Here is a 56,889-nt window from a genome sequence, read left to right on the forward strand (position 1 = left end):
TCTCCCCAACCGACAACCCCTCCCCCCTAAACACCCTCTCCAACCGACAACCCCTCCCCCCAAACCCCCCTCCCCAACCGACAACCCCTCCCCCCCAAAACCCCCTCCCCAACCGATAACCCCTCCCCCCAAAACCCCCTCCCCAACCGACAACCCCTCCCCCCCAAACCCCCTCCCCAACCGACAACCCCTCCCCCCCAATCACCCCTCCCCAACCGACAACCCCTCCCCCCCAAACCCCCTCCCTAACCGACAACCCCTCGCCCCCCAAACCCCCTCCTCAACCGACAACCCCTCCCCCCAAACCCCCTCCCTAACCGACAACCCCTCCCCCCCCAAACCCCCTCCTCAACCGACAACCCCTCCCCACCAAACCCCCTCCCCAACCGACAACCCCTCCCCCCAAACCCCCTCCCTAACCGACAACCCCTCCCCCCCAAACTCCCTCCCCCAACCGACAACCCCTCCCCCCCAAACCCCCTCCCTAACCGACAACCCCTCCCCCCAAACCCCCTCCCCAACCGACAACCCCTCCCCCCAAACCCCCTCCCCAACCGACAACCCCTCCCCACAAACCCCCTCCCCAACCGACAACCCCTCCCCCCCAAACCCCCTCCCTAACCGACAACCCCTCCCCCCCAAACTCCCTCCCCAACCGACAACCCCTCCCCCTCAAACCCCTCCCCCTCAAACCCCCCTCCCCAACCGACAACCCCTCCCCCCCAAACCCCCCTGCCCAACCGACAACCCCACCCCCCCAAACCCCTCCCCAACCGACAACCCCACCCCCAAACCCCCCTCCTCAACCGACAACCCCTCCCCCCAAAACCCCCTCCCCCAACCGACAACCCCTCCCCACAAACCCCCTCCCCAACCGACAACCCCTCCCCCCCAAACCCCCTCCCTAACCGACAACCCCTCCCCCCCCCAAACCCCCTCCCCAACCGACAACCCCACCCCCAAACCCCCTCCTCAACCGACAACCCCTCCCCACAAACCCCCTCCCCAACCGACAACCCCTCCCCACAAACCCCCTCCCCAACCGACAACCCCTCCCCCCCAAACCCCCTCTCCAACCGACAACCCCTCCCCCCCCAAACCCCTCCCCAACCGACAACCCCACCCCCAAACCCCCTCCCCAACCGACAACCCCACCCCCAAACCCCTCCCCAACCGACAACCCCTCCCCACAAACCCCCTCTCCAACCAACAACCCCTCCCCCCCAAACCCCTCCCCAACCGACAACCCCTCCCCACAAACCCCCTCTCCAACCAACAACCCCTCCCCCCCAAACCCACTCCCCAACCGACAACCCCTCCCCCCCCCAAACCCCCCTCCCCCCAAACCCCTTCCCCCCCAAACCCCTTCCCCCCAAACCCCCTCCCCAACCGACAACACCCTCCCCCCCCAAACACCTGAACTCAGGCCCTGATTTTTGTTTCCGTTTCCCTCTCCAGGCCTCCCGAACACCGTCACCAGTGACCGTAAGTAGGACCTACGCTCTCTGACCTGCGACCTGCTGACCCTGAGCCCATTTCTGTATCTGGAGCGAACCGTCCCCTCGACCCCCCCTCGTGTTTCACTGACCGTGGAACAGGTGTAGGTGTGAACAGGGAGTGAGTGTGGAACAGGTGTAGGTGTGAACAGGGACTGAGTGTGGAACAGGTGTAGGTGTGAACAGGGACTGAGTGTGGAACAGGTGTAGGTGTGAACAGGGAGTGAGTGTGGAACAGGTGTAGGTGTGAACAGGGACTGAGTGTGGAACAGGTGTCGGTCGGAACAGGGACTGAGTGTGGAACAGGTGTCGGTGTGAACAGGGACTGAGTGTGGAACAGGTGTTGGTGTGAACAGGGACTGAGTGTGGAACAGGTTTCGGTGTGAACAGGGACTGAGTGTGGAACAGGTGTAGGTGTGAACAGGGACTGAGTGTGGAACAGGTGCAGGTGTGAACAGGGACTGAGTGCGGAACAGGTGTAGGTGTGAACAGGGAGTGAGTGTGGAACAGGTGTAGGTGTGAACAGGGACTGAGTGTGGAACAGGTGTAGGTGTGAACAGGGACTGAGTGTGGAACAGGTGTAGGTGTGAACAGGGACTGGGTGTGGAACAGGTGTAGGTGTGAACAGGGACTGAGTGTGGAACAGGTGTAGGTGTGAACAGGGACTGAGTGTATTTGTGGAAAGCTGTCTGGTTCCTGATACCGAGATCAATCGGGACCTGTTGTAATCCCGTTCTCCCAGATACAGAAATGGGAACTGGACGAGTGTCTCTCGGCCTCAATCTCTTCTCCTTCGTTTCCCGTATTTTGCATGAACTCGTTCCCGTTTATTTAACCCTTCGCATGCTGTCCATGTCATTCCAAACCATCGGCTGCATTGAGCACCCAAATCAACACCCATACTGACGGGGAGCAGAGTGTCCATAACTCCCCGTACTGACCGGGAGCAGAGTGTCCATAACTCCCCGTACTGACCGGGACAGAGTGTCCATAACTCCCCGTACTGACCGGGAGCAGAGTGTCCATAACTCCCCGTACTGACCGGGAGCAGAGTGTCCATAACTCCCCGTACTGACCGGGAGCAGAGTGTCCATAACTCCCCGTACTGACCGGGACAGAGTGTCCATAACTCCCCGTACTGACCGGGACAGAGTGTCCATAACTCCCCGTACTGACCGGGACAGAGTGTCCGTATCACAGTCCGATACTGGACAGGAACATGTGCGATGCTGGGACTGGGACTGGGACTGGGACACCCTGGGTTTCTATGAAACGTTACACTTTGGACCCAAACCTGCCCCTTTCCTGCCCAGGTACAGCCAGAATCGACATGAAAAAACAGACCATCAAAACCTTCATCACTGGCACAAACTTAACTAAAGATAAACTCGTTCGAATGTCTTCAATGATTATCTATTTTGTCCTTAATGACTGACCGTGATTGTTACTGGATTCAGTCTCGCTGAATAATAACAGGGAGACTCAGTCAGATACTGGATTACACAGTTTGTCTTTCAAACACTCAACCTACTCGAATTACTGAAATCCCATAATAACAGCCTGTCACCGGCCTCCCCCCATTAAATCATCGGCTCCACAGACCAGATTCCAGCTAATTAGCGTTCGCTCGGCTTCGAGCTCCAACTCAGGCAGTGATTCGACCCGGAGAAGCGATTGATTGAACCGACATTGGCTCCCGGTCCAGCAACGCCTCGCAATTAAAATTCTCATCCTCACCTTCAAATCCCTCCCTGGCCTCGCCCCTCCCTACCTCTGTAACCTCCTCCAGCCCCTCGCCCCTCCCTATCTCTGTAACCCCCTCCAGCCCCACACCCCTCCCCATCTCTGTAACCTCCTCCAGCCCCTCGCCCCTCCCTATCTCTGTAACCTCCTCCAGCCCCTCGCCCCTCCCTATCTCTGTAACCCCCTCCAGCCCCTCCCTATCTCTGTAACCTCCTCCAGCCCCACACCCCCCCTATCTCTGTAACCTCCTCCAGCCCCACACCCCCCCCCCCTATCTCTGTAACCTCCTCCAGCCCCTCGCCCCTCCCTATCTCTGTAACCTCCTCCAGCCCTACACCCCTCCCTATCTCTGTAACCCCCTCCAGCCCTACACCCCTCCCTATCTCTGTAACCACCTCCAGCCCCACACCCCTCCCGATCTCTGTAACCTCCTCCAGCCCCTCACACCCCTCCCTATCTCCGTCACCCCCTCCAGCCCCTCACACCCCTCCCTATCTTTGTAACCTCCTCCAGCCCTACAACCCTCCCTAATCTGTAACCCCCTCCAGCCCTACACCCCTCCCTATCTCTGTAACCTCCTCCAGCTCTACAACCCTCCGAGATCTCTGCGCTCCTCCAATTCTGGCCTCTTGTCCATCCCCGATTTCCTTCGCTCCACCATTGGCGGCCGTGCCTTCAGCTGCCGAGGCCCTGAGCTCTGGAATTCCCTCCCTAAATCTCTCCACCTCTCCCCCTCTCTCTCCTCCTTTAAAATGTTCCTTAAAACCCACCTCTTTGATGAAACTTTTGGTCACCTGTCCCAATATCTCCTCATGTGGCTCGGTGTTAAATTCTGTTTGATAATCGCTCCTGTGAAGGGCCTTGGGATGTTTTACTACGTTAAAGGCGCTATAGAAATGCAGGTTGTTGTTATTATCTGTGGGCGAGGGTCAGAAACTGTGACCGTTTGTTCAGATTGAATAAAATCATCAGCAAAAAATATATTTTCAATTGAGCAACTTGACCCTTGCAAGAAGGAGTTTGTTTTTATTGAAGTTTGTGAGACTCAGTTCGGAGACACAGTCAGTCGTGGGGATGGGAGCAGGAAGTTACAAAGGGACATAGACAAACTGAGTGAGTGGGCAAAACTGAGGCAGATGGAGTTCAACGTGGACAAGATATATTGGCCCTGGAGGGGGTTCAGCGCAGATTCACCAGAATGATACCGGGGCTAAAAGGGTTAAATTATGAGGTCAGGTTACATAAACCAGGCCTGTATTCCCTCGAGTTTAGAAGATTGAGGAGTGATCTGATCGAGGTGTTGAAAATGATTAAATGATTTGATAGGGTGGATAGAGAGAAACTATTTCCTCTGGTGGGAGAGTCCAGAACAAGGGGGAATAATCTTAAAATTAGAGCTCGGCCGTTCAGGGGTGATGTCAGGAAACATTTCTTCACACAAAGGGGTGTGGAAATCTGGAACTCTCTCCCCCAAAAGGCTGTGGATGCTGGGGGTCAATTGGAGCTTTCAAGACTGAGATCGATAGATTTTTGTTGGGTGAGGGTATCGAGGGATACGGAGCAAAGGCGGGTAAATGGAGTTGAGGTACAGATCAGCCATCATCTTATATGAACAGCAGAACAGGCTCGAGGGGTTAAAAGGCCTCCTCCTGTCCCGATGTCACAGGCTCGAGGGGCTGAATGGCCTCCTCCTGTTCCTGTGTAACAGGCTCGAAGGGCTGAATGGCCTCCTCCTGTTCCTGTGTAACAGGCTCGAGGGGCTGAATGGCCTCCTGCTGTTCCAATATCCTGTGGATAGTGAGGTTTCACTGCTGACATCATCTTTAAAAAAATCTATCAGCTGAAAAGTTACTTCTGGCAGGAAATCATTACAAACATCTGTCTGACCCCAGCAGATTGAAATCATTACAAACATCTGTCTGACCCCAGCAGATTGAAATCATTACAAACATCTGTCTGACCCCAGCAGATTGAAATCATTACAAACATCTCTCTGACCCCAGCAGATTGAAATCATTGCAAACATCTGTTGAACACAGCAGATTGAAATCATTACAAACATCTCTCTGACCCCAGCAGATTGAAATCATTGCAAACATCTGTTGACCCCAGCAGATTGAAATCATTACAAACATCTGTCTGACCCCAGCAGATTGAAATCATTACAAACATCTGTTGAACACAGCAGATTGAAATCATTACAAACATCTGTCTGACCCCAGCAGATTGAAATCATTGCAACATCTGTCTGACCCCAGCAGATTGAAATCTGTGACGATTTTCAGAAATATTTGTTGGGTTTTGATGGAAGTGTCTGGTTGCTTGTCTCTCGGACCCACTTACTGTTCCGTGCAGTCTCGAGTCGATGTGTTTGTGCGCACAGTACAGATGTTCTGTTCAGACCGCGCGTTGTTCTCCATCTGGGATTAATCTTTGCTGATTTCTCCTGATGCAGCTCATCCAAAGCAAGGTCAGACACGGCCAAGTATCTCATCACTAGAGGTCACTAACACAAAGCAAGGTCAGACACGGCCAATTATCTCATCACTAGAGGTCACTGACACAAAGTAAGGTCAGACACGGCCAAGTATCTCATCACTAGAGGTTACTAACACAAAGCAAGGTCAGACATGGCCAAGTATCTCATCACTGGGGGTCACTAACACAAAGCAAGGTCAGACACGGCCAAGTATCTCATCACTAGAGGTTACTAACACAAAGCAAGGTCAGACATGGCCAAGTATCTCATCACTAGGGGTCACTAACACAAAGCAAGGTCAGACACGGCCAAGTATCTCATCACTAGAGGTCACTAACACAAAGCAAGGTCAGACACGGCCAAGTATCTCATCACTAGAGGTTACTAACACAAAGCAAGGTCAGACACGGCCAAGTATCTCATCACTCGAGGTTACTAACACAAAGCAAGGTCAGACATGGCCAAGTATCTCATCACTGGGGGTCACTAACACAAAGCAAGGTCAGACACGGCCAAGTATCTCATCACTAGAGGTTACTAACACAAAGCAAGGTCAGACATGGCCAAGTATCTCATCACTAGGGGTCACTAACACAAAGCAAAGTCAGACACGGCCAAGTATCTCATCACTGGAGGTGATAGTCAGTGTTGTAATGTAGGAAACGTGGCAGCCAATTTACGTACAGCAAGATCCCACAAACAGCAATGAAATAAATGAGGTTGGTTTAGGCATAAATTTTAGCCAAGGACACCGGAGAGAATTCCCTTCTCTTCAAAATAGTGCCATGGGATCTTTTCCATCTGCCTGAGAGGGCAGACAGGGCCTCGGTTTAACGTCTCATCAGGAAGACGGCACCTCCGACAGTGCAGCACTCCCTCAGTACTGACCCTCCGACAGTGCAGCACTCCCTCAGTACTGACCCTCCGACAGTGCAGCACTCCCTCAGTACTGACCCTCCGACAGTGCAGCACTCCCTCAGTACTGACCCTCCGACAGTGCAGCACTCCCTCAGTACTGACCCTCCGACAGTGCAGCACTCCCTCAGTACTGACCCTCCGACAGTGCAGCACTCCCTCAGTACTGACCCTCCGACAGTGCAGCACTCCCTGAGTACTGACCCTCCGACAGTGCAGCACTCCCTGAGTACTGCTCTGGAGTGTCAGCCTGGATTTTCTGCTCAAGTCTCTGGAGTGGGACTTGAACCCACGTCCTCCTAACTCAGAGGCGAGAGTGTTACCCTCTGAGCCACAGTTGAAAGGCCCCTAACTTGGAAGCCTTGTATAAAACCCACCACAGGACTCTATAAACCCTGGAACGTTCCCATCCATCGCCATCTGCCTGATTCAATGTGACCGTATCGAGCCAGGAGTCTGATGGTCTCCCCTCACTGCTAAAAGTCTCAGTGTCTCCCCTCCCTCCCATTCCAGACATTTCCTCTCCGCCTCTCATTCCTGCAGCATGTGACCCGCTCGCAGTTTGCGTCCCGTCTACGTCCTGTCTCCGTCCCGTCTACACTTTCTGTCTTTTCCTTGCAAGACTGTGAATGTTTCGGCCACTCGAACCGGTGCAGTTACATCGAGCTGCTCACCACCACCATTTGCGTGAGCTGTAAGCACAACACGAGAGGCCGACACTGCCAGTTGTGCCGACTGGGCTATCACCGAAACCCGTCAGCAGAGCTGGACCATCACAACGTTTGCCTCGGTCAGTTCCTGTTACAATCTCCGCTCTCGCCTCCTTCCTTCACCCTTCAGATTTCAGCCCAAAACAAGACAAAGAAACAAAAAGGAACCTTCGATAGGGCTGAGCAAAAGGAATCAGCTCCCCTTTCCCCAGAGATCAGACCCGGTCCGACCTTTCCCCAGAGATCAGACCCGGTCCGACCTTTCCCCGGAGATCAGACCCGGTCCGACCTTTCCCCAGAGATCAGACCCGGTCCGACCTTTCCCCGGAGATCAGACCCGGTCCGACCTTTCCCCAGAGATCAGACCCGGTCCGACCTTTCCCCGGAGATCAGACCCGGTCCGACCTTTCCCCAGAGATCAGACCCGGTCCGACCTTTCCCCAGAGATTAGACCCGGTCCGACCTTTCCCCGGAGATCAGACCCGGTCCGACCTTTCCCCAGAGATCAGACCCGGTCCGACCTTTCCCCAGAGATCAGACCCGGTCCGACCTTTCCCCAGAGATCAGACCCGGTCCGACCTTTCCCCAGAGATCAGACCCGGTCCGACCTTTCCCCAGAGATCAGACCCGGTCCGACCTTTCCCCAGAGATCAGACCCGGTCCGACCTTTCCCCAGAGATCAGACCCGGTCCGACCTTTCCCCAGAGATCAGACCCGGTCCGACCTTTCCCCAGAGATCAGACCCGGTCCGACCTTTCCCCGGGGATCAGACCCGGTCCGACCTTTCCCCGGGGATCAGACCCGGTCCGACCTTTCCCCAGAGATCAGACCCGGTCCGACCTTTCCCTAGCGATGAGGCCTGGCCCTGAGGTAAATTGAAAGCCCTGTGTTGTGACGATATAATCATTGCTTCCCTGTCTCCATTGTTTTTCTGGAATTTGTATGTTGTTTGTACTCTCAGCAAACGAACATCCTTCATCGTAGCAGCATCACTCGCCTCTGCTCAATGTTACCCTCCCCCCATTGTCCAACATCAATGTTCTCTCTCCATTTCCTCATCTCCTTCCCATTCTCCACACATAGAATTACAGAGAATGGACAGCACAGAAACAGGCCATTCGGCCCAACTGGTCTGTGCTGGTGTTTATGCTCCACACGAGCCTCCTCCCTCCCTACTTCATCTCACCCTATCAGCATATCCTTCTATTCCTTTCTCCCTCATGTGTTTATCCAGCTTCCCCTTCAATACATCGACACTATTCGCCTCAACTACTCCATGTGGGAGCGAGTTCCACATTCTCACCACTCTCTGGGTCAAGAAGTTTCTCCTGAATTCCTTATTGGATTTATTAATGACTATCTTATATTTATGGCCCCTAGTTTTGGTATCCCCCACAAGTGGAAACATCTTCTCTCCGTCTATCTTATCAAACCCTTTCATAATTTTGAAGACCTCAATCAGGTCACCCCTCAGTCTTTTTTCTTGAGAAAAGAGCCCCAGCCTGTTCAATCTTTCCTGATATTTATAACCTCTCAGTTCTGGTATCACCCTGATGAATTTTTGCACCCTCTCCAGTGTCTCTCTATCCTTTTTATAATATGGAGACCAGAACTGTGCACAGTTCTCCAAGTGTGGTCTAACCAAGGTTCTGTACAAGTTTAACATAACCTCTCTGATTGTGAATTCTCTCCCTCTAATAATGAACCCCGGAGCTTGGTTTGCTTTTTATGGTCTTGTTAACCTGCGTTAATTCTGTGCAGTCGCCCCAAGGAGTGGAACACGGGCCGTGTCCAATCAGTGTGTGGACGATTGACGCTGTTTGTAAACTGTTGGAGACTTGTTTCCCCCCAGAGTTGGCTCGTCCCCTGTCCTGGGCCCGAGTCATTTGTGTCCCTGAGGTTGTGTGGATGGGTTTTATTGGGAACAGCCATGTGCAGTGTGTGTGTTGTCTTGTTTCTGCAGACTGTCAGTGTCACCCCTATGGCTCACTCCATGATCGCTGTAATGAGACGGGATATTGTGACTGTAAGGAGGGGACAGCAGGGCCCAAGTGTGACAAGTGCCTGCCCGGATATTACTGGCACAGGGGCTGCCGAGGTAAGTAACCGTTCCAGCACCAGACCCTCCCTCACTCCGCCCGGCTCCTGTGTGTCAGGGTCAGCAGTGGATCCGATAGCAGAGATACCAGGGGGGGGAACACAAAGGCGTTTAGACAAGGAGCCCTCCTGGGTTCCCCCATCACCCTGAGAAACAATTAGTGGCACAGCTCCTCGCAAAGGGAGGGACTGGAGTTCAGTGAGGAGCATTTCATAGAATCAGACAGCACACAAGGAGGCCATTCAGCCCATCAAGGCAGTGCTGGCTCTTTGAAAGAGCGATCCTATTAGTCTCACTCCCCCAGCTCTTTCCCCATAGTCCTGCAAATTTTTCCCCTTCAAGTATTTATTCAATTCCCTTTTGAAAGTTATTATTGAATCTGCTTCCAGATCAGAACAACTCACTGTGTAAAAACATTCTCCTCATCTCCCCTCTGGTTATTTTGCCAATTACCTTAAATCTGTGTCCTCTGGTTATTGACCCTCCTGCCAGTGGAAACAGTTTCTCCTTATTTACTCTATTAAAACCCCTCATAATTTTTAACCCCTCCATTAAATCTCCCCTTAACCTTCTCTGTTCTGAGGAGAACAATCCCAGCTTCTCCAGTCTCTCCACATAACTGAAGTCCCTCATCTCTGGTACCATTCTGGTAAATCTCCTCTGCACCCTCTCCAAGGCCTTGACATCCTTCCTAAAGTGCGGTGCCCAGAATTGAACACAATAATTTGACACAGAATTTAACCCTCAGTCTCTCCTTCAGTATTTAATCATCAATTTAGTCCCATTCACCCATCACCCCTGTGCTCGCTGACCTACATTGGCTGCCAGTCCAGCAACGTCTCAATTTTAAGATTCACATCCTCACATTCAAATCCCTCCGTTGCCTCGCCCCTCCCTATCTCTGTAACCTCCTTCAGCCCTTCACCCCTCCGAGATCTCTGCGCTCCCCCAATTCTGGCCTCTTGCACTTCCCCCATTTCCTTCACCCCACCATTGGCGGCCGTGCCTTCAGCTGTCTGGACCCGAAACTCTGGAATTCCCCCCAAACCTCTCCGCCTCTCCCCCTCTCTCTCCTCCTTTAAGACGCTCCTTAAAATCTACCTCTTTGACCAAGCTTTTGGTCTCCTGTCCTAATGTCTCCTTATGTGGTTCAGTGTTAATTTTGGTCTGATTTACGCTCCTGTGAAGCACCTTGGGCCGTTTTACTACGTTAAAGGCGCTATATAAATGCAAGTAGATGTTGGTGTAAAAGTGAAACACTGGGAGCGGCGACAGTTCAAACAATCTCTGAGGTCAGGAGATTTTCAGTGACCTGACGTTTCTTTTCTCTGACCTCTTGCAGCCGGCGTGTGCGATAACTTGCTGACGCGGTGTCAGAACGGAGGAGTGTGCGAGGACAATGGGAGGTGTCGCTGTCCCGCTCCCTACACCGGGCTCCTGTGTGAGAAAGGCCAGTGTGGGAAGGAAGCAGGAGGGTGTGTCTCCCAATCCCCCCGGGACCCCACCTTACACCGGGTGCTGCTGTCACTCACTGCGCTGCTAACCACCGCTAACGGACGCCCGGCGCTCTGACCCACTTCCAGCGCCACGGACGCTCACGGGAAGGTGCAAAGAGCGGAGGAGAATCCAGCGTTTACTGCGTCCCCGTTAAACACGGTCCCCGCCCTCCGGCCCGGGAAAGGCAAACTGTAACCCAGGCCTGAGCCCACCCACCCACCCACCGAGCCCGACTGTATCTCCGAGCCCTGAAGGAATGGGCAGTCAGTGGGGACTGTACTTTCAGACCCCCCGCCGGAGGGAGGGAGGGAGGGAGGGAGGCAGCTGCTAATATTCATTCTCCAATCACCAGCCTGGCCTCGGATGGCCAGCTTTGGGAAAGAAGAAAGAAAGAAAGACTTGCATTTATATAGCGCCTTTCACCACCTCAGGACGTCCCAAAGAGCTTTACAGACAATGAAGTACTTTTGAAGTGTCGTCACTGTTGGAATGTAGGAAACACGGCAGAAAATTTGTGGAGCTCAGAGGAGGCCGTTCCCCGCTCTGGTGCAGCCCTCGCTCGCTCGCCCCTCACTCACTCACTCCCTCCCTTCCTCACTCTCCCTCACACGCTCATTCACTCCTCAATCCCTCCCTCCACTCACTACATTCATTCACTCCATCACTCCACTCATGCTCACTCATCAATCACTTGCCCCTCACTCACTCCCTCCATCCCTCACTCACTCCTCACTCAATCCTCACTCCCAACACTCAGTCACACTCACTCATTCACTCCCTCACTCACTCCTTCCCATTCCCTCCCTCACTCCTTCCATTCCTCATTCCTTCCCTCACTCACTCCACCCTCACTCCCTCCCTTCACTCCACTCCCTCACTCCTTCCCTCCCTCAAACATTCCTTCACTCACTCACTCCTTCACTCACTCCTTCCCTCTCACTCCCTCCCTCACTCACTGCGAGGGATTGCTGTTGGTACATCGTGACCTGAGGAAATCTGTGGGCCGGCTTCGAGCGGCCTACAACCTGGGCTTTAGTGACCATTGTGTGTAATCCTGGAGCGCATCAGAGCGATGGGGGAATAATCCTGAGCAGTGAGTGGAGAGTGTTAGTACGTTTATCGATTCTTTTGTATTAAGATGAAGTTATTTTCTTGCAATCCCACAATGTTCCATGTAGTTTTTGTGTGAATCGCGGTTTGTGTTGATGAATATATCTCTCACTGTGTAATTCCCAGCAACGGGGGGAATGAGACGGTTTTATTTTATTTGTATGATTTTCCTGTGCACAGATTTCTCTGTAACTGCAACGTGCTGACATCAAAGAATCTGAGTTTACAGCTCTGGAAAGTGTCATAAGATCCAGGAAAGGATTTGATGCTTTACTCTCGACAACAATAAAAGCTGCTGCAGAAAGTGTCCTGGTCTCCTGATCTGGGTCCTGACTGTGTGTCTGTGGGGAGGGGGAGGGAGAGGGGGGAGGGGGAAGGGGTTCAGGGGGTTAGGAAGGGGCTGAGGGGGTCAGGAAGGGGGCTCAGGGTGGAGCGGAAGGGCTTGAGAGGAAGGGGTTGAGGGGGAGGGGAAGGGGAAGGGATTGAGGGGGTGATGAAGGGGGTTCGGGGGGAGTGTCCCGGGCCAGTTCCAGTCCTGGGTTCCCCGATTCCAGGAGTCGGTTGAACGGGAGCCATCGACAGCTCGAGCCGCATTGCATTCTGGGAGATTGAGTGACCTGACCCCGTGACCCCGGACAGGCGGTGGAGGGGGGCGAGGAGGGGGAGGGGGAGAGCTGTGTCTGTTTCGGCCAGAGACGGTGGCCAGGGAGGGGGGGAGGGGATGGAATCAGCAGCGAGGGATCGGAGTTTGTGGCGGGGATCGAAGACAATGGCCTAAATTTTCACTCCAAGCCAAGAAGTCAGCGGGGGGAGAATTCCCTGAGTCCGGGTTTCCCGGACGTCCTTCGGATTTTGACGTCAGAACGTCTTTTAGGTTTTTTTTGAGAGTTTTCCACCCGAGAGGCCGTCCGGATTGACAGGCTGGTCTCAGTCGGACGGGAGAAGAGCAAGGAAGATGATGCGAGCAGCGAAATGATGTGAGCAGGTAAATGTTAGACAGGGGGCGGGGTTGGGGGGGGTCACTGGGGGGGTGGGGGGGGGAGGGTTGGCAGTCATCGGGGGGTTCGGAGATCGTGGGTCGGGTTGGAATTCATGGGGGGTAGGAGATCGTGGGGGGCTCGGAAATTGTATGGGGGTCGGAGATTGTATGGGGGTCGGAGATCGTGGTGGGGTCGGAGATCGTGGTGGGGTCGGAGATCGTGGTGGGGTCGGAGATCGTGGTGGGGTCGGAGATTGTATGGGGGTCGGAGATTGTATGGGGGTCGGAGATCGTGGTGGGGTCGGAGATCGTGGTGGGGTCGGAGATCGTGGTGGGGTCGGAGATTGTATGGGGGTCAGAGATTGTATGGGGGTCGGAGATCGTGGTGGGGTCGGAGATCGTGGGGGCGGTCAGAGATCGTGGTGGGGTCGCAGATCGTGGGGGTGTCGGAGATCGTGGGGGTGTCGGAGATTGTAGGGTCAGGTCGAAGATCGTGGGGGGTCGGAGATCGGTGGGGGGCTCGGAGATCGTGGTGGGGTCAGAGATCGTGGGGGGGGTCGGAGATCGTGGGGGGGGGGTCGGAGATTGTGGGGGCAGGTTGGTGATTGTGTGTAGGGCGGGTCAGAGATCGTGGGGGGGGGTCGGAGATAGTGGGGGGGGGTCGGAGATTGTAGGGGCAGGTTGGTGATTGTGTGTAGGGCGGGTCAGAGATTGTGGGGTGGAGGGGTTGCCCCAGGGAAGCTTGTTGGGCCTGGGGGAAGCACTCCTGCTCCTCCGGGCCCACAAGCCCTGCGATAAAGGCACTCACCTGCTGTTTGGGGCCTTCTCACCTCCTCTCACGAGGTGTGAAGGAGAAGGCCCGGGAATCCAGACAAAGCAGCACTCCCTCCGCACTGCCCTGGAGTGGCAGCTTGGATCATGAGCTCAAACTCCCGAGCCACAGCAAGTGGCACAACTCTCTAGTCCCAGAATAGAACATGTTACCAACTGAGCTCTGCACCGGTCAGGCAGCATCTGAGGGGCAACGTTTTGGGTGGGATCCTGAGTCAGTTCTGCTGTTTATTGCCAGCAATTTGTTTTATTCAAAGTACAGATGCCATTTTGTCGAAATGTCTTTAATCTAAAAACGGAGAAACAGTGTACACACACTCACACTAAAGGAATTGACGGTGAAATATTAGTGAGCATTCCTGGTTCCTTTCAGAGACCGAGCAATCAGTTATTGAAGCCCCCCTGCCCATGGTTTAGTGGGTAAAGTGTAACTGGTCTGATGTGTTGACCGTGGGCTCCACATGGTCTCGGTCTCATTAAACTGGGGCAGGAAAAAGAATCAGTCAGGGTTAAATTTATATTTATCAGTGACTTGGATGAAGGAATAGAGAGCCGTGTATCTCAGTTTGCTGACGACACTAAGTTAGGTGACACAGTAAATAGTGTAGATGGGAGCAGAAAGTTGCAAAGGGACATTGGTCGATTCAGTGAGTGGGCAAAACTGGGGCAGATGGAGTTCAATGTGGGGAAATGTGAGGTCATTCACTTTGGACCGAAGAAAGATCGATCAGAGTATTTTCTAAATGGTGACAGGCCGGGACTGTGGAGGAGCCGAGAGATTTAGGGGCCCAAGTACAGAAATCACTAAAAAAATAATTAAAAAGACGAATGGAATGTTGGCCTTTATCTCAGGGGCTGGAATACAAAGGGGAGGAAGTGATGTTCCAGCTGTACAGAGCTCTGGTCAGACCACATCTGGAGACTGGGTTCAGTTCTGGGCACCGCACCTCAGGAAGGATATATTGGCCTTGGAGAGGGTGCAGCACAGATTCACCAGAATGTTCTCATTTGGGCGGGAAAGTGGAGTTGAGGTAAAAGATCAGCCATGATCTGATTGAATGGCGGAGCAGGCTCGAGGGGCCGTATGGCCTACTCCAGCTCCTAGTTCTTATGTTCTTATATCGGGGCTGGAAAGGTTAAATTATGAGGCCAGGCTGCACACACTCGGCTTATATTCCCTGAGTCTCGAAGATTAAGGGGTGATCTAATTGAAGTATTTAAAATGATTAAAGGATTTGATAGGGTAGATAGAGAGAAACTATTTCCTCTGGTGGGGGAGTCCAGAACAAGGGGGAATAATCTTAAAATTAGAGCTCAGTCGTTCAGGGGTGATGTCAGGAAGCGTTTCTTCACACAAAGGGGAGTGGAAATCTGGAACTCTCTCCCCCAAAAAGCTGTTGAGGCTGGGGGTCAATTGAAAATTTCAAAACTGAGATTGATAGATTTTTGTTCGGTAAGGATATTAAGGGTTACGGAACCAAGGCGGGTAGATGGAGTTAAGATACAGATCAGCCATGATCTAATTGAATGGTGGGACAGGCTGGAGGGGCCGAATGGCCTCCTCCTGTTCCTCTGTTCGTATGTCCATAACTGGACACAGTACTCGAGGTTGGTCTGACCAGAACTGGACACAGTACTCAAGTGGGTCTGACCAGAACTGGACACAGTACTCGGGGTGGGTCTGACCAGAACTGGACACAGTGCTCGGGGTGGGTCTGACCAGAACTGGACACAGTGCTCGGGGTGGGTCTGACCAGAACTGGACACAGTGCTCGGGGTGGGTCTGACCAGAACTGGACACAGTGCTTGGGGTGGGTCTGACCAGAACTGGACACAGTGCTCGGGGTGGGTCTGACCAGAGCCCTGTACAGTTTGACCATGACTTCCTCTGACTGTATTCTCCTGATTTGGATTTGTTGTCCAACATTCCTTTGTCTTTGTTGGTTTCCAGCTCTGTGTTGGTCGGACATGTTTCGTGTCGAGTTTACTAAGACTTGTAGCCTCTGCTGCTTTGCTTTTTCTCATCTCTCTTTCCCCACTGATAAACCTTTTAACTTTTTCTGTATATTTCTCCATTCCTCCCAGAGAGCTCCTTCCCTTTCCTCTCTGGGGGATTTGTAAAGGTTATTGTTCCTCTTTATATCAGTTTTAAATCATTTGTTAAACTGTTTAGGGTCTGGTCTGAGCTGATCAGTTTTCGGTTTGTGTTTACTGAGCCCAGCTTGCTGTATTCTGGCTCCGGATTGTAATATTGCAATCTTGTTTTTCTGATTTTGGTTTCTGAGCAGCTATTGCAGGCCTGAAAGGGTTAATCTTCACCCAAAGTGAGTCATGAATCCACTTCCTGCACTGAGTGTTTGTAAGAATTTCACTTCCTGCTCTGGTTCCTCGCTCTCTCTCTCTGTGCTGTGTGAAAACTCTTTCAGGTGCTGCAGGAATGGAGCCTGGAGCTTTAGAGGATGAATTAACCTGTGCTGTGTGTCTCCAGGTGTACCAGGACCCTGTGATATTACCCTGTCTGCACAGTTTCTGTTTGAAATGTATTGAGGGAGTTTGGGCCCAGACAGCAGGCCCAGAAGGGTTTGAGTGTCCTCAGTGTCGCCGGAAATTCAACCCCAGGCCCAGTCTGGAGAGAAACTTCACGCTGTGTAATATCGTGGAGAAATACAATCGCTCACAGCCTCCTGCTGATTCAGGCCGTGTCATGTGTGAGTATTGTGATGGGAATCGAACTCCGGCTGTGAAGACGTGTCTGAAATGTGAAACTTCCTTTTGCTCCCTTCATTTAAAACCACATTTAATGAAAGAGGCCTTGAAAGATCACACCCTAATCGAGCCTACGGCTGATCTTACAGAGAGACAGTGCCTTGACCATAAGAAGGTCTTTGAAAACTACTGTAAAGATGATGCAGAGAGTGTGTGTGTTTCCTGCATAACAGGGAAACATAAATCCCACACACTGCTGAGCCTCGATCAGGCACAAGCTGCAATTAAGGTGAGTGACATAATTTCTGATATTAAATACAGTGAGGGAGAGTTTTCCTGTTGATGACGAACATTAATTAGAACTGATTGCAGACAGTGCTGATTTAGCCCAGAGTTTTCATGCTGCCCTGGGTCTGTGCTAGTGAGTACAGGAACAGGAGAATGGACCAGATGAATGCGTGGCTGCAGGGATGGTGTAGGAGGGAGGGATTTAGATTCCTGGGACAATGGGACCGGTTCTGGGGAAGGTGGGACCTGTACAAGCGGGACGAGTTACACCCGAGCAGGACCGGGACCGATGTCCTTGCGGGGGTGTTTGCTAGTGCTGTTGAGGAAGGTTTAAACTAGAATGGCAGGGGGATGGGAACCTGAGCAGGGAGACAGAGGAGGGGGAAACAAGCATAGAAACAAAAGACAGAAAGGGAAGAAGCAATAGTGGAAGGCAGAGTAAACAAGGGCGAGAAACAAATAGGGCCATAGTGCAAAATAAAACTAAGATGACTAGCAATCTTAAAAAGACAAGTCTAAAGGCATTGTGTCCAAATGCGCGGAGCATTCGCAATAAGTTAGTTGAATTAACAGCGCAGATAAATATTAACGGTTCTGATATAGTTGCGATTACAGAGACATGGCTGCAGGGTGACCAAGGATGGGAACTGAACATCCAGGGGTATTCAATATTTAGGAAGGACAGGCAAAAAGGGAAAGGAGGTTGGGTAGCATTGCTAGTAAAGGAGGAAATCAATGCAATAGTGAGGAAGGATATTGGCTCGGAAAATCACGATGTGGAATCTGTATGGGTGGAGCTAAGAAACACCAAGGGGCAGAAAACGTTGGTGGGGGTTGTCTATAGGCCCCCAAACAATAGTGAAGATGTAGGGGATGGCATTAAACAGGAAGTTAGAGATGCATGCAAGAAGGGTACAACTACAATCATGGGTGACATTAATTTACATATAGATTGGTCAAACCAAATTAGCAATAATACTGTGGGGGAGGAATTCCTGGAGTGTGTACATGATGGTTTTGTAGACCAATACGTTGAGGAACCAACTTGAGAGCAGGCGATCCTAGACTGGGTATTGTGCAATGAGAAAGGATTAATTAACAATCTTGTTGTGCGGGGTCCCTTAGGGAAGAGCGACCATAACATGATAGAATTCCTCATTAAGATGGAGAGTGAAGTAGTTGAATCTGAAACTAGGGTCCTGAATCTAAATAAAGGAAATTACGAAAGTATGAGTTGCGAGTTGGCTATGACAGATTGGGGAACTTTACTAAAAGGGACGACGGTGGATAGACAATGGCGAATATTTAAAGAACATGTGCAGGAATTACAACAATTATTCATTCCTGTCTGGCGCAAAAATAAAACAGGAAAGGTGGCTCAACCGTGGCTTACAAAAGAAATTCGGGATAGTATTAGATCCAAAGAGGAGGCATATAAAATTGCCAGAAAAAGCGGCAAGCCTAAGGATTGGTAACAGTTCAGAATTCAGCAAAGGAGGACAAAGAGATTGATTAAGAGGGGAAAAATAGAGTATGAGAGTAAACTAGCAGGGAACATAAAAACTGACTGTAAAAGCTTCTATAAATATGTCAAGAGAAAAAGATTGGTGAAGACAAATGTAGGTCCCTTACAGTCGGAAATGGGAGAAATTATAATGGGGAACAAAGAAATGGCAGAACAATTAAACATATACTTTGGTTCTGTCTTCACAAAGGAGGACACAAATAACCTCCCAGAAATGTTAGGGAACCAAGGGTCTAGTGAGAGGGAGGAACTGAAAGAAACCAGTATTAGTAAAAAAAATAGTGCTCGGGAAATTAATGGGGCTAAAGGCTGACAAATCCCCAGGGCCTGATAATCTACATCCCAGAGTACTAAAGGAAATGGCCCTGGAAATAGTGGATGCATTGGTGATCATCTTCCAAAATTCTATAGATTCTGGAATAGTTCCTACAGATTGGAAGGTGGCAAATGTAACCCCACTATTTTAAAAAAAAAAGGAGGCAGAGAAAAAACAGAGAATTACAGACCAGTTAGCCTAACATCAGTAATGGGGAAAATGCTAGTCTATTATAAAAGATGTGATAACAGAACACTTGGAGGGCATTAATGGGATTGGACAAAGTCAGCATGGGTTATGAAAGGGAAATCATGCTTAACAAATTACTGGAGTTTTTTGAGGATGTAACTAGTAGAATAGATAGGGGAGAACCAGTGAATGTGATGTATTTTGATTTTCAGAAGGCTTTTCATAAGGTCCCACACAAGAGGTTAGTGTGCAAAATTAAAGCACATGGGATTGGGGGGAATATACTGGCATGGATTGAGAATTGATTGACAGAGAGTAGGAGTAAACGGGTCTTTTTCCAGGTGGCAGGCAGTGACTAGTGGGGTACCACAGGGTTCAGTGCTTGGACCCCAGCTATTCACAATATATATCAATGATTTGGATGAGGGAACGAAATGTAACATTTCCAAGTTTGCAGACAACACAAAGCTGGGGTGGAATGTGAGCAGTGAGGAGGATGCAATGAGGCTCCAATGTGATTTAGACAAGTTGGGTGAGTGGGCAAGAACATGGCAGATGCAGTATAACATGGATAAATGTGAAGTTATCCACTTTGGTTGTAAAAACAGAAAGGCAGATTATTATCTGAATGGTGACAGATTGGGAAAGGGGGAGGTGCAACGAGACCTACACCCAGGTCTCGTTGCACCTCCCCTTTTCCCAATCTATCACCATTGTACACCAGTCGCTGAAAGCGAGCATTCAGGTGCAACAAGCAGTTAGGAAGGCAAATGGTATGTTGGCCTTCATTGCAAGAGGATTTGCGTACAGGAGCAGGGATGTCTTACTGCAGTTATACAGGGCCTTGGTGAGACCACATCTGGAGTATTATGTGCAGTTTTGGTCTCCTTATCTGAGGAAAGATGTCCTTGCCATGGAGGGAGTGCAACAAAGATTTAGCAGACTGATTCCTGGGATGACGTATGAGGAGAGATGGGGTCGACTAGGCCTATATTCACTAGAGTTTAGAAGAATGAGAAGTGATCTCATTGAAACATATAAAATTCTAACAGGAATAGACAGACTACATGCAGGGAGGATGTTCCCGATGGCTGGGGAGTCCAGAACCAGGGGTCACAGACTCAGGATACGGGGTATGCCATTTAGAACCGAGATGAGGAGAAATTTTTTCACTCAGAGGGTGGTGAGCCTGTGGAATTCTCTACCACAGAAGGCAGTGGAGGCCAAGTCATTAGATATATTCAAGAAGGAGATAGATATATTTCTTAATGTTCAAGGGGTCATGGGAAATGGGGAAAAAGCAGGAATAGGGGACTGAGTTAGACGATCAGCCATGATCATTTTGAATGGCCGAATGGCCGACTCTTGCTCCTATTTTCTATGTTTCTAGGTTTACTGCTATTTGGTTTTTTTGTCAGTCAGATGCTCCCTCCCCTTTCTCTTACAGTCTGTCTGAGAGAACAGGGTGGGCACTGGGAGGGGTGTGAGAGTGGCCCAGGGTGACTGCCCCTCACCCACACTCAGCCCCTCCTGGTGAGGGCATTGTGGAGCTCAGTAATTCACTGTGTGGGCACCTGTGAGAACTGGCACTCCATGGCATAGGGCTGTAGAGCAGAGCATGTTGGAGCCCTGTGTAACACTGGGGTATTCTGCCATCTGACCATCAGGGAGAGGACCATCACCAGTGGGGGGAGTGAGGGACACCCACGGGGAGTGACTCAGGGGCTGGGGGGAGAAACTGTTTCTCACAACAAGAGGGAATTGGTGTTTGAGAAATGCTGGTGTGACTGAGTCTGTCTCCCTTTCCCCTCGGCTGATTCCTGGAAATGGAGGAGCTGAGTCCGTGTGAAAATGCAGCACACGGTGTGTCAGTGTGAAAAGAAGCCGGTGTGTGTGGTCACTCAGTTTATACAGGGCGGGGAGCGCCTCTTTACTGAGAGCCACAGAAGGGAATATTTCTGCTCAGGGCCCAGACACTGAGAATCCCCCAAACCACTTTCTATCCACACCCAGTGGGGTCACTCCTGGAACGGAATCATTTCCCCTTTAAATCCCAGTTTGAATCCCTTTTGAAAACTTTCCAATTGCCTTTACAGGAAGAATTGGAGAGAGAAATCGAGAGGCTTCGGGGAATCCAGCAGAATTGTTCCAGCAAACAGCGAGACTTGGAGAGATCAGAAGCTGAAATAAAGGTAGGGAAAAATGGGACTGGATTTACTCTGGAATCTGCAGCCAATTCAGGACAAACTCTGGGAAATTCCTCCCCAGCTCCCTTTTAAAGGGTGGGAGTGACTCCAAACCCCCCACATGTTCAGGGAGTCTGTTCCAGATATCGAGGACTCTGGTGTCCAACCTAACTCTGTGCCTATGGATTTTATACACAGACCCTCTGGTCCTACCATCCCGATCCATCTCAATACCTCACCCAACCAGTGAGTCCAATAATTCCTCGATCGTTTTAAAAACATCAATCCTGTCCCTCCCGGCCTGCTTTTCTCTAAATCGCCCTCCCTCTTGGAGCCAATCCTCAGAATTAAATCCATCGGACTACGTGTCATTCTGGCCACCGTCCTCTCCAGTCTTGATCTCCTTCACCAGGTGTGGGCACCAAAACTGGACCCATCACTCCAGGTGTGGATGGACCAGGTGGCAGTGCCATACACAGTCCAAATACAGTGCTCTTTCTTTTAAACTCAAGGCTCAAGGCAACACTCATTAAACTCTGTTTTCTCTCCTAGTAGACACCCCCCACTGCTCGTCTATCTTTAACGGGTGATCGAGTAGTGATCGAAACAAACTGTCCCGTCCCTGGAAAGTGTCGTGTGCTCAGGGTAAGAGCTGTGTGGAAGGGCCGTTTGTAATGAGAGTTGGTTTGGGTTTCAGACACGAATCAATGAGCTGAAAGGAAAGCTATCGAAGAGCTACTCTGACTGGAGGAGACAGCTGGAAGAAGATGAAGAATACGCACTGAAACTGATCGATGAGGAGGGGCTCCGAGCGCTCTCTCAGATTAGAAGCTGTTCTGAAGCATTAAACAAGAGGATGGAACAGATGACATTAATAGATGGAGAATACCAGAGTCTGCTACAGAGGGACCCTCTCTCCTTTATTCAGGTACATCTTCAATATACACAGGGCCATGTCTGGGGAATGGGGCGTTTCTGTGAGGCTGGTGTGGGGCTGAATTGTTTGAAGATTGTTGGTGGGGCCCAGCAATGGTGCTGCCCCCTCAGCCCTGCCCCAGGAGTGTTGGTGCTGCCCCCTCAGCCCTGCCCCAGGAGTGTTGGTGCTGCCCCCTCAGCCCTGCCCCAGGAGTGTTGGTGCTGCCCCCTCAGCCCTGCCCCAGGAGTGTTGGTGCTGCCCCCTCAGCCCTGCCCCAGGAGTGTTGGTGCTGCCCCCTCAGCCCTGCCCCAGGAGTGTTGGTGCTGCCCCCTCAGCCCTGCCCCAGGAGTGTTGGTGCTGCCCCCTCAGCCCTGCCCCGGGAGTGTTGGTGCTGCCCCCTCAGCCCTGCCCCGGGAGTGTTGGTGCTGCCCCCTCAGCCCTGCCCCGGGAGTGTTGGTGCTGCCCCCTCAGCCCTGCCCCGGGAGTGTTGGTGCTGCCCCCTCAGCCCTGCCCCGGGAGTGTTGGTGCTGCCCCCTCAGCCCTGCCCCGGGAGTGTTGGTGCTGCCCCCTCAGCCCTGCCCCGGGAGTGTTGGTGCTGCCCCCTCAGCCCTGCCCCAGGAGTGTTGGTGCTGCCCCCTCAGCCCTGCCCCAGGAGTGTTGGTGCTGCCCCCTCAGCCCTGCCCCAGGAGTGTTGGTGCTGCCCCCTCAGCCCTGCCCCAGGAGTGTTGGTGCTGCCCCCTCAGCCCTGCCCCAGGAGTGTTGGTGCTGCCCCCTCAGCCCTGCCCCAGGAGTGTTGGTGCTGCCCCAGGATGGAGTGCAGTGAAATGTTGGATTATTCCCCATTCCTGTGACTGGCCCCACCTACTGTTATACACTGAACTCTTTACTCTCAATCCCAAATTCACGGTTTGGTTTCATTGGGTGTTGATTTGTTTGTTGTATGAACAATCGAATAGTGATAATGGGGGAGTTCAATTCTCCGAATATAGACTGGGGAAAAAACAGAGTAAAGGGCAAAGAGGGGGAGGAATTCCTCAAATGTGTTCAGGAAAACTTTCTTCAATATGTTTCCAGCCCAATGAGGAAGGAAGCAGCGCTGGATCTCGTTCTGGGGAATGAAGTGGGGAAGTGGAGCACATTTCAGTGGGGGAGCATTTGGGAAACAGTGATCACAATATCATTAGGTTTAGAAAAGTAATGGAAAAGGACAAGAAACAATCAAATGTAAAAATACTCAACTGGAGAAGGGCTAATTTCAGCAAGTTGTTGAAAAGGGATCTGGCCCAGGTGAATTGGAAACAAAAACTGGCAGGTAAAATAGTAAATGAGCAATGGGAGGCCTTCAAAGAGGAGATAGTTCGGGTACAGACTAGACACATTCCTGTGAGGGGAAAAGGAAGGGCATCCAGAGCTCGAGCTCCCTGGATGATTGAAGAAATAGAATTTAAAATGAAACAGAAAAAGGAGGCTTATGATAAATGTCAGGTTCTAAATAGACAGTAATCACAGTAGAGAATCAAACAGAATACAGAAAGTGCAGAGGAGAACTGAAAAAGGAAATGAAAGGGGCAAAGATAATGTATGAGAAAAGATTAGCGGGTAACATAAAGTCTTTTAGAAACTTACAAAGTGTAAAAGGGTAGTTAAAGGAAAGGTGGGGCCGATGAAGGACGATAAAACTCCACAGGAAAAGTGATCCAACCGCGGCTATCTAGAGAAGTTAAGGATGGTATTCGATTAGAAGAAGAGGCTTACAATGTTACCAAAAAGAGCAGTAAGCCTGAGGATTTGGAGGGTTTTAGAAATCAGTCAGGGATGACCAAGAAATTGATAAAGAGGGAGAAAATTGAATATGAGAGTAAACTAGCAAGAAATATAAAAACAGATTGTAAGAGCTTCTACAGGTATGTAACAAGGAAGAGATTAGTTAAAGTAAACATGGGTCACTTAGAGGCAGAGACAGGAGAAATTATAATGGGGATTAAGGAAATGGCAGAGATGTTAAACAAATATTTTGTATCTGTCCTCACCGTTGAAGAGACAAAAACATACCGGAAATAGTGGGGAACCAAGGGGCAAATGAGAGTGAGGAACATAAAGTAATTATGATTCGTAAAGAAAAAGTACTGGAGAAATTAATGGGACTAAAAGCTGACAAATCCCCTGGACCTGATGGTCTACATCGTGGGGTTTTTGGCTGCAGAGATAGTGGATGCATTGGTTTTGATCTTCCAGAATTCCCTCAATTCTAGAACAGTACCTGTTGATTGGAAGGTAGCAAATGTAAACCCGTATTCAAGATAGAAGAGAGAGAGAAAACAGGGACCTATAAGCCAGTTAGCCTGACATCAGTGGTGGAGAAAATCCTAGAACCTATTATTAAGGACGTAGTAACAGGGCACTTAGAAAATCGTAATATGATTAGGCAGAGTCAGCACGGTTTTATGAAAGGGAAATTGTGTTTGACAAATCTACTAGAGCTTTTTATGGGTGTAACTAGCAGGGTAGATGAAGGGGAACTGGTGGATGTAGTATATTTGGATTTTCAAAAGGCATTCGATAAGGTGCCACAGAAGATTAGGGCCCATGTGATTGGGGGTAATATATTAGCATGGATTGAAGATTGCTTAATGGACAGAAAACAGAGAGTAGGAATAAACGGGTCATTTTCGGGTTGACAGGTTATTACTAGTGGGGTGCCACAAGGATCAGTGCTTGGGCCTCAGCTGTTTACAATCTATATCAATGATTAGATTAGTGGACCGAGTGTAATGTATACAAGTTTGCTGACAATACAAAGATAGGTGGGAAAGTAAGCTGTGAGGAGGATGCAAAGAGGCTGCAAATGGATATAGACAGGTTAAGTGAATGGGCGAGACGGTGGCAGGTGGAGTATAATGTGCAGAAATGTGAAATTATCCACTTTGGCAGGAAGAATAGAAAAGCAGAATATTTTTTAAAAGGTGAGAGACTAAAAAATGTTGGCAGTCAGAGGGATTTGGGTGTCCTTGTACAAGAATCACAGAAAGTTAACATGCAGGTACAGCAAGCAATTAGGAAGGCAAATGGTACGTTAGCTTTTATTGCAAGCGGGTTGGAGTATAACAGTAAGGAAGTCTTGCTGCAATTATACAGGGCTCTGGTGAGACCACACCTGGAGTACTGTGTACAGTTTTGGTCTCCTTATCAAAGGAATGATATACTTGCCTTAGAGGGGGTTCAATGAAGGTTCATTGGATTGATTCCTGGGATGAGAGGGTTGTCCTATGAGGGGAGATTGAGTAGAATGAGCTTATATTCTCTGGAGTTTAGAAGAATGAGAAGTGATCTCATTGAAACATATAAGATTCTGAGAGGGCTCGACAGGGTAGATGCTGAGAGGCTGTTTCCCCTGGCTAGAGAGTCTAGAACTAGGGGGCATAGTCTCAAGATAAGGAGAAATTAGCCTATTTAGGACCAAGATGAGGAGAGATTTCTTCACTTCGAGGGTTGTGAACCTTTGGAATTCTCTACCCAGAGGGCTGTGGATGCTCAGTCGTTGAGTATATTCAAGACTGAGATTGACAGATTTTTGGAAACTAACGGAATGAAGGGATATGGGGATCGTGCGCGTGCGGGAAGTGGAGTTGAGGTCGAAGATCAGCCATGATCTGATTGAATGGTGGAGCAGGCTCGAGGGGCCGAATGGCCGACTCCTGCTCCTTTTCTTATGTTCTTCAAAAGAAACTCTTCTCGTGGAGGCAAAGGGCATGACTGAGGTACTAAATGAATACTTTGCATCGGTCTTCACTAAAGAAGAGGATGCTGCCAATCTTACAGTAAAGGACGAGGGGGTAGAGAAACTGGAGAGGATTAAAATAGATAAAGAGGAAGTACTGAAAGGGTTGGCAGCGCTCAAAGTAGAAAAGTCACCCGGTCCGGGTGGGATGCATCCTAGGTTGCTGAGGGAAGTAAGGGTGGAAATAGTGGAGGCTTTGTCCACAATATTCCAATCCTCCTTGGATATGGGAATGTTGCCAGAGGACTGGAGGATTGCAAATGTTACACCTCTGTTCAAAAAAGGGGAGAGGGATAAACCCGGCAACTACAGGCCAGTCAGCCTAACGTCGATGGTGGGGAAATTTCTAGAGACAATAATCCGAGACAAAATTAATTGTCACTTGGAAGAAAATGGGATAATAAACAACAGACAACACAGATTTATTAAAGGCAAATCGTATCTGACTAACTTGATTGAATTCTTCGATGAAAACTTGTGAGCAAAATTGAAGCCCATGGGATTAAAGGGACAGTGGCAGTGTGGACACGAAATATGCTCAGAGACAGAAAGCAGAGAGTAGTGGTGAACGGTTGTTTTTCAGACTGGAGGGAAGTTTACAGTGGTGTTCCCCAGGGGTCAGTGTTAGGACCATTGCTCTTTTTGATATATATTAATGACCTGGACTTGGGTATACAGGGCATAATTTCAAAGTTTGCAGATGACACAAAACTCGGAAATGTAGTAAACGATGTGAAGGATAGTAACAGACTTCAGGAGGACAGAGACAGACTGGTGAAATGGGCAGAAACATGGCAGATGCAATTTAATGCAAAGAAGTGTGAAGTGATGTATTTTGGTGGGAAGAATGAGGAGAGGCAAAATAAACTAAATGGTACAATTTTAAAGAGGGTGCAGGAATAGAGAGACCTGGGGGTGTACGTACACAAATCTTTGAAGGTGGCAGGACAAGGTGAGGAGGCTGTTAAAAAAGCACATGGGATCCTTGGCTTTATAAACAGTGGCATAGATTACAAAAGCAAGGAAGTTATTCTAAACCTTTATAAATGACTGGTTAGGCCCCAGCTGGAGTATTGTGTCCAATTCTGGGCACTGAACTTTAGGAAGGATGTCAAGGCCTGAGAGAGGATGCAGAAGTGATTTACGAGAATGGGACCAGGGATGAGGTACTTCAATTATGTGGAGAGACTGGAGAAGCTGGGGTTGTTCTCCTTCGAGCAGAGAAGGTTAATGGGAGATTTAATAGAGGTGTTCAAAATCATGAAGGGTTTTGATAGAGTAAATGAGGAGAAACTGTTTCCATTGGCAGAAGGTTGGCCTTTACTTCTAGGGGGATGGAGTATAAAAGCAGGGGAGTCATGCTACAACTGTACAGGGTGCTGGTGAGACCACACCTGGAGTACTGCGGACAGTTCTGGTGCCCTTATTTAAGGAAGGACATACTTGCATTGGAGGCAGTTCAGAGAAGGTTCACTCGGTTGATTCCGGGTATGGAAGGGTTGTCTTATGAGGAAAGATTGAACAGGTTGGGTCTATACTCATTGGAGTTTAGAAGAATGAGAGGAGATCTTATTGGAACACACAAGATTCTGAGGGGACTCGATAGGGTAGATGCTGAGGGGATGTTACCCCTCGTGGGGGAATCTAAAACGAGGGGGTATGGTCTCAGAATAAGGGGTCACCCGTTTAAGACGGAAATTAGGAGGAATTTCTTCTCCCAGAGGGTCGTGAGTATTTGGAATTCTTTAGCCCAAAAAGCTGTGGAGGCTGAGTCATTGAATACATTCAAGGCTGAGTTAGACACATTTTTGATCAGCAAGGGAGTCAAAGGATATGGGGAAAGGGCGGGAAAGTGGAGTTGAGATAAAAATCAGATCAGTCATGATCTCATTAAATGGTGGAGCAGGCTCGAGGCGCCGAATGACCTACTCCTGCTCCTATCTCTTATGGTCTTATAAGGTTCTGTAACCATTAGACACAGATTTAAGATGGAAGAAGAATCAGAGGTGAGAAGAGGAGAATTTTTTGACACAGCGAGTTGTTCTGATCTGGAATGCGCTGCCTGAAAGGGCGGTGGAAGCAGATTCAATAATAACTTTCAAAATGGAATTGGATAAATACTTGGAGGGGTAAAATTTACAGGGCTATGGGGAAAGAGCGGGGGAGTTGGACTAATTTGATAGCTCTACCAAAGAGCCAGCACAGACACGATGGGCTGAACGGCCTCCTTCGGTGCATTAATACTATGATTCTATGATTCAAAAATAATTGAGAGATCTGATGAGGGTTGTGCAGTTGATGTTGTGTATATGGACTTTCAGAAGACATATGATAAATCATAGAATCATCGAATCATAGAAAGGTTACAGCACGGAAGGAGGCCATTCAGCGCATCGAGTCCACACCGGCTCTATGCAAGAGCAATCCAGCTAGTCCCGTTCCCCCGCCCTTTCCCTGTAGCCCTGCAATTTTTTTCCTTTCAAGTAGTTATCCAGTTCCCTTTTGAAGACCATGATTGAATCTGCCTCCACCACCCCCTCGGGCAGTGCATTCCAGATCCTAACCACTCGCTGTGTAAAAAAGTTTTTCCTCATATCACCTTTGGTTCTTTTGCCAATCAGCTTAAATCTATGTCCTCTGGTTCTTGACCCTTCCACCAATGGGAACAGTTTCTCTCGATTTACTCTGTCTAGACACTTCATGATTTTGAATACCTCGATCAAATCTCCTCGCAACCATCTCTGTTCCAAGGAGAACAACCCCAGCTTCTCCAGTCTATCCATGTAACTAAAGTCCTTCATCTCTGGAATCGTTCAAGAAAATCTCCTCTGCACCCTCTCTAAGGCCTTCACATCTTTCCTAAAGTGCGGTGCCCAGAACTGGACACAATACTCCAGTTGTGGTCGTACCAGTGTTTCATAAAGTTTCATCATGACTTCCATACTTTTGCACTCTATGCTTCGCTTTATAAAGCCCAGGATCCCGTTTGCTTTTTTAACCGCTTTCTCATCTTGCCCTACCACCTTCAACGATTTGTACACATAAACCCCCAGATTTCTCTGTTCCCGTACCCCTATTGGAATTATGCCCTTTAGTTTGTATTGCCTCTCCTCGTTCTTCCTACCGAAATGTATCACTTTGCATTTTTTTGTGTCCCACATAATGGACTTGTTAGCAAAATTAAAGCCCATGGGATTAAAGGGACAGTGGCAGCGTGGATACATATTGGCTTAGGGACAGAAAGCAGAGAGTAGTGGTGAACGGTTGTTTTTCAGATTGGAGGGAAGTTTACAGTGGTGTTCCCCAGGGGTCAGTATTAGGACCACTGATCTTTTTGATATATATTAATGACCTGGACTTGGGTATATGGAACATAATTTCAATGTTTGCGGCTGACACAAAGCTTGGAAATGTAGTAAATAGTGAGGAGGATAGTAACAGACTTCAGGAGGACATGGACAGACTGGTGAAATGGGCGGACACATGGCAGATGCAATTTAATGCAGAGAAGTGTGAAGTGATGCATTTTGGAAGGAAAAATGAGAGGCAATATAAACTAAATGGTACAATTTTAAAGGGGGTGCAGGAACAGAGAGATCTGGGGAATCATCCACAGAAATCTTTGAAGGTGATCAGGACAATTTGATCAAGCTGTTAAAAAAGAATACGAGATCCTGAGCTTTATAAACAGGCTTGGAGTACAAAAGCAAGGAAGTTATTCAAAACCTTTATAAATCACTGGTTAGGCCTCAGCTGGAGTATTGTGTCCAGGTCTGCGCACCGCACTTTAGGAAGCATGTGAAGGCCTTATAGAGGGTGCAGAGGAGATTTACTAGAATGGGACCAGGGATGAGGTACTTCAATTATGTGGAGAGACTGGAGAAGCTGGGATTGTTCTCCTTAGAGCAGAGAAGGTCAAGGGAGATTTAATCGAGGTGTTCAAGTCATGAAGGGTTTTTATAGAGTAAATAAGGAGAAACTGTTTCCACTGGCAGGGAGGCCAGTAACCAGAGAACACAGATTTAAGGTAATTGGTAGAAGAACCAGAGGCGGCGTGAGGAGAATTGTTTTTACGGAATGAGTTGTTCTGATCTGGAATGCGCTGCCTGAAAGGGCGGTGGAAGCAGATTCAATAATAACTTTCAAAACGGAATTGGAAAAATACTTGAAGGGGAAAAATTTACAGGGCTATGGGGAAAGAGAAGGGGAAATGGACTAATTGGACAGCTCTTTCAAAGAGCCGGCACAGGCACGATGGGCCGAATGGCCTCCTCCTGTGCTGTGTGATTCCATGATTCTATTGACTGATTTGATCTCCTCTCTTTATTCACAGAACTCGAAGCAGCTCCTTTCCAGGTAAGTTCCTCTCAGTCATACAGTACCTGCTGCTGATAGGGAACCTTCACCTGTATCTGGGAGGAGTGAAAGTAGAATCACCGCTTGGAAACCTCCCCAGATCAGGGGCTTTCAAATGGGGCGAATATTGAGTGATGTTTAACTGTGGTTTGAGGGGTTCTTGGCTCAGGCAGCCTGTGGGAAATGGGAGTGAGATGGGCTGTTCCATCGGTGTGTAGAGCTTCTCAGGAACCTGTTAGACAGGAATTGAGAGTGAGAGAAACCTGCAGTGACCTGTATCTAACCGAGGCTTCCTAAAGGCTCCATGTGTGTCAGTGACAGCTTTATTCCATTGGGTCAGTAAGTGCTGTGTGATTGGCTTGTTCTATCAACCAGCCCATGGAGAAATGAGGAGAGGGGCAGGTCCCAGTGTCAGAGTGACAGTAAAATGTCTTGTGATTGGCTCATTCTATCCACTAACAGAGAAATGAGAGTGTGCTGAAATGTCCCAGTAATGTCAGTGTGACTGGACACTCTGTGAGGGAATCCCACCGATCCCAGGTCCCTGGGAGGCTGTTCCTTCTCCTCTCCTCACTTCACATGATCGTAGTGAGTGTGTTCCTGCAGAGAGGGGGGAGCACAGACTGGAGACCCTCGGGATAATAATAATTAATAATGGAAAGGTAAGGGCTCCAGTACAGAGAAACTGGACTGAACACAGACGGCTTTGAAAATCACACACTGAGCTGAAATGACAGCAAACCAGGATCCCACTGCTCGTGTGGAGATCAGTGTGAATGCAGGGAGACTGCAAATCCCGGGATTCTGCCATTCTCAGGATGGGTTGCTGTGGGGTGTCAGTACGAGCATTAGAAGGGGTGCAGGTTTTTTTTTATTCGTTCACTGGATGTGGGTGTCGCTGGCAAGGCCGGCATTTATTGCCCATCCCTAATTGCCCTCGAGAAGGGGTGGTGAGCCGCCTTCTTGAACCGCTGCAGTCCGTGTGGTGACGGTTCTCCCACAGTGCTGTTAGGAAGGGAGTTCCAGGATTTTGACCCAGCGACAATGAAGGAACGGCGATATATTTCCAAGTCGGGATGGTGTGTCACTTGGAGGGGAACGTGCAGGTGGTGTTGTTCCCATGCGCCTGCTGCCCTTGTCCTTCTCGGTGGTAGAGGTCGCGGGTTTGGGAGGTGCTGTCGAAGAAGCCTTGGCGAGTTGCTGCAGTGCATCCTGTGGATGGTGCACACTGCAGCCACAGTGCGCCGGTGGTGAAGGGAGTGAATGTTTAGGGTGGTGGATGGGGTGCCAATCAAGCGGGCTGCTTTGTCTTGGATGGTGTCGAGCTTCTTAAGTGTTGTTGGAGCTGCACTCATCCAGGCAAGTGGAGAGTATTCCATCACACTCCTGACTTGTGCCTTGTAGATGGTGGAAAGGCTTTGGGGAGTCAGGAGGTGAGTCACTCGCCGCAGAATACCCAGCCTCTGACCTGCTCTCGTAGCCACAGTATTTATATGGCTGGTCCAGTTAAGTTTCTGGTCAATGGTGACCCCCAGGATGTTGATGGTGGGGGATTCGGCGATGGTAATGCCGTTGAATGTCATGGGGAGGTGGTTAGACTCTCTCTTGTTGGAGATGGTCATTGCCTGGCACTTATCTGGCGCGAATGTTACTTGCCACTTATCAGCCCAAGCCTGGATGCTGTCCAGGTCTTGCTGCATGCAGGCTCGGACTGCTTCATTATCTGAGGGGTTGCGAATGGAACTGAACACTGTGCAGTCATCAGCGAACATCCCCATTTCTGACCTTATGATGGAGGGAAGGTCATTGATGAAGCAGCTGAAGATGGTTGGGCCTAGGACACTGCCCTGAGGAACTCTTGCAGCAATGCCCTGGGGCTGAGATGATTGGCCTCCAACAACCACTACCATCTTCCTTTGTGCTAGGTATGACTCCAGCCACTGGAGAGTTTTCCCCCTGATTCCCATTGACTTCAATTTTACTAGGGCTCCTTGGTGCCACACTCGGTCAAATGCTGCCTTGATGTCAAGGGCAGTCACTCTCACCTCACCTCTGGAATTCAGCTCTTTTGTCCATGTTTGGACCAAGGCTGTAATGAGGTCTGGAGCCGAGTGGTCCTGGCGGAACCCAAACTGAGCATCGGTGAGCAGGTTATTGGTGAGTAAGTGCCGCTTGATAGCACTGTCGACGACACCTTCCATCACTTTGCTGATGATTGAGAGTAGACTGATGGGGCGGTAATTGGCCGGATTGGATTTGTCCTGCTTTTTGTGGACAGGACATACCTGGGCAATTTTCCACATTGTCGGGTGGATGCCAGTGTTGTAGCTGTACTGGAACAGCTTGGATAGAGGCGCAGCTCGTTCTGGAGCACAAGTCTTCAGCACTACAGCTGGGATGTTGTCAGGGCCCATAGCCTTTGCTGTATCCAGTGCACTCAGCCGTTTCTTGATATCACGTGGAGTGAATCGAATTGGCCGAAGACTGGCTTCCGTGATGGTGGGGATATCGGAAGGAGGCTGAGATGGATTATCCACTCGGCACTTCTGGCTGAAGATGGTTGCAAACGCTTCAGTCTTGTCTTTTGCACTCACGTGCTGGACTCCGCCATCATTGAGAATGGGGATGTTTGCAGAGCCTCCTCCTCCCGTTAGTTGTTTAATTGTCCACCACCATTCACGACTGGATGTGGCAGGACTGCAGAGCTTTGATCTGATCCGTTGGTTGTGGAATCACTTAGCTCTGTCTATAGCATGTTGCTTCCGCTGTTTAGCATGCATGTAGTCCTGAGTTGTAGCTTCACCAGGTTGGCACCTCATTTTTAGGTACGCCTGGTGCTGCTCCTGGCATGCTCTTCTACACTCCTCATTGAACCAGGGTTGATCCCCTGGCTTGTTGGTAATGGTAGAGTGAGGAATATGCCGGGCCATGAGGTTACAGATTGTGCTGGAATACAATTCTGCTGCTGCTGATGGCCCACAGCGCCTCATGGATGCCCAGTTTTGAGCTGCTTGATCTGTTCTGAATCTATCCCATTTAGCACGGTGGTCGTGCCACACAACACGATGGATGGTGTCCTCAGTGCGAAGACGGGATTTCATCTCCACGAGGACTGTGCGGTGGTCACTCCTACCAATACTGTCATGGACAGATGCATTTGCGACAGGTAGATTGGTGAGGACGAGGTCAAGTAAGTTTTTCCCTCGTGTTGGTTCGCTCACCACCTGCCGCAGGCCCAGTCTAGCAGCTATGTCCTTCAGGACTCGGCCAGCTCGGTCAGTAGTGGTGCTACCGAACCACTCTTGGTGATGGACATTGAAGTCCCCCACCCAGAGTACATTTTGTGCCCTTGCTACCCTCAGTGCTTCCTCCAAGTGGTGTTCAACATGGAGGAGGACTGATTCATCAGCTGAGGGAGGACGGTAGGTGGTAATCAGCAGGAGGTTTCCTTGCCCATGTTTGACCTGATGCCATGAGATTTCATGGGGTCCAGAGTCAATGTTGAGGACTCCCAGGGCCACTCCCTCCTGACTGTATATCACTGTACCGCCACCTCTGGTGGGTCTGTCCTGCCGGTGGGACAGGACATACCCAGGGATGGTGATGGAAGAGTCTGGGACGTTGGCTGAAAGATATGATTCTGTGAGTATGGCTATGTCAGGCTGTTGCTTGACTGGTCTGTGGGACAGCTCTCCCAATTTTGGCACAAGTCCCCAGATGTTAGTAAGGAGGACCTTGCAGGGTCGACTGGGCTTGGTGTTTTGCCGCTGTCGTGTCCGGTGCCTAGTGGTCCGATGCCGGGTGGTCCGTCCGGTTTTATTCTTATTATGACTTTTCGTAGCGAGATTTTACAACTGAGTGGCTTGCTCGGCCATTTCAGAGGGCAATTAAGAATCAACCACATTGCTGTGGGTCTGGAGTCACATATAGGCCAGACCGGGTAAGGGCAGCAGGCTTCCTTCCCTAAAGGACATTAGTGAACCAGATGGGTTTTTACGACAATCCGGTAGTTTCATGGCCATCATTACTGATACTAGTATTTTAATTCCAGATTTTTATTTAATTAATTGAATTTAATTAATTAATTGAATTTAAATTCGCCAGCTGCCGTGGCGGGATTTGAACTCATGACTCTGTATTTTAGTCCAGGCCTCTGGATTACTAGCCCAGTAACATAACCACTATGCTACCGTTGCACTGATCACTCGTTCCCCTTTGGGTTTCTGATCTGAAATGTCCCCACTGATAAAAACATTCTCTCCTCTTTCATTACAGAGTGACTGAGACTCAGAGAGTCACAGACCCAGATGTTCCAGCGCTCACCCTGAACCTGTCCAAAATATCTCAACTTGTCCAGAAGAGGCTAAATGGATCGGAAAAGTACCACTCAGACATATTGGGAATGATAAGGAAAAACGTGCAGCTTTTCTCCAATTCTGGGCACCACACTTTAGGTGAGATGTCAAGGTTAAGAATTTCAAGAGGTGAGGAGGGACTTCGATTAAAGCCCTCAGGTTAGAGATGATTGCCGTTGGCTGGGCTTGTCTGAGACATGAAGAAACTGTTATTGAATCATAAGGTTTCCAGGGGGATTATGATCAATATACTGATTGGACTGAAAGAGGAGGAAGGCGGTGTGTACTGAGGACATCTGAATGGAGAAGTGGGGAAGTTATGTTAAACTTGTATCAAACCTTGGTTCGACCTCATTTGGAGCACTGTGCACAGTTCTGGTCTCCATATACCTTGGTTAGACCTCACTTGGAGCACTGTGCACAGTTCTGGTCTCCATATACCTTGGTTAGACCACACTTGGAGTACTGTGTGAAACACGAGCTTGGCCACAGCTTCAGTATTGCATACAGTTCTGGTCACCACATTACAGGAAGGATGTAATTGCACTGGAGAGGGTACAGAGAAGATTTCTGAGGATGTTGCCAGGACTGGAGAATTTTGGCTGTGAGGAAAGACTGGATAGGCTGGGGTTGTTCTCTTTGGAACAGAGGAGGCTGAGGGGTGATTTAATTGAGGTGTACAAATTTATGAGAAGCCTTGATAGAGTGGATCGGAAGGACCGATTTCCCTTAGCAGAGAGGTCAATAACCAGGGGGCATAGATTTAAAGTGATTGGACTGTTCAGCCACCACGGAACCCACCCTCCCGGAGTGGAAGCAAGTCATCCTCGACCCTGAGGGACTGCCAAAGAAGAAGATTGATCAAGAAAAGTAGTGGTCCCAGCACCAACCCCTGGGGAACACCACTGCACACCTCCCTCCAGTCCAAAAAACAACCGTTCACCACTACTCTCTGTTTCCTGTCACTGAGCCAATTCTGTATCCATGTTTTCACTGCCCCCTTTATTCCATGGGCCGCAATCTTGATGATAAACCTACCATGCGGCACTTTATCAAACACCTTTTGGAAGTCCATGTACATCACATCAACTGCATTACCCTCATCTACCCTCTCTGTTACCTCATCAAAAAACTCTATCAGGTTAGTTAAACACAATTTGCCTTTAACAAATCCGTGCTGGGTTTCCCTATTCAATCCACACTTGACCAAGTGACTGTTAATTCTGTCCCAGATTATCGTTTCTAAAAGTTTCCCAACCACTGAGGTTAAACTGACTGGCCTATAGTTGCTGGGTTTATCCTTACAACCTCTTTTGAACAAGGGTGTAACATTTGAAATTCTCCAGTCCTCTGGCATCGCTCCCGTATCTACGGATGTTTGGAAAGTTATGGCCAGTTAGCAGGTCGGGTTAGTTGTGTTCAGACAGCTGGGAATATCCCCGAACTTTAATATCAGATCCCTGTGTGTGTGGATCAGGAGCCTGAGATTAATCCTCAGTCGTCAGTGACACCTGCTTTAAACATTCCTCACTGGAATGGGCCAAAGCTTCACCCGCCATGGGTCAGGTAGGGGCGGGGTTACACACTGTCAATCAGAGTGTCTCTTAAAGGGACACTGTCCCTCACAGGGCTGTCAGTATCTGTGCTCCGGGGAGGGGGCTGAATCAGCTCAACAGGGGCAGCCCCTGTCCCAGGGATCGTCATCGAGCAGTCGATCAGGGGGAGGGTGGGAATATTCCAAGGTGTGTTTATATCACAGGGGATCACACTGTTCATAATTTCTATTTAACCCTTTGTTTCTATTTAACCCTTTCTTTCTCGGTGATGTTTCTTCAGTCAGGGTTCAGTGCGAGGGATTCGAGGGTCGAGTTCCTGCACCTGTTCCCTCCTCGCAGCTCGGAATTGGTCCAAGTCTGAGACCCAGGGCCAGAGGGAGTGTTGGTGAATTCAGAGTGAACAGGGAGCAACAGTTTAATGTACAGAAGGGACATCAGATTCATCTCAATTCACAACTGAATCCACACTGCTGTGTGGAAACTAATGGAGGCTTTAATCAGAGCTGTGAGCAGGAGGGAGAGAGCCCAGGGCACACTCCTGTATTGAGGATGGAACAGTAACAGGAGGGAGAGAGCCCAGGACACACTCCTGTATTCAGGATGGGACAGTAACAGGAGGGAGAGAGCCCAGGACACACTCCTGTATCCGGGATGGAACAGTAACAGGAGGGAGAGTGCCCAGGACACACTCCTGTGAGCTGTGTGTTCCCAGTGCAGCCAGTGCTGAGATTGTGGGGCTGTAACTGTGAGTCTGTGGGATGTGTTGTGTGCCGGTGAATCCCCTCCATTGTGTCTGGGAGAACATGTGCACAGTGCTAGGGGCTTGTGTGATTAAACTGACTGCTACTGTGTGTCTCCACTGCAGTGTTTGCACTGAGTGTACAGCACTGGGACCCACACACTGCTATTTAACAGGGATTCTGATCAAAGGCCATTTATTTAACAGGGGATGAACACAGTCTAAGAGGTAATATGGGGCTGACAGTGTCTGGGAAATACTGACACTCCCACCCTGCAGCTGTCAATCATTGATGGGAGTGGAATAACCCTGTCTGACCAATCTCTTCTCTCCTCTCTAGGGCAAAGGTCAGCGATGAGCCTGGATCCAAAGACAGCAAACTGGAACTTGGTTCTGTCGGATGATCTGAGATCAGTAACACGGACTGGACAGGATCAGCCCTACCCACCTCACCCAGAGAGGTTTAAAGACTGGCCCCAAGTCCTATGCTCCCAGAGTTTCTCCTCAGGATCCCATTCCTGGGATGTGGAGACTGATGGGAAAGAGTGGAGAATAGGGATTGTGTGTGGGAGTGCAGAGAGAGAGGGGGGAGAGTCTGGTCTTGGATTCAGCAGTAAATCCTGGTGTTTACGTTATTCTGGTTCGTTTGTTGATTCTCTCAGTGCCGGTCACAATTCCCAGTTCACTCGCCTCCCACTGATCCCGTCTAACAGCCGGATCCAAGTTCAGTTGGACTACGAGGCTGGGACTGTGTCATTTCACCGGGTCACTGACTCACTGACACATTTACACACATTTCAAACCACATTCACTGAACCCGTGTTTCCGGCATTTTGTTGTTGGGAAAAAACATCCCTAAAACTGTTAAATTAATCCTGACAGTGGAGATTTCATGACATCACTTCCTCTTCGGGGCCTGATATCACTTCCACGACTGCCCTTCTGATGATTTCACTTCCAGGAACTGCCCCCCATGATGATGTCACTTCCAGGACTGCCTTCTAATGATGTCACTTCCAGGAATGCCCCTCCAATGATGTCACTTCGAGGACTGCCCTTCTGAAGTCAGTTCCAGCACCACCCCTCTGATGAAGTCACTCCCGGCTCTGCCCCTCTGATGAAGTCACTCCCGGCTCTGCCCCTCTGATGAAGTCACTCCCGGCTCTGCCCCTCTGATGAAGTCACTCCCGGCTCTGCCCCTCTGATGAAGTCACTCCCGGCTCTGCCCCTCTGATGAAGTCACTCCCGGCTCTGCCCCTCTGATGAAGTCACTCCCGGCTCTGCCCCTCTGATGATGTCACTCCCGGCTCCGCCCCTCTGATGATGTCAGGAGCTCAGTGCTTTGCTGCTTTTAAGGATCCGGGGTCTTTGTGATTTTCTTTGTGAGGGTCGGTCACTAAAGCTAAAAATAGCTGCTTTTGGTGAGTTTACTTGTAATTCGTGGCGTTCCAATTAATTGTCTCCTTCAGTTGTAGAATTTTAGTGCTTTTAATCACAGTAGTGAATCAGAATAGTGGCAGGCACAACTGCATTAATCTCAGTCGTGAATGGTAGTGACAGGGCACGACTGTATTAATCTCAGTAGTGAATGGTAGTGACAGGGAACGACTGTATTAATCTCAGTAGTGAATGGTAGTGACAGGGCACGGTCCCTTTAAAGTGCTGCTGTGAAAATCTGAGGCTGGGGTTTGAAATTGTTCTTTGACGGTCGCTCCAAACAGCGATGGTGAATCGACAGCCCGAGTTACACTGACTTCAGTGGGAAAGAAAATGGTGCGGGTGTAAAATGGGCTGTCCATTCACTATCGCCCGTGTTGCACGAACACCAGAGACTAATTTCACCCCCGGGGTCTCCTGGGCATCGCTGAGAGCTTCTGGGACTGCCCAGGGGGGTAACGCATCTGTCCGAAACTAAGTAAGTGTATTGATTCATTGGACCAGACTGGAGAGCTGGAGGATCTTTAAAGTCCAAGATTTCTTGATAATATGGTAGTATTTGGGGGGAGCCGAGTTTCTGTAGTTTTCTATACAATGTATTATGATTTTCTTTGTCTGTATCATGATGTTTAATATTAACCAAATGAAACTTAGATTAGAAGAGCAAATGGCTGGAGATCGGTCTGTGATGCTCACAGGATGAGGACTTTAGATAAGGCCCCAGGATCCCACAAAGGAGGGGGGAGGGTATTGAAGATTAAGACTGAGAAGTAATGAGGGAAACCACTTTCTTAGATTACTTCTGTAGTTCAAAACCCCAAATATTGATAGACTGACAGTGCATTCGAAACAACGTCATGCTGACATTGAAAAGGGGACCTCTACCCCTGGGGATCATGAATGGAGGGAGGTCGTCTATAATGTGGGACAGCATCCTTGGGTGAAAATCATGTCTCTGCTTTTTGTTATTGTACAGCTTGTTATGATTTCACACTTTTCTTTTTCATTTGTTGTATTTGAAAGAACTTTTGCGTAAATGTGACGGTGATTAAACTTCTTGTGACAATATTTAACCTTATCTGTAGTGAGTGCAATTCAGATTCAATGAATCGGTTAAAGTGAGTTGTTCAACCTCTCTCACTCACTTGAGGGGCGACTGAAGGATTTTGGACTTTCAATACCAGTTATTAATTACCGACGAAAGGAGCTGAGTTTGGCTAAAAGTATTAATTCAACAAAGGAACGGTTAAACTGACTGTTCAAGGCAGCATGCTGGGAAGGTTGGCCACATTGGAAAAGTCTCATTCAGCAGATTGTCTCGAAGGTTAAAGGTAAGACAGATGCAAGGCCTTGAAAGTCTGTGAGAAGCTGTTGTAAACATCAGATGCTGTAATATCAACTTGTTTAAACCATGGGAAAGAGAGAGAGAGAAAAGTAAGTGTTTTTGCTAGCAAGAGTGGGGGGAAGAGGGATGCAGGAAGGGGGAAGTGGGGCCTGGTTCCCATCCTGCCTATGGGGCACTCTTTATTGTCCTTCCAAGTTTGGTGCCATCTGCAAATTTTGAAATTGTGCCCTGTGCACCCAAGTCCAAATTCAAAAGAGGGGATTGTGAAGTTAGACTCGGGGGTCGATTCTCACTCCCCTCAGTCTGAGAATGGGGGTCAGTCGCCTCTCCCGCCCCGGTAACCCCGGCGATGGAGCCGGTGCCATTTTGAAAGGGGCCTCCCGCCGGGTGTCCAAATCACCGCCTGTTTCAGGTGATCAGCCCCTGTTAATATGGAAATTGGGGTAAATGGGCCCCCGATCACCATTTTAGGCCGGAGCCTGCGCTGTGCTCACTCCGACCAGCTCCACGGGCGATGGAATCGAAGAGGCCCGGAAAAGGGAAGTGGCCAATTATGTTTGTGTGTCATGGAGGAGCAGGAGGGACCCACAGAAATAATCTGGGCTGCTGCCTCCCCGGGACCCTCACCCTCCACGACCGAACCGTCACTATTGGAAGAAGTCATGATGTGGAGATGCCGGTGATGGACTGGGGTTGACAATTGTAAACAATTTTACAACACCAAGTTATAGTCCAGCAATTTTATTTTAAATTCACAAGCTTTCGGAGGCTACATCCTTCCTCAGGTGAGCACAGCTCTGGTCACTCCCTCACCCCCCCAGTACCTCACCCCCAAGGGGCCAGTGTTCATGTGATGGTGAATGTCAGCTGGATATTTGACCTTGGGGGGAATCCTGTCTCCAACCAGTGGTTGAAGATGTCCCATAAACAGCGATGTGATAATGACCGGATAATCTGTTTTATGATGTTGGTTGAGGGATAAATATTGTCCAGGACACCGGGGAGAACTCCCCTGCTCTTCTCCCAATAGTGTCCGTGGGATCATTGCTGTTTGTGGGATCTTGCTGTGCATCAATGAGCTGCCTCATTCCCTCCATTCCAACAGTGACTACACTTCAAACCCACCTCATTGTGTGTAAAGCGCTTTGGGCCGTCGTGAGGCGGTGAAGAGTCAGTTCCTCAGTGTCTCTCCAATGGAGCCGTTACTCAGTGAGATCGCAGGCTGCTCTTGTTCCTCTTTGAGTTAAATTGTATTTGGGTCTATTTGATTGAGAGAGAGAGAGGGCCCAGACCGAGTGCTCACTGCTCCCCAAACCTTCCTTCCCAAAGGCTGCGATCAGGTGTTGAGTCACTGGGAGCCGGGCGGCGAGGATTTCAATGTCTGACCTGGACATCCAGCAGCTCTCAGACTGCGATTAATCGGCTGATGCAGAAACCCCGGGTCCCGGGGAATTCACTCGGTGACTCCGCCATTTTCCCTCCTTCAGATTCTCCGACTCTCATTTCCCGCTCAATCCGCCCCTCGCGCTCAACACACGCACAGTGCGCAGGCGCCGGGCCCGAGTCCGTGTGGGGGGGGGGGGACAGAGTCCGTGTGGGAATGGGGGGGGGACAGAGTCCGTGTGGGAATGGGGGGGGGGGACAGAGTCCGTGTGGGAATGGGGGGGGGGGGACAGAGTCCGTGTGGGAATGGGGGGGGGACAGAGTCCGTGTGGGAATGGGGGGGGGACAGAGTCCGTGTGGGAATGGGGGGGGGGGGGGACAGAGTCCGTGTGGGAATGGGGGGGGGGACAGAGTCCGTGTGGGAATGGGGGGGGGGGACAGAGTCCGTGTGGGAATGGGGGGGGGGACAGAGTCCGTGTGGGAATGGGGGGGGGGGGGGGACAGAGTCCGTGTGGGAATGGGGGGGGGGACAGAGTCCGTGTGGGAATGGGGGGGGGACAGAGTCCGTGTGGGAATGGGGGGGGGACAGAGTCCGTGTGGGAATGGGGGGGGGGACAGAGTCCGTGTGGGAATGGGGGGGGGGGGGGACAGAGTCCGTGTGGGAATGGGGGGGGGGGGGGACAGAGTCCGTGTGGGAATGGGGGGGGGGGGGGGACAGAGTCCGTGTGGGAATGGGGGGGGGGGGGGGACAGAGTCTGTGTGGGAATGGGGGGGGGACAGAGTCCGTGTGGGAATGGGGGGGGGGGGGGGGACAGAGTCCGTGTGGGAATGGGGGGGGGGGGGACAGAGTCCGTGTGGGAATGGGGGGGGGGGGACAGAGTCCGTGTGGGAATGGGGGGGGGGGGGGACAGAGTCCGTGTGGGAATGGGGGGGGGGACAGAGTCCGTGTGGGAATGGGGGGGGGGGGACAGAGTCCGTGTGGGAATGGGGGGGGGACAGAGTCCGTGTGGGAATGGGGGGGGGGGGGGACAGAGTCCGTGTTGGGAATGGGGGGGGGACAGAGTCCGTGTGGGAATGGGGGGGGGGGGGACAGAGGTCCGTGTGGGAATGGGGGGGGGGACAGAGTCCGTGTGGGAATGGGGCGGGGGGGGGGGACAGAGTCCGTGTGGGAATGGGGGGGGACAGAGTCCGTGTGGGAATGGGGGGGGGGGGGGGACAGAGTCCGTGTGGAATGGGGGGGGGGACAGAGTCCGTGTGGGAATGGGGGGGGGGGACAGAGTCCGTGTGGGAATGGGGGGGGGGGGACAGAGTCCGTGTGGGAATGGGGGGGGGGACAGAGTCCGTGTGGGAATGGGGGGGGGGGACAGAGTCCGTGTGGGAATGGGGGAGGGACAGAGTCCGTGTGGGAAATGGGGGGGGGGACAGAGTCCGGTGTGGGAATGGGGGAGGGACAGAGGTCGTGTGGGAATGGGGGGGGGGGACAGAGTCCGTGTGGAATGGGGGGGGGACAGAGTCCGTGTGGAATGGGGGGGGGGACAGAGTCCGTGTGGGAATGGGGGGGGGGACAGAGTCCGTGGTGGGAATGGGGGAGGGACAGAGTCCGTGTGGGAATGGGGGGGGGACAGAGTCCGTGTGGGAATGGGGGGGGTGGGACAGAGTCCGTGTGGGAATGGGGGGGGGGGGGACAGAGTCCGTGTGGGAATGGGGGGGGACAGAGTCCGTGTGGGAATGGGGGGGGGACAGAGTCCGTGTGGGAATGGGGGGGGGGACAGAGTCCGTGTGGGAATGGGGGGGGGGGGACAGAGTCCGTGTGGAATGGGGGGGGGGACAGAGTCCGTGTGGGAATGGGGGGGGGACAGAGTCCAGTGTGGGAATGGGGGGGGGGGGGGGACAGAGTCCGTGTGGAATGGGGGGGGGACAGAGTCCGTGTGGGAATGGGGGGGGGGGACAGAGTCCGTGTGGGAATGGGGGGGGGGGACAGAGTCCGTGTGGGAATGGGGGGGGGGACAGAGTCCGTTGTGGGAATGGGGGGGGGGACAGAGTCCGTGTGGGAATGGGGGGGGGACAGAGTCCGTGTGGGAATGGGGGGGGGGGACAGAGTCCGTGTGGGAATGGGGGGGGGGGACAGAGTCCGTGTGGGAATGGGGGGGGACAGAGTCCGTGTGGGAATGGGGGGGGGACAGAGTCCGTGTGGGAATGGGGGGGGGGGACAGAGTCCGTGTGGGAATGGGGGGGGGGGGACCAGAGTCCGTGTGGGAATGGGGGGGGGGACAGAGTCCGTGTGGGAATGGGGGGGAGGGGCAGAGTCCGTGTGGGAATGGGGGGGGGGGGGGGACAGAGTCCGTGTGGGAATGGGGGGGGGGACAGAGTCCGTGTGGGAATGGGGGGGGGGGACAGAGTCCGTGTGGGAATGGGGGGGGGGACAGAGTCCGTGTGGGAATGGGGGGGGGGCAGAGTCCGTGTGGGATTGTGGGGGGGGGGGGACAGAGTCCGTGTGGGAATGGGGGGGGGGACAGAGTCCGTGTGGGAATGGGGGGGGGACAGAGTCCGTGTGGGAATGGGGGGGGGGACAGAGTCCGTGTGGGAATGGGGGGGGGGACAGAGTCCTGTGGGGAATGGGGGGGGGACAGAGTCCGTGTGGGAATGGGGGGGGGGACAGAGTCCGTGTGGGAATGGGGGGGGGGGGGACAGAGTCCGTGTGGGAATGGGGGGGGGGGGACAGAGTCCGTGTGGGAATGGGGGGGGGGACAGAGTCCGTGTGGGAATGGGGGGGGGGACAGAGTCCGTGTGGGAATGGGGGGGGGGACAGAGTCCGTGTGGGAATGGGGGGGGGGACAGAGTCCGTGTGGGAATGGGGGGGGGGACAGAGTCCGTGTGGGAATGGGGGGGGGGACAGAGTCCGTGTGGGAATGGGGGGGGGACAGAGTCCGTGTGGGAATGGGGGGGGACAGAGTCCGTGTGGGAATGGGGGGGGGGGGACAGAGTCCGTGTGGGAATGGGGGGGGGGGACAGAGTCCGTGTGGGAATTGGGGGGGGAGCGGGGGAGGGGGGGACAGAGTCCGTGTGGGAATAGGGGGGGGGACAGAGTCCGTGTGGGAATGGGGGGGGGGGACAGAGTCCGTGTGGGAATGGGGGGGGGGACAGAGTCCGTGTGGGAATGGGGGGGGGACAGAGTCCGTGTGGGAATGGGGGGGGGGGGGGACAGAGTCCGTGTGGGAATGGGGGGGGGGGGACAGAGTCCGTGTGGGAATGGGGGGGGGACAGAGTCCGTGTGGGAATGGGGGGGGGGACAGAGTCCGTGTGGGAATGGGGGGGGGGGACAGAGTCCGTGTGGGAATGGGGGGGGGGGACAGAGTCCGTGTGGGAATGGGGGGGGGGGACAGAGTCCGTGTGGGAATGGGGGGGGGGGACAGAGTCCGTGTGGGAATGGGGGGGGGGACAGAGTCCGTGTGGGAATGGGGGGGGGACAGAGTCCGTGTGGGAATGGGGGGGGGGACAGAGTCCGTGTGGGAATGGGGGGGGGGGGGACAGAGTCCGTGTGGGAATGGGGGGGGGGGACAGAGTCCGTGTGGGAATGGGGGGGGGGACAGAGTCCGTGTGGGAATGGGGGGGGGGGGACAGAGTCCGTGTGGGGGGGGGGGGGGGACAGAGTCCGTGTGGGAATGGGGGGGGGGGGACAGAGTCCGTGTGGGAATGGGGGGGGGGACAGAGTCCGTGTGGGAATGGGGTGGGGGGGGACAGAGTCCGTGTGGGAATGGGGGGGGACAGAGTCCGTGTGGGGAATGGGGGGGGGGGGACAGAGTCCGTGTGGGAATGGGGGGGGGGACAGAGTCCGTGTGGGAATGGGGGGGGGGGGGACAGAGTCCGTGTGGGAATGGGGGGGGGGGACAGAGTCCGTGTGGGAATGGGGGGGGGGGGACAGAGTCCGTGTGGGAATGGGGGGGGGGGGGGACAGAGTCCGTGTGGGAATGGGGGGGGGACAGAGTCCGTGTGGGAATGGGGGGGGGGGGGACAGAGTCCGTGTGGGAATGGGGGGGACAGAGTCCGTGTGGGAATGGGGGGGGGGGACAGAGTCCGTGTGGGAATGGGGTGGGGGGGGGGACAGAGTCCGTGTGGGAATGGGGGGGGAGGCGGGGAGGGGGGACAGAGTCCGTGTGGGAATGGGGGGGGGGGGACAGAGTCCGTGTGGGAATGGGGGGGGGGGGACAGAGTCCGTGTGGGAATGGGGGGGGGGGACAGAGTCCGTGTGGGAATGGGGGGGGGGGACAGAGTCCGTGTGGGAATGGGGGGGGGACAGAGTCCGTGTGGGAATGGGGGGGGGGGGGACAGAGTCCGTGTGGGGGGGGGGGGACAGAGTCCGTGTGGGAATGGGGTGGGGGGGGGGGACAGAGTCCGTGTGGATGGGGGGGGGGGACAGAGTCCGTGTGGGAATGGGGGGGGGGGGGACAGAGTCCGTGTGGGGGGGGGGGGACAGAGTCCGTGTGGGAATGGGGGGGGGACAGAGTCCGTGTGGAATGGGGGGGGGACAGAGTCCGTGTGGGAATGGGGGGGGGGGACAGAGTCCGTGTGGAGGGGGGGGGACAGAGTCCGTGTGGGAATGGGGGGGGGGGACAGAGTCCGTGTGGGAATGGGGGGGGGGGACAGAGTCCGTGTGGGAATGGGGGGGGGGGACAGAGTCCGTGTGGGAATGGGGGGGGGACAGAGTCCGTGTGGGAATGGGGGGGGGGACAGAGTCCGTGTGGGAATGGGGGGGGGGACAGAGTCCGTGTGGGAATGGGGGGGGGGACAGAGTCCGTGTGGGAATGGGGGGGGGACAGAGTCCGTGTGGGAATGGGGGGGGGGACAGAGTCCGTGTGGAATGGGGGGGGGACAGAGTCCGTGTGGGAATGGGGGGGGGGGGGGACAGAGTCCGTGTGGGAATGGGGGGGGGGGACAGAGTCCGTGTGGGAATGGGGGGGGGGACAGAGTCCGTGTGGGAATGGGGGGGGGGGGGACAGAGTCCGTGGTGGGGGAGGGGGGGGGGGACAGAGTCCGTGTGGGAATGGGGGGGGGGGGACAGAGTCCGTGTGGGAATGGGGGGGGGGACAGAGTCCGTGTGGGAATGGGGTGGGGGGGACAGAGTCCGTGTGGGAATGGGGGGGGACAGAGTCCGTGTGGGAATGGGGGGGGGGGGGACAGAGTCCGTGTGGGAATGGGGGGGGGGACAGAGTCCGTGTGGAATGGGGGGGGGGGGACAGAGTCCGTGTGGGAATGGGGGGGGGGGACAGAGTCCGTGTGGGAATGGGGGGGGGGGGACAGAGTCCGTGTGGGAATGGGGGGGGGGGACAGAGTCCGTGTGGGAATGGGGGGGGGACAGAGTCCGTGTGGGAATGGGGGGGGGGGGGACAGAGTCCGTGTGGGAATGGGGGGGGACAGAGTCCGTGTGGGAATGGGGGGGGGGGACAGAGTCCGTGTGGGAATGGGGTGGGGGGGGGGACAGAGTCCGTGTGGGAATGGGGGGGGGGGGGGGGACAGAGTCGTGTGGGAATGGGGGGGGGGGGGACAGAGTCCGTGTGGGGATCGGGGAGGGGGGGGACAGAGTCCCGTGTGGGAATGGGGGGGGGGGGACAGAGTCCGTGTGGAATGGGGGGGGGGACAGAGTCCGTGTGGGAATGGGGGGGGGACAGAGTCCGTGTGGGAATGGGGGGGGGGGGGACAGAGTCCGTGTGGGGGGGGGGGGACAGAGTCCGTGTGGGAATGGGGTGGGGGGGGGGGACAGAGTCCGTGTGGGAGGGGGGGGGACAGAGTCCGTGTGGGAATGGGGGGGGGGGGGGACAGAGTCCGTGTGGGAGGGGGGGGGACAGAGTCCGTGTGGGAATGGGGGGGGGGGACAGAGTCCGTGTGGGAATGGGGGGGGGACAGAGTCCGTGTGGGAATGGGGGGGGGGACAGAGTCCGTGTGGGGGGGGGGGACAGAGTCCGTGTGGGAATGGGGGGGGGGGGACAGAGTCCGTGTGGGAATGGGGGGGGGGGGACAGAGTCCGTGTGGGAATGGGGGGGGGGGACAGAGTCCGTGTGGGAATGGGGGGGGGGACAGAGTCCGTGTGGGAATGGGGGGGGGGACAGAGTCCGTGTGGGAATGGGGGGGGGGACAGAGTCCGTGTGGGAATGGGGGGGGGGGACAGAGTCCGTGTGGGAATGGGGGGGGGGGACAGAGTCCGTGTGGGAATGGGGGGGGGGACAGAGTCCGTGTGGGGAATGGGGGGGGGACAGAGTCCGTGTGGGGGGGGGGACAGAGTCCGTGTGGGAATGGGGGGGGGGACAGAGTCCGTGTGGGAATGGGGGGGGGGGACAGAGTCCGTGTGGGAATGGGGGGGGGGGGGGGACAGAGTCCGTGTGGGAATGGGGGGGGGACAGAGTCCGTGTGGGAATGGGGGGGGGGGGGGGACAGAGTCCGTGTGGGAATGGGGGGGGGACAGAGTCCGTGTGGGGGGGGGGACAGAGTCCGTGTGGGAATGGGGGGGGGGACAGAGTCCGTGTGGGAATGGGGGGAGGCGGGGGGGGGACAGAGTCCGTGTGGGAATGGGGGGGGGGGGACAGAGTCCGTGTGGGAATGGGGGGGGGGGACAGAGTCCGTGTGGGAATGGGGGGGGGGGACAGAGTCCGTGTGGGAATGGGGGGGGGACAGAGTCCGTGTGGGAATGGGGGGGGGGGGACAGAGTCCGTGTGGGAATGGGGGGGGGGACAGAGTCCGTGTGGGAATGGGGGGGGGGACAGAGTCCGTGTGGGAATGGGGGGGGGGGGACAGAGTCCGTGTGGGAATGGGGGGGGGGGACAAGAGTCCGTGTGGGAATGGGGGGGGGGGGACAGAGTCCGTGTGGGAATGGGGGGGGGGGGACAGAGTCCGTGTGGAATGGGGGGGGGGGACAGAGTCCGTGTGGGAATGGGGGGGGGGGACAGAGTCCGTGTGGGAATGGGGGGGGGGACAGAGTCCGTGTGGGAATGGGGGGGGGGACAGAGTCCGTGTGGGAATGGGGGGGGGGACAGAGTCCGTGTGGGAATGGGGGGGGACAGAGTCCGTGTGGGGGGGGGACAGAGTCCGTGTGGGAATGGGGGGGGGGACAGAGTCCGTGTGGGAATGGGGGGGGGGACAGAGTCCGTGTGGGAATGGGGGGGGGGGACAGAGTATGTGTGGGAATGGGGGGGGGGACAGAGTCCGTGTGGGAATGGGGGGGGGGACAGAGTCCGTGTGGGAATGGGGGGGGGACAGAGTCCGTGTGGGAATGGGGGGGGGGACAGAGTCCGTGTGGGGGGGGGGGGACAGAGTCGTGTGGGAATGGGGGGGGGGACAGAGTCCGTGTGGGAATGGGGGGGGGGACAGAGTCCGTGTGGGAATGGGGGGGGGGACAGAGTCCGTGTGGGAAATGGGGGAGGGGGGGACAGAGTCCGTGTGGGAATGGGGGGGGGGGACAGAGTCCGTGTGGGAATGGGGAGGCGGGGGACAGAGTCCCGTGTGGAATGGGGGGGGGGGACAGAGTCCGTGTGGGAATGGGGGGGGGGGACAGAGTCCGTGTGGGAATGGGGGGGGACAGAGTCCGTGTGGGAATGGGGGGGGGACAGAGTCCGTGTGGGAATGGGGGGGGGGACAGAGTCCGTGTGGGAATGGGGGGGGGGACAGAGTCCGTGTGGGGAATGGGGGGGACAGAGTCCGTGTGGGGGGGGGGGACAGAGTCCGTGTGGGAATGGGGGGGGGGACAGAGTCCTGTGTGGGAATGGGGGGGGGGACAGAGTCCGTGGGGAATGGGGGGGGGGACAGAGTATGTGTGGGAATGGGGGGGGGGACAGAGTCGTGTGGGAATGGGGGGGGGGACAGAGTCCGTGTGGGAATGGGGGGGGGACAGAGTCCGTGTGGAATGGGGGGGGGGGACAGAGTCCGTGTGGGGGGGGGGGACAGAGTCCGTGTGGGAATGGGGGGGGGGGACAGAGTCCGTGTGGGAATGGGGGGGGGGACAGAGTCCGTGTGGGAATGGGGGGCGGGGGGGGGACAGAGTCCGTGTGGGAATGGGGGGGGGGGGGGGACAGAGTCCGTGTGGGAATGGGGGTGGGGGGGGGGACAGAGTCCGTGTGGGAATGGGGGGGGGACAGAGTCCGTGTGGGAATGTGGGGGGGGGACAGAGTCCGTGTGGAATGGGGGGGGTGGGGACAGAGTCCGTGTGGGAATGGGGGGGGGGGGGGGGACAGAGTCCGTGTGGGAATGGGGGGGTGGACAGAGTCCGTGTGGGAATGGGGGGGGGGGGGGGACAGAGTCCGTGTGGGAATGGGGGGGGGGACAGAGTCCGTGTGGGAATGGGGGGGGGGACAGAGTCCGTGTGGGAATGGGGGGGGGACAGAGTCCGTGTGGGAATGGGGGGGGGGGGACAGAGTCCGTGTGGGAATGGGGGGGGGGGGGGACAGAGTCCGTGTGGGAATGGTGGGGGGGGGACAGAGTCCGTGTGGGAATGGGCGGGGGGGGGACAGAGTCCGTGTGGGAATGGGGGGGGGACAGAGTGCTTGTGGGAATGGGGGGGGACAGAGTCCGTGTGGAATGGGGGGGGGACAGAGTCCGTGTGGGAATGGGGGGGGGACAGAGTCCGTGTGGGAATGGGGGGGGGGACAGAGTCCCGTGTGGGAATGGGGGGGGGGACAGAGTCCGTGTGGGAATGGGGGGGGCACAGAGTCCGTGTGGGAATGGGGGGGGGGACAGAGTCCGTGTGGGAATGGGGGGGGGGACAGAGTCCGTGTGGGAATGGGGGGGGGACAGAGTCCGTGTGGGAATGGGGGGGGACAGAGTCCGTGTGGGAATGGGGGGGGGGGGGGACAGAGTCCGTGTGGGAATGGGGGGGGGACAGAGTCCGTGTGGGAATGGGGGGGGGGACAAAGTCCGTGTGGGAATGGGGGGGGGGGGGACAGAGTCCGTGTGGGAATGGGGGGGGGGGGACAGAGTCCGTGTGGGAATGGGGGGGGACAGAGTCCGTGTGGGAATGGGGGGGGGACAGAGTCCGTGTGGGAATGGGGGGGGGGGGGACAGAGTCGTGTGGGAAATGGGGGGGGGACAGAGTCCGTGTGGGAATGGGGGGGGACAGAGTCCGTGTGGGAATGGGGGGGGGGGACAGAGTCCGTGTGGGAATGGGGGGGGGGGACAGAGTCCGTGTGGAATGGGGGGGGACAGAGTCCGTGTGGGAATGGGGGGGGGGACAGAGTCCGTGTGGGAAATGGGGGGGGGGACAGAGTCCGTGTGGGAATGGGGGGGGGGACAGAGTCCGTGTGGGAATGGGGGGGGGGGACAGAGTCCGTGTGGGAATGGGGGGGGGGACAGAGTCCGTGTGGGAATGGGGGGGGGGACAGAGTCCGTGTGGGAATGGGGGGGGGACAGAGTCCGTGTGGGAATGGGGGGGGACAGAGTCCGTGTGGGAATGGGGGGGGGGACAGAGTCCGTGTGGGAATGGGGGGGGGACGGAGTCCGTGTGGGAATGGGGAGGGGACAGAGTCCGTGTGGGAATGGGGGGGGGACAGAAGTCCGTGTGGGAATGGGGGGGGGGACAGAGTCCGTGTGGGAATGGGGGGGGGACAGAGTCCGTGTGGGGGGGGGGACAGAGTCCGTGTGGGAATGGCGGGGGGGGGACAGAGTCCGTGTGGGGGGGGACAGAGTCCGTGTGGGAATGTGGGGGGGGGGACAGAGTCCGTGTGGGAATGGGGGGGGGACAGAGTCCGTGTGGGATTGGGGGGGGGACAGAGTCCGTGTGGGAATGGGGTGGGGACAGAGTCCGTGTGGGAATGGGGGGGGGGACAGAGTCCGTGTGGGAATGGGGGGGGGACAGAGTCCGTGTGGGAATGGGGGGGGGGAGGACAGAGTCCGTGTGGGAATGGGGGGGGGGGACAGAGTCCGTGTGGGAATGGGGGGGGGGACGGAGTCCGTTTGGGAATGGGGGGGGGCAGAGTCCATGTGGGAATGGGGGGGACAGAGTCCGTGTGCGAATGGGGGGGGACAGAGTCCGTGTGGGAATGGGGGGGGGGGAACAGAGTCCGTGTGGGAATGGGGGGGGGGGGGACAGAGTCCGTGTGGGAATGGGGGGGGGGACAGAGTCCGTGTGGGGGGGGGACAGAGTCCGTGTGGGAATGTGGGGGGGGACAGAGTCCGTGTGGAATGGGGGGGGGGACAGAGTCCGTGTGGGATTGGGGGGGGGACAGAGTCCGTGTGGGAATGGGGGGGGGACAGAGTCCGTGTGGGAATGGGGGGGGGGACAGAGTCCGTGTGGGAATGGGGGGGGGACAGAGTCCGTGTGGGAATGGTGGGGGGGACAGAGTCCGTGTGGGAATGGGGGGGGGGACAGAGTCCGTGTGGGAATGGGGGGGGGGACGGAGTCCGTTTGGGAATGGGGGGGGGGGACAGAGTCCATGTGGAATGGGGGGGGACAGAGTCCGTGTGGGAATGGGGGGGGGACAGAGTCCGTGTGGGAATGGGGGGGGGGACAGAGTCCGTGTGGGAATGGGGGGGGGGACAGAGTCCGTGTGGGATGGGGGGGGGGGACAGAGTCCGTGTGGGAATGGGGGGGGGGACAGAGTCCGTGTGGGGGGGGGACAGAGTCCGTGTGGGAATGGGGGGGGGGACAGAGTCCGTGTGGGAATGGGGGGGGGGGACAGAGTCCATGTGGGAATGGGGGGGGGGACAGAGTCCGTGTGGGAATGGGGGGGGACAGAGTCCGTGTGGGAATGGGGGGGGGACAGAGTCCGTGTGGGAATGGGGGGGGGACAGAGTCTGTGTGGGAATGGGGGGGGGGACAGAGTCCGTGTGGGAATGGGGGGGGGGGGGACAGAGTCCGTGTGGGAATGGGGGGGGGACAGAGTCCGTGTGGGAATGGGGGGGGGGACAGAGTCCGTGTGGGAATGGGGGGGGGGACAGAGTCCGTGTGGGAATGGGGGGGGGACAGAGTCCGTGTGGGAATGGGGTGGGGGACAGAGTCCGATGTGGGAATGGGGGGGGGGGACAGAGTCCGTGTGGGAATGGGGGGGGGGACAGAGTCCGTGTGGGAATGGGGGGGGACAGAGTCCGTGTGGGAATGGGGGGGGGACAGAGTCCGTGTGGGAATGGGGGGGGGGGACAGAGTCCGTGTGGGAATTGGGGGGGGACAAAGTCCGTGTGGGAATGGGGGGGGGGACAGAGTCCGTGTGGGAATGGGGGGGGGGGACAGAGTCGTGTGGGAATGGGGGGGGGGGACAGAGTCCGTGTGGGAATGGGGGGGGGACAGAGTCCGTGTGGGAATGGTGGGGGGGGACAGAGTCCGTGTGGGAATGGGGGGGGGGGACAGAGTCCGTGTGGGAATGGGGGGGGACAGAGTCCGTGTGGGAATGGGGGGGGGACAGAGTCCGTGTGGGAATGGGGGGGGGGGGACAGAGTCCGTGTGGGAATTGGGGGGGACAAAGTCGTGTGGGAATGGGGGGGGGGGACAGAGTCCGTGTGGGAATGGGGGGGGGGGACAGAGTCCGTGTGGGAATGGGGGGGGGGACAGAGTCCGTGTGGGAATGGGGGGGGGACAGAGTCCGTGTGGGAATGGTGGGGGTGGACAGAGTCCGTGTGGAATGGGGGGGGGGGGGACAGAGTCCGTGTGGGAATGGGGGGGGGACAGAGTCCGTGGGGAATTGGGGGGGGGGACAGAGTCCGTGTGGGAATGGGGGGGGGACAGAGTCCGTGTGGAAATGGGGGGGGGACAGAGTCCGTGTGGGAATGGGGGGAGGGGACAGAGTCCGTGTGGGAATTGGGGGGGGGACAGAGTCCGTGTGGGAATGGTGGGGGGGACAGAGTCCGTGTGGAATGGGGGGGGTGACAGAGTCCGTGTGGGAATGTGGTGGGGGGGAGACAGAGTCCGTGTGGAATGGGGGGGGGACAGAGTCCGTGTGGGAATGGGGGGGGACAGAGTCCGTGTGGGAATGGGGGGGGGGACAGAGTCCGTGTGGGAATTGGGGGGGGGACAGAGTCCGTGTGGGAATGGGGGGGGGACAGAGTCCGTGTGGGAATGGGGGGGGGGACAGAGTCCGTGTGGGAATGGGGGGGGGGACAGAGTCCGTGTGGGAATGTGTTGGGGGGGAAACAGAGTGCGTGTGGGAATGGGGGGGGGACAGAGTCCGTGTGGAATGGGGGGGGGAGGACAGAGTCCGTGTGGGAATGGGGGGGGGACAGAGTCCGTGTGGGAATGGGGGGGGGACGGAGTCCGTTTGGGAATGGGGGGGGGGACAGAGTCCATGTGGGAATGGGGGGGGACAGAGTCCGTGTGCGAATGGGGGGGGGACAGAGTCCGTGTGGGAATGGGGGGGGGGGGAACAGAGTCCGTGTGGAATGGGGGGGGGGGACAGAGTCCGTGTGGGAATGGCGGGGGGGGGACAGAGTCCGTGTGGTGGGGGGGACAGAGTCCGTGTGGAATGTGGGGGGGGGACAGAGTCCGTGTGGGAATGGGGGGGGGACAGAGTCCGTGTGGGATTGGGGGGGGGACAGAGTCCGTGTGGGAATGGGGGGGGGGGACAGAGTCCGTGTGGGAATGGGGGGGGGGGACAGAGTCCGTGTGGGAATGGGGGGGGACAGAGTCCGTGTGGGAATGGTGGGGGGGACAGAGTCCGTGTGGGAATGGGGGGGGGGACAGAGTCCGTGTGGGAATGGGGGGGGGACGGAGTCCGTTTGGGAATGGGGGGGGGGACAGAGTCCATGTGGGAATGGGGGGGGACAGAGTCCGTGTGGGAATGGGGGGGGGGACAGAGTCCGTGTGGGAATGGGGGGGGGGGACAGAGTCCGTGTGGGAATGGGGGGGGGGGACAGAGTCCGTGTGGGAATGGGGGGGGGGGACAGAGTCCGTGTGGGAATGGGGGGGGACAGAGTCCGTGTGGAGGGGGGGGACAGAGTCCGTGTGGGAATGGGGGGGGGGACAGAGTCCCGTGTGGGAATGGGGGGGGGGGACAGAGTCCTGTGGGAATGGGGGGGGGGACAGAGTCCGTGTGGGAATGGGGGGGGACAGAGTCCGTGTGGGAATGGGGGGGGACAGAGTCCGTGTGGGAATGGGGGGGGGACAGAGTCTGTGTGGGAATGGGGGGGGGGACAGAGTCCGTGTGGGAATGGGGGGGGGGGGGACAGAGTCCGTGTGGGAATGGGGGGGGACAGAGTCCGTGTGGGAATGGGGGGGGGGACAGAGTCCGTGTGGAATGGGGGGGGGGACAGAGTCCGTGTGGGAATGGGGGGGGACAGAGTCCGTGTGGGAATGGGTGGGGGGACAGAGTCCGTGTGGGAATGGGGAGGGGGGACAGAGTCCGTGTGGGAATGGGGGGGGGACAGAGTCCGTGTGGGAATGGGGGGGGGACAGAGTCCGTGTGGGAATGGGGGGGGGGGACAGAGTCCGTGTGGAATTGGGGGGGGACAAAGTCCGTGTGGGAATGGGGGGGGGGGACAGAGTCCGTGTGGGAATGGGGGGGGGGGACAGAGTCCGTGTGGGAATGGGGGGGGGGGACAGAGTCCGTGTGGGAATGGGGGGGGGACAGAGTCCGTGTGGGAATGGTGGGGGTGGACAGAGTCCGTGTGGAATGGGGGGGGGGGGGACAGAGTCCGTGTGGGAATGGGGGGGGGACAGAGTCCGTGTGGGAATTGGGGGGGGGGGGACAGAGTCCGTGTGGGAATGGGGGGGGGACAGAGTCCGTGTGGAAATGGGGGGGGGACAGAGTCCGTGTGGGAATGGGGGAGGGGGACAGAGTCCGTGTGGGAATTGGGGGGGGGACAGAGTCCGTGTGGGAATTGGGGGGGGGACAGAGTCCGTGTGGGAATGGTGGGGGGGACAGAGTCCGTGTGGGAATGGGGGGGGTGACAGAGTCCGTGTGGGAATGTGGTGGGGGGGAGACAGAGTCCGTGTGGGAATGGGGGGGGGACAGAGTCCGTGTGGGAATGGGGGGGGACAGAGTCCGTGTGGGAATGGGGGGGGGGACAGAGTCCGTGTGGGAATTGGGGGGTGGGGGACAGAGTCCGTGTGGGAATGGGGGGGGGGACAGAGTCCGTGTGGGAATGGGGGGGGGACAGAGTCCGTGTGGGAATGGGGGGGGGGGACAGAGTCCGTGTGGGAATGTGGTGGGGGGGAAACAGAGTGCGTGTGGGAATGGGGGGGGGACAGAGTCCGTGTGGGAATGGGGGGGGGGGGACAGAGTCCGTGTGGGAATGGGGGGGGGTGGGGGACAGAGTCCGTGTGGGAATGGGGGGGGGGACAGAGTCCGTGTGGGAATGGGGGGGGGGACAGAGTCCGTGTGGGAAATTGGGGGGGGAACAGAGTCCGTGTGGGAATTGGGGGGGGACAGAGTCCGTGTGGGAATGGGGGGGGGGACAGACTCCGTGTGGGAATGGGGGGGGGGGACAGAGTCCGTGTGGGAATGGGGGGGGGACAGAGTCCGTGTGGGAATGGGGGGGGACAGAGTCCGTGTGGGAATTGGGGGGGGAACAGAGTCCGTGTGGGAATGGGGGGGGACAGAGTCCGTGTGGGGAAATGTGGTGGGGGGAAACAGAGTCTGTGTGGGAATGGGGGGGGGGGACAGAGTCCGTGTGGGAATGGGGGGGGGACAGAGTCCGTGTGGGAATGGGGGGTTGGGGACAGAGTCCGTGTGGGAATGTGGGTGGGGGGGACAGAGTCCGTGTGGGAATGGCGGGGGGGGGACAGAGTCCGTGTGGGAATGGGGGGGGGGGGGGACAGAGTCCGTGTGGGAATGGGTGGGGGGGGACAGAGTCCGTGTGGGAATGGGGGGGGACAGAGTCCGTGTGGGAATGGGGGGGGGACAGAGTCCGTGTGGGAATGGGGGGGGGGACAGAGTCCGTGTGGGATTTGGGGGGGGGACAGAGTCCGTGTGGGAATGGGGGGGGGACAGAGTCCGTGTGGGATTTGGGGGGGGGACAGAGTCCGTGTGGGAATGGGGGGGGGACAGAGTCCGTGTGGGATTTGGGGGGGGGGACAGAGTCCGTGTGGGAATGGGGGGGGACAGAGTCCGTGTGGGAATGGGGGGGGGACAGAGTCCGTGTGGGAATGGGGGGGGACAGAGTCCGTGTGGGAATGGGGGGGGGACAGAGTCCGTGTGGGAATGGGGGGGGGGACAGAGTCCGTGTGGGAATGGGGGGGGGGACAGAGTCCGTGTGGGAATGGGGGGGGGACCAGAGTCCGTGTGGGAATGGGGGGGGGGACAGAGTCCGTGTGGGAATGGGGGGGGGACAGAGTCCGTGTGGGAATGGGGGGGGGGTGGGACAGAGTCCGTGTGGGAATGGGGGGGGGGGACAGAGTCCGTGTGGGAATGGGGGGGGGGACAGAGTCCGTGTGGGAATGGGGGGGGGGACAGAGTCCGTGTGGGAATGGGGGGGGGACAGAGTCCGTGTGGGAATGGGGGGGGGGCAGAGTCCGTGTGGGAATGGGGGGGGGACAGAGTCCGTGGGGCCTGAACTCAGTGGTGAAATATGGGCCTGGAGTTTCAGAAGACATTCGACAAGGTTCCACATGAGAGACTGTTCACAAACATGAGAGCTCATGGAATTGGAGGCAACGTCTTGACATGGGAGGGAATTGGTTCGGAGGCAGGAGACAGAGGGCACTCAACATCCAAGATGGTGTCATGGATGCGTACGCACGTTTCCTGCGTGACGTGTGCCAGACGCCATCTTGGTTTAGGAGTTTGCGCAGGCGCAGATAACGAACGCTGGAATCATGTAAAGTGGGGAGAAAATGGCTTCAATCAGTGTGAAACGCTGGTTTAAAGAGATCGACACCATTTTGGGACCTAACACTGAACTCAACGCACAGTCTTAAACCCCGACCATCTGAACGTGTCTTCGGTGCCTGGAGGACCCCCCACCACCGCTATTAAAGGGACCATGCAGGATTTACAGGTTCGTGGCTGGATTATTGCCTCTGGCTGCCGAAAAAGACGAATTTGTAACTA

At 54.8% G+C, this 56,889-nt stretch overlaps 1 protein-coding gene and 1 long non-coding RNA gene across 4 annotated transcripts; both read left to right on the plus strand.

Moving 5' to 3' along the window:
• Window positions 1–1,458: 1,458 nt before the first annotated feature.
• Window positions 1,459–10,995, plus strand: LOC137307807 (uncharacterized). 2 transcript variants are annotated; one of them, XR_010959231.1, is made up of 3 exons: window positions 1,459–1,485; window positions 9,307–9,441; window positions 10,784–10,995. It is a non-coding gene; the product is annotated as an uncharacterized lncRNA (long non-coding RNA). The 2 variants fall into 2 exon arrangements; XR_010959232.1 differs by lacking the exon at window positions 1,459–1,485 and adding an exon at window positions 7,347–7,423.
• A 5,250-nt stretch (window positions 10,996–16,245) lies between these two features.
• LOC137307808 (E3 ubiquitin/ISG15 ligase TRIM25-like) lies at window positions 16,246–39,273 on the plus strand. Of its 2 annotated transcripts, none has more exons than XM_067976921.1 (6): window positions 16,246–16,853; window positions 20,979–21,074; window positions 21,766–21,996; window positions 30,096–30,118; window positions 34,394–34,602; window positions 37,109–39,273. In XM_067976921.1, the coding sequence occupies exons 1-6, from the start codon at window positions 16,296–16,298 to the stop codon at window positions 37,639–37,641; spliced, it is 1,650 nt and encodes a 549-aa protein (XP_067833022.1). In that variant the 5' UTR covers window positions 16,246–16,295; the 3' UTR covers window positions 37,642–39,273. The 2 variants fall into 2 exon arrangements, with proteins under 2 accessions (XP_067833022.1, XP_067833023.1); XM_067976922.1 differs by having other exon boundaries at window positions 34,394–34,572.
• The last annotated feature ends 17,616 nt before the right edge of the window (window positions 39,274–56,889 follow it).

The sequence above is a fragment of the Heptranchias perlo genome, unplaced genomic scaffold, assembly GCF_035084215.1.
Source record: "Heptranchias perlo isolate sHepPer1 unplaced genomic scaffold, sHepPer1.hap1 HAP1_SCAFFOLD_1114, whole genome shotgun sequence".
NCBI classification, from domain to species: domain Eukaryota; kingdom Metazoa; phylum Chordata; class Chondrichthyes; order Hexanchiformes; family Hexanchidae; genus Heptranchias; species Heptranchias perlo.

Bases quoted from the DNA above. Each gene is read 5' to 3' on its own strand.
- LOC137307808 (XM_067976921.1), top strand. From the start codon at position 16,296: ATGGAGCCTGGAGCTTTAGAGGATGAATTAACCTGTGCTGTGTGTCTC. The intron at 21,997-30,095 runs GTACATCTTCAA...CTTTATTCACAG, and splicing joins ACCCTCTCTCCTTTATTCAG to AACTCGAAGCAGCTCCTTTC. The intron at 34,603-37,108 runs GTGAGGAGGGAC...TCTCCTCTCTAG, and splicing joins AAGGTTAAGAATTTCAAGAG to GGCAAAGGTCAGCGATGAGC.